This window comes from Microchirus variegatus, assembly GCF_963457635.1.
Source record: "Microchirus variegatus genome assembly, chromosome: 8".
Classification (NCBI taxonomy): Eukaryota; Metazoa; Chordata; class Actinopteri; order Pleuronectiformes; family Soleidae; genus Microchirus; species Microchirus variegatus.
Genome location: NC_139809.1, coordinates 29,776,849 through 29,848,937, shown reverse-complemented (window position 1 = coordinate 29,848,937; position 72,089 = coordinate 29,776,849). Strand labels below are relative to the sequence as shown.

Here is a 72,089-nt window from a genome sequence, read left to right as displayed (position 1 = left end):
GCGGACCGATTAGTCTTGTTCACTACCTGGTTTACTGAGGTTAAGAAACCGTTTTTTGTATTATTTGTTATCATTAAACAGCTGTATTTTAAAAAAGGAACGAGAGCATGAGGAGAGAGTTGGCCAAAAACAACACAAACATGCCATTCTTTGTCTTCAACTCACAGCCTACACTTTCCTCAAGTCACACACAAATTACACCATATTCATACACAATACAAGCAGGCAAAGCCTCATGTAATCACCCACACAAACTATTCAACATGCATTTCTGTCCCAGTGTACAGCACATGCACAATTTGCTTGTTCCCCGTAAAGAAGAAGAACAACGGCAACCTATCAACCTGAAACAAACTCAGCGTAGTTGAACCGAGGACAGGAATTTATGACATTTTACAACACCTTGTGTAGCTGTTGCTAGAGGGCGAGTTGCACCAAACACAACCGAGCTGACGAGGAGAAAGGGCATTTAAGTTTCCCCACAATCGTGTGCATTATCTTTCAAAAGGCTTCACCTTTAATCGTGTGCACGCTCCTCGCCGAAACACACGAGAAGATTCTTAACCAGGAGTTCCAGGGTGGAGCTTGCAGAGCTACGCTAGCTGGCTTCAAATTCACTCGGGGTAGAGCATTCGCACAGGCCCCCGGTGCCATGTTTCTCCAGTCTTTTCCATGGAAACCACACACTGTTGCTGCCGCTGCCCTAAACACTCCACAAAAAAGAGGATCATGTTTCTCCCGCGCCGTCCCCCCGTTAGGAGGGGTATGAACATGAGGGTCCAGGGCAGGCTGGAATGAAAGAATGAAAGAGCGCTGTGTCCAGAGCGGGGCGGACGCTCGATAGTTGCAAAAATAAACGCCCACAAGGGGCTCGGAGAAGAGAGAGACGCCAAAGTATGTGTGCCTTTATCAGTGGAATCCCATAAACTACAGAACAGTCCCTCGGTTACAACAGCAGCAAGAGAAACAAAGCAGCGGAGCAGGCATCCATCAAACCGCCGTGACCCAGGCGACTGCTATCAACGCCAAACTAAAAAGGCAGCACCGAGCCCGGTTGCTAGGTGCTTGTGTTGCAGCACACGGGGGGGGAAACAGAAAAAAGGTCACTAATTTGCTTTCTCTTACGCTGAAAGCCTCGCATTAGTCCAGAGGCAGTCCGTCAGTGTGTGGTCAGCTAGCCACTCCCCGGCTGCTCCAAGCCACTAGGATGTGAAGGCAACTGGAGACATTTTTAAAGTCGAGGCTCTTTAGATTGGATGTAAGAAAAAAAAAAAAAAAACGCACCTCACTTTCTCCTGCTGCTGCATTCCTAGTGAAGTGAAGAGTTTTTATTTAAGGCAAGTTCTGCAACAAACAAACAAACAAACACAAATTCCCATCGCAAAATAAAGTTATTGTTTGACCAACTAATAACGGAACATTAAGCCCTGCTCTCTGTTTCTGAGTTTCAGCGGGAGCTCGAGGGGAGTGGAAAAGAAGGGAAAGTCCCAGACAAAGTCTCAGTCTCAGCCCCCACCACCACCACCACCACCCTCTGCTTTTATTCAAGCCATGTTCTCTCTGTCCCCTGGAGTGTGCTAGGTGTCAGTGCTAGCTGAGTGTGTGTGTGTGTGTGTGTGTGTGTGTGTGGGACGGAGAGAGGCTAACCCGGCATCCGATGTCAGACCAAACGGAGCATGCTCATTCACACCCTTCCTCTGTGGACTCTGGAGGCAACTCTTCTTACGCTAATCCTCATTTTAAGTTTGATTCTCACTCGACCCCACTTTCTATATCCCCCTGTGTACGTTTCCTTACATGCTTGCCGTGCATATTTTACCTTCTTTCTCCTGTGTCGGACTGCCGCCTTTGCACCCACCCCCCCCCCCCCTCCCTCAGCCTGCAAATCTCAAATTTCAGTCTCGTCTGGCTGCAGGCAGCACCACCAGCTGTCCTCGTTGACTCCACATATTTCCCACTGTACTTTTCTTATTGATTTTCACATCCAATACCCTCATACCTGATTTAAAAAAAAAAAAAATTACTACATTTAACCACCAAACACGGGTGGTTGCTTAATCACAAAAACAATGTGCTCCTTCAAAGCCGAGGATCGCCTCCCCGCGTGATTCGGTCATTTTAAGATATGCAAACGAGTTCACTTGTCATCTGTTCCCTTCGCTGACTCAGACCGACCCACACATACACAAACTCTCTGGCTGCGTCTCTAAACACACAAAAAGAGGCGGCCAGGAAAAGAAGCCCAAGTGAAAGCAAAAACAACACACCGACAGCCAGAATCTGCTCGTCAGCAGTAGAGAGAAGCAACAACAGCCAGCTTTTTTTGGGGGGGGAGACATGGAATAATCCACTGGCCCCCGTTCACATGTAGTGTGTAAAGTTAATGCAGCCTGGCTGAAGCAATTTGCTAACAACAAGCATTAGCAAACATAAATGTCACACTTTCTTTGTGGAACAGGACGTAGTAGTAATTATTGATGTTCCCATAAACTTCAGGTTTAATGAGTCCTGACCTGAAGACACCTACTACATGTCAATATTGTGACATAACTACTGAGCCACCTACTGAGAACAGGAAGTTGGGATGAAGTGATGCTTTGTGTATACACTACCGTTCAAAAGTTTGGGTACACTTAGAAATGTCCTTATTTTTGAAGGAAAACACTTTTTATCCCAATGAATCTAACATTAAATGAATCATAAATACACTCTATACACGACTATTCTAGCTGCAAACGTCTGGTTTTTAATGGAATATGTACATAGGTGTACAGAGACCCATTTCCAGTGTTCTAATGGTACATTGTGTTTGCTAATGGCATTAGAATGCCATAGGATGATTAGAAAACCCTTGTGCAATGATGTTAGCACAGCTGAAAACAGTATTATTTAGAATAAAAAATAATTATTTCTAATCTTGTCAATGTCTTGACTATATTTTCTATTCATTTTGATAAATAAGAGTGTGACTTTTAATGGAAAACACAACAAAAATGGTAAAGGTGAGGCCAAACTTTTCAAAGGTAGTGTATATCTATGTGATATTGGTCAAAAATCACATAAAAAACATTGTGTCATGTATAAATATGCCTTGAATAAAGTTAAAATAGTTTAAATGGCTTCAAAAGACACTGATAATTGATTATGACATTAATCACCAACTAGTTTGATAATGGATGAATCAGTTTTAAAGTGTTTTTAAAAAAATCATCAGAATAATTTATAATATAATATATTATACAATAATAATTTTGGTTTGTGGACTAGTGGTAGGAATTTCAGGGTAACCTCGCGATACATTGTCCACGATACCAATAATAATCACGATAACGATTCTGTAACGATTGATATTTTGCGAGACAACCACATAGCTACACGTCACGATATCCGTCTGACGGAAGAAAACAAAACGATAACGTGAAAAGTTAAAAGTGCAGGATTTCGCTCTTTTATCTATTGTCAACATGGAGAACAAAGGTCATAAAGTCAATGTTTTGATCGTGAATGAATGCATCTCTTAGCGTAGCTTTCTCCACCATTTATCCCGCTGTAAACTCCCTCTTCTTCCGCCAGGTAACGTCCACCCAAGTTAATTGATGACTTTATTATTAATCGATTACTAAATTAATCATCAACTATTTTGATAATCGATTTGAAGCTTTTTTTTCCGTGATTAAAACAAGATTTCTGATTGTTTTAGCTTCTTAAATGTAAATTTTCAAGAACAACCATCATTTCCAGGTTTGACAAACACCGATCCATGTTTTTTTAAACATTTTATGGACCAAACAATTCATCAAGAAAATAATAGATAGCTCTAATTTTAAGGCCCAAACAACAAATCAATTAATTAAAAAATAACACATAATCGTTGCTTAAATCAGTATCAGAACAAACACAAGGTATCATGATAAAGTGGTATTACAGCATCCTTAGACGTAAGCCTTTGGTCTACAGTGTATGTGATAATATAGCATCAAAATGACAGGTGTGTGTGTGTGTGTGTGTACACAAAAGACTCCACACCTGACATGTTCAATTAGTTTTCTTTCATCTCTTGCGATGAATGCCACTGATAATTTCATTACGACACAACACAATGCGACAGCGGGCGTCTGTGGTGCCGCTTTTCTCAGATGATGCGAGCGCAGGTTTAACCGCCACGGCCAAAGCACGTTCAGCTTAAAAAGAGGGAAGACGGGGAGGAAACACCGCTGTGTGCTCACACTGCATCTGTTCACATTATTGCCAGACAATGTGGACGTAATGCAGTCAGAAATAAAGAAGAATGAAAATAGATATGAGCACACAAAGAGCCCACTGTGAAACACACACACACACACACGCGCGCACACATGCAGAGATAAGCTATAAAACAGCGCTAGTTACAATGGTCAATGCCCAAAGTGTGCTATTAAAGGGGCAGGGCGAGCACATGGAACAATGAGCCATCTGGACCAGGCAGCAGTTCATCTCCAGAGAGCCAAAACACTTCATCACCTACAGCCAGGGGTTTTCAAAAGAGAGGGGGCGCTGGATCATTTACATCTTAAACACACACACACACACACTCTGGTTATGCAAATGTCTACATTTTACCACCCCACAGGAAAACAGCAATAAAGGGAAATTAATCGATCGGCAACGCAACTCGTGAGTTGAAGATATTAAAAAGACTACTGATTATTTTGGTCAAAAATTGTCTCCATTTGTGCACAAAAACAAATGTATTCATTGCGTATTGTTTCTTTGTTAAATGGAGTAAAGAAACCAGAAAATATTCACATTTAAGAAGCTGAAAAAAATATCAGAATAATCCAAATACTTTAACCCAAATTTAATCTGGCGAGCACTTCCTGAATTTAGGAGCCTTGGGTCGAATTTGAGCTCAGTTGCATCATGTGGTTTATCTCAGTTCAGGTCTGTTTGTTTGTTTAGAAAGTACTCTCGTGTATAAATCACCTATTTATTCACAAGGCAACATTCCCTTTCTGTAAGGACTGTGGCTTGTGTACATTTGTACGAGTAAAAACAAAAAGTATGAGTCCGGGCTTTAGCCGTAATGTTAGAACTTTCTTTCTCGTTTGGCAGTCGCCTTCTTTTCCACAACAGTAAAAACAGCAACCGAGTAACTGTGCAGCGCCGGAGCTTCGTTACCATGGAGAAGCCACGCAGAGTCGTGATATCACAGCAAAGGGAAAAACTACACACTTGCACACACACACACACACTTACACACCTTGTATCTTATGCTCACGCACACAGACACAGACACAGACACACACACACAGACACAGACACAGACACACACACACACACAGACACAGACACAGACACACACACACACACACACACACACACACACACACACACACACACACACACACACACACACACACACACACACACACACACACACACAAAGAGAGTGATACAGCATGTAGGGACTCCCTCTGGCATAAGTAAGAGATCTCAAATTACCTCACTGGTACAGAGCCAATGAGTCACTGTCTCACACACACAGTCAGAACAGCTGTCGGTCATGTGAGCGAGAGCTGAGCTCTAGTCACTGGACAGTGCAGCCGCTATCCAATCAGACGGCAGCTTCCATCCCATCGCTGTAAAAACACTCGCATCCCAAATATTGAAGGAACTGTATGTGTCAACAGGGACACAGAAATGAAACTGAGCCGACTTCTTCTGCTTTTGCAGTATTTGCATATAAATTTAAAGCATTCCTTCATTTGCTTATTAGTGACGGAGTAAGATCACAACCTGGGTTTGAAGAAAGTCTGCAAAAAAGTCCAACTAATTCATCATCCATGGCTTCGAGATGCCTGCTAGAAACTGGTACCGTCACATGACACGGGTACAGTGCGTGTGTTTTGCCATGTGACACTTTGCATGCACAGGTACACAGGGAATCAGGTGATGGAGTAAAGAAGGCTCAGAACTCAAATATGAGATGTTTTTAAACCGTGCTTTTTGGACACGAGATTCATGAGATAAAATTAACTCAAGCTAATCGGCTACAGCGCGTCTGTGACATCATTTTAGGTTCAAGTATGCTGTAATAAACTTTATCTGAGCACCGGTTTTTCCAGGAAAGACAGTGCCACAGTCCACTCTACGACCTGAGACATCACAGCCTGAAAACAGTTATGGAAAACACAATATACGCACACATATATACATATATACACTAGAACTGCATAACGAAAAACTTGAGCATAAAAAGGGTGGAATCCATCCATGCCACTCATCTACAGTAATAAGCGACGCGTGGTCTGCCATTAAGGATCATTTCGTGAGGTTCTCTTACCATTTAGAAGTTTAAAATAGGTACATTTAATAGGAAATCTCCATTCAAAATAAATCAAATAAAATTTTATTTATATAGCCCACAATTACAAAACACAGTTCGTCTCACAGGGTTGGTAAGATCCTCTGTCCTTGGACTAGGTTAACGTACGTTAACCTGACGACTGATGGAAAAAGACGCGCGTGACGTCATGTTTACGTGCCACGACACCGGAGTCCAGCCACCGTTTACCGGTTCGCTCCGTTAGCTGCATTAGCTCCTTAGCGCGCCAACAGTGGAACTGGAGCGGTCGGTTTAGTCAACGAAAAGAGCGGCGCTACAAATAACCAGCGTACCCGTGCACTGCGTATGCGCGCCTCTGTTTTTAGCCTAACTTTGTAGACTCATTTTAACAATCGGGAGTCCCGTTAACTTCTCACTTTCTCCGGTCAGTCGCCATGGAAACGCGTCACGCGTTAACGCGCCAAGCACTACCTTGGACCCTCGGCCAGGGCAAGGAAAAACTACCAGGGGAGTGCATTGTGTACTTCCGCTAGCATACATTCTAACTCGCACACAATGGAAATGTGTCCTCATGTGTCCTCATGTGTCCTCACGGCTCACGCCAGTCATTTATTATTAATAAAAAAAACACAACCTACTCGGTGAAGGTTTAAACCAGATTAATAATCCGCAGCACAACAATCATATGAATGAACGGAGAGTGGAAACCGACAAATGGAGCTTTGTAGCTGGTAACCCCCCTGGTGTTCACGTGCCTCTTCACTATCTGCAAACATACAGTCGGCACTTGGATCACACCATGACCTCACTGCAGATCTCACATTCCTGACATCAACCCCCCCCAAAAAAGAGTGTAAAACAGTAAATAGCTGCGTCATCCACCAGCCAGACCTACTGTGAGAAGCCAGTTTCCTCTACTCATTTCTAAACCTCAAAACATCGACAACTGTGATTGACAAGCGTAAATTGCCACTGTAACCAAATACAAAATAACTACACAAAAACCCACATGTATATGATGCAGGAGTTATACCATCATGTTACGCTTTCGTCCGGATAAAAACAAGGTATGAAAGTTCAGGGGATTTCATGGGGATCAGTATTTTCCATCCATGACATAAATCCTCATCCTCCTCATCGTGGCATCTGTCACCATCTACCTACATATGAGAACCATCCCAGTGGCCATATTATCAAACCACTAAGCCGCTACAATCGTGACTGAAAGCCCAAGGGACGTAGACAAGTACAGCACGACCAACACTGTACTACTGTTAACACACAATCAGCTACACAACAGTGTCTGACAGCTGTATTATCATTTGGATAATACTCAATCTCAAATAAGTTTTTGTGAAGTTTCACTTAGAGTGAATACATAGAGGATGAAACAATAACCTCAATTTTTCCCTGAAACCTGCCGTTGATGTTAAATTGGCGACACTGCTTTCCATTTTGAATTGCCTTGTGTATGCAATAGCGCTATATAAATAAACCCGCCTCGCCTTACCTGAACCAAAACGCTCGATATTCAGCTAAAGTTCAAAACAACTTTTATATCGTGTGGCTTTGCATCCAAGAAAATGACAAATGGTATACTGCGTATTAGTGAAATTCCATATCCATGCGCGCAAAACCCAATCTAAACGATCTCCTAGCCTACTTCCAATCACCCCTGCACACATTAAACTACTGCAATTTCTCCTCTTACTCCGTGTTTTTGTCCGTCTATTGATATGCATATTGTCATTTAAATCGATATCTCTGTCCTCAGCTGGACTGCACCACCGACTATACTCTTTTTGTACATTGTAATATATAAATAAAGTTAAAATTTGAAGCTGAATGAAGGGATTTGGAGTCATAACAGTGTACAGGCGTGCTGGGCTTTCACATGGCTCCTCTAAAGATTTGCTCATCGAGCATCAGGTACTGTTAAAATTCTACTTGGATGTGGAAACCAGGCTTTTTTCCCCCCTGATTTACTCCCTCAATGACATCTTGTAGTTGGCTGACCGCAGGGTGAGATGTCTGGATCGTGAACGGTCTTGAAAGCAGCTCTAAGTGTGGCAAAATTACACAATTAAGAGCAATTATTCTTATCACCCAGGTGGTTGACATTAAAAAAAACCTTTTGTATCTTTAAATAACTTTGTGGGAGTTTTGGGGGCATGATTCAGGCTGAGGTACTGAACTGTCGAACGACACTTGAGTTTTAAAACACACTCAAACTAGGATCAAACCTGGGGCAATAGCTGTCACCTAGTTATGGATCAGCTTACCCCCTTTTTTTTACTATTCGACATTATAAATCATTTACTGTGTTATAAGCACTCCAACACTCCAAAAAGGGGAAAATCCTGAATCCAGACCACCTTCAGAATCTTATCACTTCTTCCTTGGACCATCACCACAGGATATTCCCTCCAAATCTGTCTTTTATTTCCGGTGATACTGTTCATAAATCAGACAAACGCAGCCAAGAACATTCACTAGCCTGTATGAGTTAGTAAGCCGTACGTTATCCTGCTGCTTTTTTTTTATCTTATTTAGCCAACAACACACAGAAGCCGCACATTTTTCAGTTAAGCAACAAAAACAAAGCATCCTATTTTTTCCAGAATTCTGACATTTTAATTTATGGGATTTACTGAACGTAAATTGTGCGTCTTATTACTTTTTAATAGCGCTCCGTCCAAGGATGCTCCCAACGGCTTATTTCGCTGATCATTACACAGAAATTTAACAAACAGAAAATGACTTATCGATTCGTGGGACCACAGCGCTGTGCGAACATCGTACCGTTTTTTAACAGATTAAAGTCAAACGTGCCTGTGCTCAATGCGTTTGTGTGCATTTCATGCCACTTTATTCTGACGCAGCGCGCAGAAAAACCTTATTTCTATTTTTTCTAGTTCAGAGCTTGCGTCGCCAAAACCACACAAGAAGTCATCTGACACACTTTCCACCTTCCAACCTCGCTTTGCTACAACATCTGGGCATTAGCACATACGGAGAGTGGGAGCTGTATCCCTGGTATAGTGAAAGGGACATTTTATTAATGTTATCCTAACAATGTCAAAGTCGGCGCTGCACACACTGGTGCCCTCAGAGAGTCACCTGCCAAGTTTGAAGCCTGTCAAGTGATATATTAGTCACATTTCTACTGATATCTCTTGTATTTTTTTATCCATACACCACCAAAATCACCACTGCACAAACTAGCATCCTTTCACACCAATTATTACTCAGAAATGAGGCCGATAACCAAATTTTACAAACGCCATCACTATCACAATCGTCCCCATTTGGCAAGTCACCACGTTTGAAGCAAAACTCTTCGATTCATTAGGGTTTTAGGGCTCAAGTAAGAATTTTCTGCAATCTCTGGCGTTAACGTTTGCAGTATATGACGATACGATACCGTCTGAGAGCTGAATTTGCATCCACATACCTGGGCATACATTATCAATGAGCAAAAACAGTCATTATCAGCCTTTACAGTAGCTGTGTAGACTACTAAAGATCAGTCAACAAAGACTGGATGTTTCCGTCTCTGAAAGTCCCACTAAAACTACTTGTATGCCCACGTAAGCTTCCTGTTGGCACAAAGACTGAAAACTATCAAACAAGTGGTCATTTGTTTTTAAATCATGTTTTTATGTATGTATATCATCAGTATAACTCATAAAGTAAAGGACAGATTTTACCAAAATTATCTGAAGATGTTTACGTCGGAATTCATTTAATTATCAATATTTGCAGCAGTGTATCGATTAGAAGACACTGCAAATTTCTTCCCAACTTGTTGTTTACCTTTGGGCATGCACCTTTTATAAATCAAGCTTACATGGTAATGTTTACATTCTTAATCCAATGAGCACTGTTTATTTATCAACTGGTCACTGTGTCTACATTCAAATGTGAACGCTGAGTTTATTCCCTAATAGTATCTGTATGGGCTGTGAATGTTATTTAATTCTGATTATATTACCATTATTTGTAAATATTAAATTCTTAAGATTCTTTTTTGTGGTCAGTAAATGTCCAACAACAACAAAAACGGGCCCTTTAACAAACTGATATTGAGATTATCGGCCCTGAAAACCCTTTATCCTATACCCTTTATGAGTGCACAACAACAACAAATGCACCCTTTCATGAATTAGTGTTGATATTGGCCCTGAACAACTGATATCGGTCAACCCCAAGTTGTATGAGCTTGTTCCTACATAAAACACTTTATTCTGTTAAAATATGAACAAGTGGTCAGTAAATGTACAACAACAACAAAAACAGGCCCTTTAAAACCCTGAAAAACCTTTATCCGTTGACCCCTACAACAGACACTGTCTGTATCCAGTTCATGTAAAATCAAAACCAAGTGGCCAACGAGTGCACAACAACAACAAATGCATGCTTTCATGAATTTAGTATTGATATAGGCCCTGAACAACCGATATCAGTCAACCCCAAATTGTGTCATCTCGTTCCTACATAAAACAGGTGGTCAGTAAACACACAGACACAGTACAGACATTGTACTCAGTTCATGTAAATTCAAAACCAAGTGGCCAATGAGTGCACAACAACAACAAATGCACCCTTTCATGAATTATTATTAATATCGGCCATGAAAAACCAATATCGGTCAACCGCTAAAACAGACACTGTATTCAGTTCATGTAAAAAGAAAAACCACGTGGCCAATGAGTGCACAACAACAACAAATGCATCCTTTCGTGAATTTAGTATCGATGTCGGTCAACCCCAAATTGTGTCATCTCGTTCCTACATAAAACAAGCGGTCAGTAAATGTAAAACAACAACTACAAAAACAACAAAAAAACAGACCGTTTAACAAGCTGGTATTGATATTATCGGCCCTGAAAAACCTTTATAACAGACATTGTACTCTGTTCATGTAAATTCAAAACCAAGTGGCCAACGAGTGCACAACAACAACAAATGCACCCTTTCATGAATTATTATTAATATCGGCCATGAAAAAACAATATCGGTCAACCACTAAAACAGACAATGTATTCAGTTCATGTAAAATGAAAACCAAGTGGCCAATGAGTGCACAACAACAACAAATGCACCCTTTCATGAATTATTATTATTAATATTGGCCCTGAAAAACCAGTATCGGTCAACCGCTACAACAGACACTGTATTCAGTTCATGTAAAATGAAAACCAAGTGGCCAATGAGTGCACAACAACAACAAATGCACCCTTTCATGATTATTAATATCGGCACTGAAAAACCAGTATCGGTCAACCGCTACAACAGACACTGTATTCAGTTCATGTAAAATGAAAACCAAGTGGCCAATGAGTGCACAACAACAACAAATGCACCCTTTCATGAATTATTATTAATATCGGCCCTGAAAAACCAGTATCGGTCAACCGCTTAAACAGACACTGTATTCAGTTCATGTAAAATGAAAACCAAGTGGCCAATGAGTGCACAACAACAACAAATGCACCCTTTCATGAATTATTATTAATATCGGCCCTGAAAAACCAGTATCGGTCAACCGCTACAACAGACACTGTATTCAGTTCAAGTAAAATGAAAACCAAGTGGCCAATGAGTGCACAACAACAACAAATGCACCCTTTCATGAATTTAGCATCGATATCAGCGGCGAACAACAGATATCGGTCAACCCTGAGTCGTACCAGCTCTTTCCTACTACCTACTACTATCACACACCATATTAGACATTTGTTAAAAACAATAAGCAGCCAGTGAGCGTACAACAACACAAAGTGTGCTCTTTAAATCAAAATTCAACCAACACCATGACCGAGTGAACTTCTGACACACAGGTTTGTGACAGCATCATTGACAACACGTCTAACAGGTGTCCCAAACTGACGACATGGACGTGTAGTAACACACACACACACACACATCATCAGGACAACCTGAACAACAACAACAATAACACACACACAGTTGACATTGACTCGTCCTCCCTCTTGGACACAGGTCATAAGAACACACAGTCACGGACTGTGGGATCTCTTGGCAGCGGCGGCAGCAGCCACACGGTTTTCAGCCTCTGAGTAAACATGAAGTCATCACTTCCTCCTCCTCTTCAGCAGTCACTGACAATGCTACACAAAACAAACGCCACGATGGGGTTCTGTTGACCTGGACTAACCCGCTTTGGGGAAGCGAAACGGCCGCAGTCTGACACGGAGTGTGCCCCCCGCTCGGCTTTTTACTGTTACACACACACACACACATACGAGGGGCCTTGACTTGCCGTAAAGCAGTGCTCCCTGTTAGCTGGCGGCTAGCTGACCGAAACAAGCTAGGACTTTAAACGTCTCCGTGGACAGTTTAATCGCCGGCAACCGCCGCGTACGTTTGACGGACACGTCAATCGCATGCACGGTGAACGAGAGCCGGCACGTCACGGTAGCAAAACAAGGCAGCAACGGCGGCTTAAGCAGCCTCTTTTTTTTCCTCGCTCCTCTCCTGCCAAGCTCAGCTATTAGCATTAGCATTAGCGCCGCGCTAACGAGGGGGAGCTAATGTCTGCTACAGCTAGAGCTGTTGTTTTCCCCCCCACCACCACACACACACACACATACACACACACAGAGCAGAGGGGAAAATCTGATGTTTCACTCGCCTCGGTTCAGCTTCTCACCGCGGAAGGAGACTCCTTTCCGTTCAGTGCGGACTCACGGGCGAGTGCGTGGCGGGGAAATGTACACACGGTCCCTGTTTGGCTGTGTTTCATTCGCACCGCTGCTCCTGGACCAGAGACGAGACGCCAGGCGTTAAGTAGCAGCCAGCCGCTCCGGAGCGCGCACAGTTGCTGAAGTTTGTCTCGGGAGCGCGCCCGGCACGAACGACTGAGAGCAGAATACACGACAAAAAAAATAAATAAATAAAACTCATAAATTAATGAATATGGTCCATTTTTCACCATCAACATCGCTCTATTGTTATTTAATTACATTTTATGGATGTTGATTTAACAGTTTTTGTTAAAATTTGTTTGCTAAATCCACTAAAACCTTGTTTTTTTTGACATACAAAAGTTTATTTGATCAAATATTACCTGTTTCATGTCCTTTATAGGTTGTTTTTATTCAAAACTGCATTGCAGACACACACCTTTATCTAAGCTAAGCATTTTTATGCAGCGCATAATTTTTCCTATATTATTTATTTATTCATATATATATTATTATATAGTGGATATTATATAACTGGCCAAACATATAAACACTATTTTTGATTTATTTACAGTAAATACAGTGATTTAAATAATCAAAGCATTAAAGCCCATTCTATGCCTTTATATTGTTTTCCATCAGAATTATTCATAATTCACACATCACTCTTCAGTATGAAGAGTCTAAAGGGGCCATTTTTATTTTTATAAAATAAAATTGATTTAAAAAAAAAAAGAAAATAGGATAAATAACATTTGACCACTGTGAAATGCTAAATATTGTGTACATTTATGAAAAATGTGATCATTTGTGACACATTCTCTTAAGGAGAAAATAGCCGAAGCTTCTTCCAATTCAGATTACGACCACAAGAGTCCGTCTCCATGGCGTGACGTGTCACTGTGTGAGATTAAGATTAAGATTAAGAGGACATGTGGACTCCCCTCCACCCTCCTCCACTCCCACTTGTCATCATCTTCACCATCACAGAGACTGGGATTACAGGGAAGGATCAGCAAATCCATCCATCCATTATACACCATATAAGAGCCAGTTTTAATTATTAATCTGGACCACTTTTGGTTAAAAGACCCCATATCTGTGCCTTGTTCAGACTGCAGCCCAAATCAGATCTGTAATCAGATCTTCCTGACCAACTGTTCACGTTATAAATATCGCAAGTGATCAAAGCCAATCTGCACGTGTGTCCATATTGACATTCTATAGCTGCAGGCCACGCCCTGGCAGGGAAAAACCAGTAGTCTGCACCCCTGTGGTTCTCAAACTGAGGTATATGCAAGCTCCCTCTGGTGGTACTTTGAGGAGACAACTTGGAAGGGTACAACCCCAGACAGGTCGCTAATCCGTCACATATCTAGACAAACAACCATCCACTCTGACACTCACGGTCAATTTACAGCGTTCACTTAATCTATCTAATCCCTATATTTGATGTTTTTGGATTGTCGGAGGAGACTGGAGAACCCCGGGGAGAACATGCAAACTCCATGCAGAAAGGGCTCCCGGGTTCTTCTTTTGCCGCAAAGGTAAGAGTGCGAACCAGATCCAATCAGAATCAGATCTTCCTGACCAACTGTTCACATTATATATATCGCAAGTGATCAAAGCCAATCTGAGTATGTGTCAATATTGACATTGGCTCGTCTCGTCTTCCACGTGGACTTCTGTAGTCGCAGGCCACGCCCTGGCAGGGAAAAACAAGTAGTCTACACGGTCCCACGGTTGTCAAACTGCGGATCATGCACCACCAGTGGTACGCAAAGCTTCTTCTGGTGGTACTTTGAGGAGACAACTTGAAAGAGTACAACCCTGGTGTTTTTGGATTGTCGGAAGATTCCGGAGAACCCGGGGAGAACATGCAAACTCCATGCAGAAAGGGCTCCCGGGTTCTTCTTGCCGCAAAGGCAAGAATGCGAACCAGATCCGATCAGAATTAGATCTTCCTGACCAACTGTTCACATTATATATATATCGCAAGTGATCAAAGCCAATCTGCATATGTGTCAATATTGACATAGGCTCGTCTCGTCTTCCACGTGGACTTCTGTAGTCGCAGGCCACACCCTGACAGGGTGTGGCCTGCTGCGGTACGTAGACCACTCTAACACTTACAATCAATTTTGAGCGTCAAATTGACCCACTCCCTATATTGGATGTTTTTTGATTGTCGGAGAAGACCGGAGAACCCGGGTAGAACATGCAAACTCTCAAAACGGCTCCTGGGTTCTTCTTGCTGCAAAGTCAAGAGTGCGAACCCCCATGTAATCAGATCAGATCAGAATCAGATCTTCCTGAACAACTGTTCCAAACAAGTAGTCTACACGGTCCCACGGTTCTCAAACTGCGGTACGCGGACCACCAGTGGTACGCAAAGCTTCCTCTGGTGGTACCTTGAGGAGACAACTTGGAAGGGTGCAACCCTGGACAGGTCGCTAATCCGTCACATATCGAAACAACCATCCACTCTGACATTCACGGTCAATTTAGAGCGTTCAATTGACCCAATCCCTATATTGGATGTTTTTGGACTGTGGGACGAGACCATAGAACCCAGGAGAGAACATGCAAACTCCATGCAGAAAGGGCTCCCGGGTTCTTCTTGCTGCAAAGACAAGAGTGCAAACCACTGGGTAATCAGATCCAATCAGAATCAGATCTTCCTGACCAACTGTTCACATTATATATATATTGCAAGTGATCAAAGCCAAGGCCTCGCACTGGCAGGGAAAAACAAGTCGTCTACACGGTCCCACGGTTCTCAAACTGCGGTACGTGGAACACTGTGACGCTCACGGTCAATTTAGAGCGTCCAATTGACCCAATCCCTATATTGGATGTTTTTCGATTGTTGGAGAAGACCGGAGAACCAAGGGAGAACCCAGGGAGAACATGCAAACTCTATGGAGAAAGGGCTCCTTGGTTCTTCTTGCTGCAAAGGCAAGAAGAACCAAACCCATACCCTAACCTCAACCCTAACCTCAACCCCAACCCTAACCTCAACCCCAACCCTAACCCCAACCCCAACCCCAACCCCAACCTCAACCTCAACCTCAACCCTAACCCCCAGCCCCAACCCCAACCCCAACCCTTACCTCATAACCCTACCATTACTCTTACCCATAGTGCAAACCACTACACCGGCTGTGTGGCCTGTTCTGAAATCATGAGGTCGTAAAATGTCAAAGGTTTGGTCTCCTCAGACCTAAATCCTGGACAAACCGGAAGGACAACATCTGAAGGAGGACAGAACCAGCAAAGCTAAGGTAGCAGGAATACCAGTCATTTTAAGGACATCGACACTGTTGTTTGTTGTCACTCATGGAGACATGAACGTCCTCGATGAGACAGGGTTTGAACTGCACAAAGAGAAGAAAGCAGGAGTAAAGTAGGAGTGGGGAGGGGGGGGGGGTGGGTGGGTAAAAAGGGAAAGGAAGTGAGGAGATCCAAACCCCAGAGAATGTTAAGCTCTGCTGGTATGCTGCAGGAATTTGACTTTCTGGGCTGGGTACATTTTGTTTTATCTGGAGGAGAAGACGGCGAAGAGACAATGACGGAGGAAGGAGAGGTTTCAGGAGGGAAAGTAGTGGAGGAAGGAAGTGGGAGACAGGAGTGATGGATGAGGGTGAGCGACGAGATCACCGGATTCCTGTTTGCCGGTAGATTCTCGTACCAATGTGGATTCTTCAAGCGTCTCAGTGTTTACAGCTGAACCCAGAACGGACTAATATGACCTTTGACTTTCTTGGAAACACAGCATCGTTTCCAGGAAACGAAATCCCCCAAAACGACTATGAGGGAAGACACAAACTGGAGTTTCTACCGATATCAGTACGATTTAGTCATTATAGACCGATTCATTGTTTTCCTAAAGTTGAATATTGGTTGTATACACAAATATAATGTTTTAGCGCTTCCAAAAACGTGGTTCCATGTGGATAAAACACCAAAGTACCTAACCCTCGATGGAAACACGGCTTTAGACTTAAGACTTTTAACATTACAAGCATGTTAAAAGTCCAATTTTAGTCGGACTAAGACAATACTACTATTAAACTACTAACTAAAATCAAGCTCAAGTCTTAGTCAGACTAACGTACCTGGATAATTTGAGGCATATGTTAGTTAAGCATATGCTTAGTCTGACTGGAGTCGGACTTGCCGTAGAAGGAGACGGCGTCTAAACTACGGAGTCGGAGTCAGACGTACACTGCAAATAAATCGGTTTCCTTTTTGTCACGTAAACGCGTTAGTCCGACTGTAATCGAGCTAGTCTTAGTCAGACTAACATACCTGGATAAATTGATTCATAGTCTGATTCCTCCTGCATGTAGCATGTAAATGCTTAGTCTGACTGGAGTCGGACTTGGCGTAGAAGGAGACGACGTACACGGCAAATAAATCCGTTTTCTTTTTGTCGCGTAAACATGTTAGTCCGACTGAAATCGAGCTAGTCTTAGTCAGACTAACATACCTGGATAATTTGATTCATAGTCTGATTCCTCCTGCATGTAGCATGTATATGCTTAGTCTGACTGGAGTCGGACTTGGCGTAGAAGGAGACGACGTACACGGCAAATAAATACATTTTCTTTTTGTCACGTAAACCCGTTAGTCCGACTAAAATCGAGCTTGTCTTAGTCAGACTAACATACCTGGATAATTTGATTCATAGTCTGATTCCTCCTGCGTGTAGCATGTATATGCTTAGTCTGACTGGAGTCGGACTTGGCGTAGAAGGAGACGACGTACACGGCAAATAAATACATTTTCTTTTTCTCACGTAAACCCGTTAGTCCGACTAAAATCGAGCTTGTCTTAGTCAGACTAACATACCTGGATAATTTGATTCATAGTCTGATTCCTCCTGCGTGTAGCATGTATATGCTTAGTCTGACTGGAGACGGACTTGGCGTAGAAGGAGACGACGTACACTAGGAATAAATCAGTTTTCTTTTTGTCACGTAAACCTGTTAGTCCGACTAAAATCGAGCTTGTCTTAGTCAGACTAACAAACCTGGATAATTTGATTCATAGTCTGATTCATCCTACGTGTAGCATGTACAGTATATGCTTAGTCTGACTGGAGTCGGACTTGACGTAGAAGGAGACGACGTACACGGCAAATAAATCAATTTTCTTTTTTCATGTATACTCGGACAAGTCGGTAAGTTAGTCTTAGTCGGACTATGGCCTTAGCTAAAGTACAGACTGACTTATTTTTGCAGCTAGCCACGTCACCCCCTGGTGGCCAATCAATTTATTTTCGCTTCGACATTGGTGTCCTCAGGATAACAAGAAGGCTACGTCCACTTTCTCTACGATTTTAGCTCCAGTGACGCAGGACATGCTAACCAGGTGGTAAATATTCACAGCCGTATCCAAACATCTGGGAACGCTTCCCCGTTGGCTTGCGTTGGGAGTTTTTTTTTTTTCTCACATTACTCAACAACGTAATAATATACAAAGCCTCGAAATGAAACGTTCGAGTTGTACACAAAGAGCCCCAAAAAAAGGCTCAATACCAAACCGCTTGTTTTAAAAGAGTGTCGCGTCGGATCAGCGTCCAGCGCTGGAAAAGCGAAACGGAGACAGAAAAATATTTGGTTTCTCAACTTCTGTCGGGGGTCAAGAACCTCACGTGTTTGCTACTATTTGCATCGCATGCAAAGGACGTTTTTGCGGCAGCATGGATGTGAGTCTGTTTACCATTAGACTCTTGGCCCACAGGGAATTCTCTTCAGGCAGTTTTTTGTTTTTTTGTCGGTGGTGAATGATTCCCAGGAGAACTTTGCCTAACACACAACAGCCATGTGCATTTACATAATGACACCAGGGTTGTTTATGTAAAGTTGTTGGTTGTGTACCTGCTTGTGTGTCCGCGGCCTCGTCTGAAACAGATGCAACGCAGAACAGGATGGAGGGAAAATATGAATTTTCAAAACTCACGGCGGCAACAGGATGTACGGCGTATTTCCTTTAGAGCCACATCTGGACTTTTATCTGGAGCCAAACATAAGAAGAATGTACAGTATGTGTGTGAGTGACATTGGTAACAACGAAAACAAAAAAATTACCACACACACATTTACATAAAGGCAAAGTGACTGAGAGGAGTGTGTCCCTCCTTATGTAACCTGTCATGCGTTAGCTAACTTTAAACTAAATTCACGCCAAACAAACAAACAGATAGATATAATTTTAGCTAACTTTAACCTGATTTTACGCTAAACAAACAAACAGCTAACTAGCTAGCTAGAATTTTTAGTTCACTTTAACCTATTTTGTAGACAGACAGGTAGATATAGTTTCAGCTAACTTTAATCTAAATTGATGCTAAACAAACAAACAGCTATCTAGCTAGCTATAATTTTACTTCACTTTAACCTATCTTTTTGCTATTCTGTAGACAGACAGGTAGATATAATTTTAGCTAACTTTAACCTTAATACACGCTAAACAAACAAACAAACAAACAAACAAGCAGCTATCTAGCTAGCTATAATTTTAGTTAACTTTAACCATTCTTTTTACTATTCTGTAGACAAACAGGGAGATATAATTTTAGCTAACTTTAACCTAAATTAACAGTAAACAAATAAACAGCTATCTAGCTAGGTAGAATTTTTGTTCACTTTAACCTATTCTATAGACAGACAGGTAGATACAATTTCAGCTAACTTTAACCTAAATTCACGCTAAATAAACAAATAGCTAGCTAGAATTTTAGTTAACTTTAACCTATCTTTTTGCATTCTGTAGACAAACGGGTAGATATAATTTTAACTAACCTAAGTTCATGCTAAACAAACAAACAAACAGCTATCTAGCTATTCTGTAGACAGACATGTAGATATAATTTCACCCAACTTTAACCTAAAGTCACACTAAACAAACAAACGAACAGCTATCTAGCTAGCTATCTTTTTCCTATTCTGTAGACAAACAGGTAGATATAATTTTAGCTAACTTTAACCTAAATTAACGGTAAACAAACAAACAGGTATCTAGCTAGCTAGAATTTTAGTTCACTTTAACCTATTCTGTAGACAGACAGGTAGATATAATTTTAGCTAACTTTAATCTAAATTCACGCTAACAAACAGCTAGCTAGCTAGCAAGAATTTTAGGTAATTTTAACTAACAGGATGGAAGGAAAATATGAATTTCAATCTAACAGCAGCAACAGGATGTACGGTGTATTTCCTTTTGAGGCACATCTGGACTTTTATCTGGAGCCAAACATAAGAAGAATGTACAGTGTGTGCGTTTATGAAATCAGTAACAACAAAAAAAAAACGTAAATGACTGAAAGACCACGTGGAATCACAATGTGATGCGGCGTAACCACACACTGACTGAGAGGAGTGCGCTCCTCCTTATGTAACCTCATACATGTGCGAGATCCTCTGGACTCGAGGGACGTCCTCTTTAAAATTCCTCTGTATCCAGTTTCCAGAAGAAGAATATTGAGTTTCACTGTGGCGAGACTGACCTTTCTCTTTGGCCTGAGTCCAGTTTGGGTGGACACAACCTTTAGCCCGGAGACTTATTTGACTCACACTATGTAGACCTTTATTTATTATTATTATATGGTGGCTAATTGGCTAGAATTTTAGCTAACATTAATCTATCTTTTTGATATTCTGTAGACAGACAGATAGAATTTTAGCTAACTTTAACCTAAATTTACGCTAAACAAACAAACAGCGATCTAGCTAGCTAGAATTTTAGCTAACATTAACCCACCGTCACGCTAGATAAACAAATAGCTATCTAGTTAGCTGGCTAATTGGCTAGAATTTTAGCTAACATTAATCTATCTTTTTGATATTCTGTAGACAAGATAGACCGACACAGGTAGATAGAATTTTAGCTAACTTCAATCAAAATTCGCGCTAAACAAATAAACAGCGATCTATCTAGCTAGAATTTTAGCGAACATTAACCCATCACGCTAGATAAACAAATAATTATCTAGTTAGCTGGCTAATTGGCTAGAATTTTAGCTAACATTAATCTATCTTTTCTGCTATTCTGTATACAGATAGACAGGTAGATAGAATTTTAGCTAACTTTAACTTAAATTCACGCCAAACAAACAAACAGCTATCTATCTAGCTAGAATCTGAGTTAACTTTAACCTATCTTTACACTAAATAAACAGACAAACATACATATATGGACATTAAAAAGATAAACATTAGTTGTTACAGTATTATAAATTATAGTCATATTACAGTTATGCCAAATAAATAACGTTGTTAATCCCCATCTATTCTGTTTGTTTTGGTCTTGTATTTGTGCTCTGCTCCTTTTGTACTTGGGCATAAATACACAGAATATAAAGAGATTGTAAAAGTTCACTGGTGAACACCTTTAACCCACCAGCCATAGCTCAAACATGCACTGACCTCTAGTGGTCAACCACCGGAAGCCAAACTGACATGTCCTTGATGCTGTGCGAAATGAATACATGGCTTATGAAGCAGTTATAACATACAAAACATACAAAAATTTAATGAAAACTAACATTAAAATGGCCGCAAAGAAAAATGTAAAGGAACTTGATACCGGTTATTGCATAAGAGAACAGCTCAGATCCCATTATAAATATGTATAAACAGGATCGACTGAGAACAGCTGCAAGTCCTTTGGTTTGGGCATCTGGTCTGGTCTGGTCTGGTTTGGTTTGGATGCTTCCTTGGCCTCCTGGGTCTTTTCCACAGGAAGTTTCCTAACCTCAGTGGTAAACAGATCCAGGGAGGAGAAGCCAGGCTAGAGCCAGAAACACCACTGAAGGAAGGGATTACGCGTCACGTCAGGCCTGGGAAAAAAAAACCTTCAGGGATCGTCACGTTTAGGCAAACAAAAAACAAAACAACCGATATCTAGTCATTCTTAGTAGTCACAACTACAGTTACAAATACAGTACAGGTAGTTCAACTTGTCGCAGTTATCCATAATTCAGCTTTTACTGGCCAAAATGACCTCAGGTATCCATAATTACATTTTTACTGGTGAAAATGGCGTCGCAGATGTCAAAAATTCAGTTTTCACGAGTCAAAATGACTACTAAGAACGACTTGATATCAGTAATTGTAAATACAGATGGTCAAACATGGTGATAAAACGTCTTGCCATAGGAGCAGCTCACGAGATGCATTCAAGAAACCTTGTAAATGTCATCATTTCTGCAAACACACATTCAATCCACTTACTAAATGATTTCTGCAGCTCCACAAATTATGCAGTTAAAAAAAAAAAAAGATTTTCAATGCATGAATTTTTTTTAAAGTTATTTTTTAATAAAACCACAAATAGTCACATTAACCCATGGAAAAATAAATCTAGAATGTATGCCCCTCCCTCTTATCAACGATCACAGGGCTGAGATACACTCTCGCAAACTCAAGTTTAGTGCAAACCGACGATTAAGTGTAGACTGAATTAAATAATTAAAGCCACCTTTTTCATCTTTTAGAGCGCCGAACCCGATATCTTGGCACGACGCGTGACGCTGGAAGTGCCGATATTTACAAATTTTGCGCAAAAATGCGGAAAAACAAACGCGTGGATTTTGTCGCACGATTCGAAAACGAGAAGAAATGAGCACAAATTCAAAAACACACGTCATTCTTTTTTTTTTTTTTTTTTAATACAAAAAGCTTGGCCTTCCGCGGTAATGTCGCCGCTAGAAAATAACTTTAAAAGGAAAATATATAATATATACACATGTATGTATAAAAATCTCAGTTGAATCACTGTAGGTGAGAGAAGACGAGGGAAAACGGCAACCACTGTCCGACAACGCAAACATGGGCGTTAATGAGGTGGAGGTGTAGGGGGGGGGGGGACTGCTGTGTTTTACTTAGTTTTACTTTCTCACATACATAAAACCATATATGTGCACTGTAGCCCCCCAAAAAATGCTTGTATTTACATAAACAAACCAATATACACCAACCAGAATTATAATTACAACCCAAAAAAAAAAACGAAATAAGAAGAGCAGAAAAGTCCTTCGGTAATCGTCACGACGACAACGCGGGCCAGTGCGAACACAACTGTCGCCTCGTAAAGATTTTTGTGCAGATTCTTCTTCTTCTTACGAGGAGATAAAAACGTTTGTTTGTTTGTATGTTACAAAAATCAGATGCTCATTAAATATACAAGCTGCAGCCCCCAGTCTCGTTGCGTGTCTGTGTGTGTGTGAGTGAGAGTAAAAACAAAAAAACACAACAAGCTTTCTGAAGATTTGTCAGTGAAACCTTGTTTTTTTTTTTTTTTTTTTTACCCTTTTACATCGTTACTCACCTTCAGTGCAATAAATTCAACTATTTGACACTAATTACAAACGTTATTTCAGTAAAAAATATATGATCTTTTTTTCTTCCCGGTAGGCGGAGCAAAAACAGGCGTGAAACTTTACATTTAGTGTTTTTGTTTTCACTCCCGTGTCACACGTGTACGAAAGCACGCCGAACAAACTTCTTCTTAACGTGGCGTTTAACGACAACTTTATACGTCAGGGGAAAAAAAATAAATACAGGCTGGCTATGACGCTGAACAAATTTAGCTTTTTTAAATTAAACTTCAAGGGCAAGAAAATAAAGGTAAAAACTGATCACGAGACGCGAATGATTGTTTAGTCTTGGTCCGGTTCAGATCACCGGTTTAACGTCAACAATCCCGAGAGATTCGATCGCACGTGGGCGGCGTCAAAGTACGACTGTTTACATCAGCGCTAAAAAGACGTCAAAGTCTGGTAATTATGTTCGAAATGAGTCCGACGAGCGGGAAAAGATTTGAGGGAGAAACTCCAGTGAAACAAAGTAGCTACTCGCGCCCCGCCGTAACATAAAATAAGAGCTCAGCGCTAACATCGGCTGAGGTGGCGCATCCAAAAATTAACGTGGACGCATTCAGACGTGAACTTAGCGCTGCCGCCGTGCGTACAGATCGCTCGGGAAGCGTTGAAATGAGCACGAAGGAGGAGAAAGATTCGAGAGAAACTCCAGTGAAACAAAGGAGCTACTTGCGCTGCCGTAACATGAAATAAGAGCTCAGCGCTAACGTCAATGTGGACGCATTCCAACATGAAGTTAGCGCCCGTCCATGTGCGTACAGATCACTCAGGAAGCACTGAAATGAGCGCGTAGGAGGAAAAAGATTCGAGAGAAACTCCAGTGAAACAAAGGAGCTACTTGCGCTGCCGTAACATGAAATAAGACCTCAGCGCTAATGTCAACGTGGACGCATTCCAACATGAAGTTAGCGCCCGTCCACGTGCGACCAAATTACTCAGGAAGCGTTGAAATGAGCGTGAAGGAGTCGAAAGATTTGAGAGAATCGCCAGAGGTTAAAAAAAACGTCTACTCACGCCGCCGTAACACGAAATAAGACCTCAGCGTTATCGTCTACTTGGACGCATTCAAACATGAAGTTAGCGTCCGTGTCCACGTGCGACCAAATCACTCAGGAAGTGTTGAAATGAGCGCGAAGGAGGAGAAAGATTCGAGAGAAACTCCAGTGAAACAAAGGAGCTACTTGCGCTGCCGTAACACGAAATAAGAGCTCAGCGCTAACGTCAACGTGCGACCAGATCACTATTATTATTTTCATACTGGATACACGCGTCGATTACTTCCTCCATAAAATGTCCGAAAACATCGATCGCCGACTCCCAAACTTCAAAAAATTAGGATGTTCTCAAATGTCGGGTAGCAAAGAAACCAGAAAATATTAGAATGTGTATTAATTACAAAAAATCAAAGCACTAAAACTGATTAGGGATTTAGTAAACACGTTAATGCCAGGTCTTAACCTGGACGCTAAGTTTAAAGTGACGTTTAGCTGACTTGTCGGGAAAACAGCGGAAACGACGAGTGGATTATTTCCGGCGCAGAAAATCAAATCACTAGAGGAAAAACAAAAACAAAAAACCTGCCAGTGAAAATAATCCCATCGTGAAAAAGCTCCGTGTTTTGAAGTCAGTCTGAAACCCAGTTCCACATTCTTCTTCTTTTTTGGTCCACAACTCTTTTTCCCTGCACATTCATGGAACGTCCGAACTTTTGCTGCCGCTGCCGTTTGTGCTAACGCCACAGTGTTGTTCACGCTAATCGCTACGGAAGCAAAAAAGCGCAAGAGAGAGGAAAGACGTTGCCAATAGCAGCTAGTTTGATGATCTTAATGTACATAAAAAATAAGAATAATATATAAAAAAAACAAACAACTTTAAATTGTCCTCCAGTGCTGGAAGAAGTGGCAAAATAAATTATATTTATGCTAACGTGCGCGCGCCGCGTGTGTGTGTGTCAGTTGTTTTTAACCCAGCAGCAGCCCTGACAGGGCGTTCAGGTCTCTCATGTACGGGTTGTCGCTGAGGATGCGGTCGATGCGCTGCTTCTGGTCGGGGAAGATGTCGTACAGCTTCCTCTTCAGCTCCGACGTCTCGCCCGGCGAGCGCTGCGGCGGCGGCGAGGGCGACGGCGAGGGCGAGCGGCGCGGCTGGTGCCACTCGGGGGGCCCCGAGTGCGGCCAGTGCGTCGTGGGGTGCGGCGTCAGGGAGGGAGGCGGCCGCGGCGTGGAGGAGGCGGCGCGAGGAGCGGAGTGGAGCGCCTGCACGTAGACTGGCTGCTGCTGCTGATGATGCTGCTGATGATGCTGCTGCTGCTGCTGATGCTGCTGCTGATGATGATGCTGCTGTGGGGGCAGCCGGAACTCAGGTGGTCTTCGAGGGGGAGGAGTCACCGCCATTCTCCTGACGGGAAGAAAGAGAGGGAGCGCGTGAGTGGACGTGGAATTTTCATAAATAAAAATGATATCAAATGTCTGTCGTTTCGCAATTTATTTTACACGTGTGTCAAAGTGAGGCTACTTCCTGTTAAACGACAAAGTGTGAATTTTATCTTGTACGAATAACTAAAAGTAGAGATAACATAAAAAAAGTGGGTTTATTTTCCAAGAATAACTACTAAAACTTGTGAAAACATTAAAAACTTAAGAAAAACTATTAACCTTAAAAGGTAACGTAAAAACTTTACAAGAATTACTAAGAAAATTAAAAGGTAACATACAAATTTAACAAGAATAACTACTAAAACTAAAGATGATATAAAAACTTTACAAGAGTAACTCCTGAAATTAAGATAGCATACAAACTTTACAACTACTGAAACTGAAGATAACAAACTTTACAAGAATAACGACTTAAACTGAAGATAACATTAAAACTTTAAAATAATAATTGCTGAAAATTAAGATAACAAAAACTTTACTATAACTAATAAAACTTAAGATAACACAAAACTTTAAAAAAAACAACCTATTAAAACCACAGATAACAAAAACTTTACAAGAATAACTACTTCAACTAAAGATAACAAAAAACTTTACAAGAATAAGTACTAAAACGTAAGATAACAAAAACTTTACAAGAATAAGTACTAAAACGTAAGATAACAAAAACTTTACAAGAATAACAACTAACTCTTAAGATAACATAAAAACTTTACAAGAAAAACTACTTAAACCTAAGAAAACATAAAAAAGCGTATTTATTTTCCAAGAAAAACTATTAAAACATACAATAAAAACAACTTTCCAACTTAGAACTAAAGATAACGTTTAAAAAATTAAAGGTCAGATTTACTATCATTCATTAGTTTGTGTGCAAATTAAACAACTCTTTGGTTTATTAAATTCGAATGTATTTAATTATCTAATTCGATGTAGTGACGTTGCATTAAAATGTATTTCAGTGACTTCAAGTTAAGTTACATTACAGAAAGTTTAAAGGAACATATTAAAATATTATTTAAATGACACACACACCTGATGTCCTTGCGTAGGAAGTGGTCCAGGTGAGGTCCGTTTTTCCCCAGAGGATCGTCAGGGATCATGAAGTGATCCTCCACAAAGGTGAACTGGAGCAACCTATGCACAGACACACCATTTAAATACAGCGTCAAAAATAATAAACAGTGGTTGTTTAGAACCATAAAACTCTAGGAAAGTACAGAACAATCACATGATGGAAGAGTGACACACAAGTCACAACACGCTCTGGTTTCCTGTTTACGGCGAGCGGCTTTGAGAGTTCACACGTGCTCATCTGGAACTGTGTGTGAGCTGCATGACGGCCAAAAGAGGGCGCCAGAGTCCCACAGGAAGAAAAACTAACACACAAGTCTGCCTCCTGATTATCTTTTGTTGTTTTAGCACATTTTAATCTATAATCTTTACAGCTTTGGCAACGTGATAAAAACCTCTAAACAAACTCTTCTCTTGCCCACAATTTCAAACCTACACATATATTTTTTGACAACAAAACGTTGCTATGGTTGTTGTCAAACCCTGAGTGTTGCTAATATACAAAGGTTTCATTTCATGACATTTATTTTGTGTTATTGTAATTTTCTGTACATTTCTTATAGTGTGATTTATTTTCTTTTACATGTGATTAGATTTGATTTCATTTGTTTCATTGCCAACATATTAGAGTTTCATTGCTAACATACAGGAGTTTTATTGCTAATATACAAGAGTTTCATTGCTAATATGCGAGTATTTCATTGCTAACATACAAGAGTTTCATTGCTAATATACGGGTGTTTCATTGCTAACATACAAGAGCTTCATTGCTAATATACAAGAGTTTCATTGCTAACATACAAGAGGTTCATTGCTAACATACGAGAGTTTCATTGCCAACATACAAGAGTTTCATTGCTAATATACGGGTGTTTCATTGCTAACATACGAGAGGTTCATTGATAATGTACGAGGAGAGTTTTAAAGCTAACATACAAGAGTTTCATTGCTAATATGGGAGTATTTCATTGCTAACATACAAGAGTTTCATTGCTAACATACAAGTGTTTCATTGCTAAAATGCGAATGTTTCATTGCTAATATGCAAGAGTTTCATTGCTAATATATGAGAGTTTCATTGCTAACATACAAGTGCTTCATTGCTAAAATGCGAATGTTTCATTGCTAATATGCGAGTATTTCATTGCTAACATACAAGAGTTTCATTGCTAACATGAAAGTTTCATTGCTAACATACGAGGGTTTCATCGCTAAAATACGAGGGTTTCATTGCTAACATGCGAGAGTTTCATTGCCAATATATGAGAGTTTCATTACTACTATGCGGGTGTTTCATTGCTAACATATAAGAGTTTCATTGCTAATATGCAAGTTTTTCATTGACCCATTGACTCCCATGTTAAATTTCACAAATTTAAACGTGGGAGTTCCTGAAAGCCTCCCGACGCTCACATACCAAAAATGTAATCTGGATCATGAACCGTTATTGAAATACGACACATTTAAAACACGTCGCTTTCTGTTTTTCACCAGTTTTTGACTGTGAGAAACAGGTGTTTTTTGGAAGGGGGAGGGGCTTGTACCTCGTCACTCAACTCGATTTACTGAAAGTTTCTTTTATGATTTCTTTGTTATTTGGAGCAAAGAGACCAGAAAATATTCACATTTAAGAAGCGGGAAAGTGAACCTTTTGTCTCAATTAATTATTTAAGTGCTTATCAACATGTTATCGATCAACCTCTCACCTCTCCTGGATGATCCTTCGCCACGTGTCCGAGGTGTTGACGAAATCCCTCAGGTTGTCGTTGGTGACGATGATGCCGTCTGTTTTCTCTGCGAGGTGGAGCAGGAACCTAACACACACACACACACACATAAACATGGTTTAGTCACTCAGTATTTTTCCGTGTTCAAAGGTCAGGATTTTGCCAAAGTCCACACAGGATTTGTGCCGAGTCAGGATGAGTTTATTTTTTTAAATTTTTTTAAAAGCCAGTGTTTAAGAAGTAGTGACACCTACTGGTGAGACTGCAGACTCTAATGATGTCATTCTTCTTTGTAAACTTCTATTTTCGAGTCATGACACAGTTATATAATCTGATTTATGACTAATATATTACATTTCTGCCAATAAACTCACTTAAATGTTACACACTGGACTTTTAATTTAGTTAAGGAAATGTTTTTAAATTTATTTTCGCTTGTCCATAACCTAGATTTGCAAAAGGACAACACACCAAAAATCTAATAATAATCAAAACAAACATACATTATATCCTCAACATATGTCACATACATCCATTTACTGTATTCTGACTTTAATCACAGTACATTAAAACAGTCTTGTGTTGTTTTTATTGGGCAACAGAGGTTGTTTTGGAATGTTGTCTATAAATAACCCTGAAAAACACCCGTCTTTCCCCCACTGGTTGTGCACAGTAACTTCATATAAGATATACCCATCTTCATATACAGAAAAGACGACGACATACGGGGGAATAAAGATGATTATAGAACGCAATTATCCAAAAATAACAAACTGGGGATCATCCTATACATCTCCTGGGAAATATACAGTATATAAGTGTTTGTTTGTGTACCTGTCATCGTGTGAGGAGATCCTCTGGCCACACACTTCTCTGGAGGGAGTGAAGGACAGAAGGCGCAGATCTTCCAGCTGGTTCAGAAAATGTTGCTCTGCAAGAAAATGTCAACATTTAAATGAAGCCATTTTAATTGTAGACACAGTGTTCCTGAAGCTGCTGCTGTGTGTCTGTGTGTGTGTGTGTCTACCTGTTGTGAGTCGGTCTCTCTTCTGACGCCACTGGGGCACAAACACCGTGATCTCCCTGTGGCCCCGCCTCCAAAACGTCTCCACGGCCAGCGCGATGCCTCGGCAGGAGAAGAAGCGGTGGAGGCCGTGACTGCGGGAGGAGAGGGGAATAAACTGACGTTACAAATAAATATTTTACTTTTTTGTGGATTAGCACAGAAAAGGAAAATAAATAGCAATCGACGTTTCGGTCCACTAGATGGTGCCAAGTGCTCACTGGAGCTGGAGCTGTTGTGCGCAATAGGTTAAAATACTCAGAATTGTCCTTTTTAATCGCGATACCGTATTGTGACTAAAATATCGCAATGTACCGCGACTTAAATATCACGATAATATCGTATTTGTAATTAAATGTTGCAATAATATCGTACCGTGACTTAAATATCGCAATAATTATCGTGATATCATATTGCGACTTCAATATTGCGATAAGATCGTATTGTGACTTAAATATTGCGATAAGATCGTATTATGACTTAATTATCGTGATAATATCATATTGTAACTTACTTATGGTGATAATATCATATTGTGACTTAAATACCGCCATAATATCGCATTGTGACTTAAATATCGTGATAATATTGCATTGGGACCTAAATATCGCAATAATATCGTATTGTGACTTAAATATTGCGAGAAGATTGAATTATGACTTAATTATTGCGATAAGATCGTATTGTGACTTAATTATCGTGATAATATCGTATTGTAACTTAAATATCACAATAATAATAATTGTGACTTAAATATTGCGATAAGATCGTATTATGACTCAATTATCGTGATATCGTATTGTAACTTACTTATCGTGATAATATCATATTGTGACTTAAATACCGCCATAATATGGCATTGTGACTTAAATATCGGGATAATATTGCATTGGGACCTAAATATCGCAATAATATCGTATTGTGACTTAAATATTGCGATAAGATCGTATTGTGACTTAATTATCGTGATAATATCTTATTGTAACTTACTTATCGTCATAATATCACCTTGCGACTTAAATATCGTCATAATATTGCATTGGGACTTAAATATTGCGATAATATCGCATCTTGAATTGAATATTGTGATAATATTGCATTGTAACTTAAATATCGCTATGACTAACATATCGCGATAATATTGTATTGCGACATAAATATTGCGATAATATCATATTGTGACTTAAATAACGCGATAATATCGTGTTGTGACATAAATATTGTGATAATTTCCTATTGCGACTTAAATATTGTGATAATATCCCATTGTGACTTAAATATTGTGATAATATCCCAGTGTGACCTAAACATCGTGACAATATCCCATTGTGACTTAAATATCGTGATAATATCCCATTGTGACTTAAATATCGTGATAATATCCTATTGTTACTTAAATATCGTGATAATATCCCATTGTGACTTAAATATTGTGATAATATCCCATTGTGACTTGAATATTGTGATAATATCCCATTGTGACTTAAATATTGTGATAATATCCCATTGTGACTTGAATATCGTGATAATATCCCATTGTGACTTAAATATTGTGATAATATCCCATTGTGACTTGAATATCGTGATAATATCCCATTGTGACTTAAATATCGTGATAATATCCCATTGTGACTTAAATATCGTGATAATATCCCATTGTGACTTAAATATTGTGATAATATCCCATTGTGACTTGAATATTGCGATAATATCATACCGTGGCGTCTACTGGTTTCATTATAAAAATTGTTTTTATTTGAATTTTGAGTCGACAGGTTCAGAAAATTAACACAGGTTACAACTTTGAGCACAAGGGGAACAGGCAACAAAAAAGAAAGAGTTAAATTTCACAACAATCTAGACACAAGTCAGTATTTCCAAGCTTCTACTTGGAGGTTTCAACTGGAATGCCCCCCCTCAAGTTGGTACAAACTAAAACGTAATCAGGGCACCACCTAAACCACCTAAATTCACATCAACGGTCCCCTTGGCAACAGGGACAGAGAGGTCACCTTCTCTGGGAGCTTCACGATGACAACGACAACAACAAAACAAAAACAAACAAGCTGCAAAATCACACCATCGTCTGACCCAGATTGTTTGCACGTCAGACGGCTGTAATATGACAAATGTGAGATGCGAGAGCCAGAGAACCGCAAAACAACGACAACAAAACTCCAGCAGAGACGAGATCAGCAGGAAGCTGCTGATGTCAAGAAGCGCCGGCCACAAAAACACCACGCGCCCACGCTTTGTTTTGGCTTTCTTGTGTTTATCTGATCATCTGATGGCCTCGGCGGCACGTGTCGAAGGTAAATAACTATGCAAAGTGATCAGCGTCACATTTCTGGTTGAAATTGTCCCCGTTTTACATACTTTTTATGTATTTTTTTTTAAAGTATTGCTTAAGTATTGCTATTTTTTTAAGTATTTCTAAAACAAGAAAACATGGCTGTCATTATTTCCTGTTTTGATCATTTCCTGAATTTCAAAGATTCATTAAAATTATTCCTTAAGAGGTTTGCAAATATTTTCAACGGATCCTTGTTCAGGGCGATGCCGACTATTATGATGGTAAATTTCAAGTAATTCTGAGATACTTTTTGTTTTTTTGAAGAAAGTCAGCTCACTGTCAAAGTGCATCAGGACAAATGGATCATTTCCTGAATTTCAAAAATTCATAAAAATTATTCTTTATAAGGTTTGCAAATATTTTCAATGGATCCTTGTTCAAGGCGAAGCCGACTATTATGATGGAAAATTTCAAGTAATTCCGAGACACTTTTTGTTTTTGAGAAGAAAGTCAGCTCACTGTCAAAGTGCATCAGGGGAAATGGATCATTTCCTGAATTTCAAAAATTAATGAAAATTATTCCTTAAGAGGTTTGCAAATATTTTCAACGGATCCTTGTTCAGGGCGATGCTGACTATTATGAAGGTACATTTCAAGTCATTTTGAGACACTTTTTGTTCTTTTTGAAGAAAGTCGGCACACTGTCAAAGTGCATCAGGGCAAATGGATCATTTCCTGAATTTCAAAAATTCATTAAAATTATTCCTTAAAAGGTTTGCAAATATTTTCAACGGATCCTTGTTCAGCGCTATTATTAATATCACAATAATATCAGTATCTAATTATAATAATATGTATATCTAGTATCTGCTGATTCCCACTCGTAGCTGCAGAATAAAAAATGGATGGAATAATAAGAGCATCTAGAATCACACACACACGCATAGCCAATAACACACAGACATATGCAAACATCATGTAAAACAGCTACTTTTTGGTTAGTAGGTCAGAGCTGCGATGCAAAGTCGGGGGGGGAAGTTCCACTGACTGTTGAAAGAGAAAGTGATGAATGAGACCACAGCAGGAAGAGATTACGCATTACCAGGAAATTTCTTCTTCTCTTTATATCACCACAGAAACCTGGATATACCCCGACAATGAAAAGGTATAAATAAATAAAAATAAGAGCTTATCAGATTTACTTTACGTCTATATCCTGTTTATACACATCCTGCCGGGAAAACACAGCTGTTTATTTAAAGCGTTTTGAATAGAAATAAATTCGATATCACAAATATGTAAAACGGGGGATGTAAGACGCCGTGCTCTGACTAAGAAGAGCAAACCTGATCCTGACGCTTCACGTTGCATCACAAAAGTGCAACAATGACGAAAGCTTCTCATAAAACGGCGGCAGGACAAGGATGACACAAGTCGAGCCAGAAGTGACCTGTGATGATTTTCTGGTAAAGACGGAGGTGAGAAAGTAGCAGCGAAGTGGGTGGTGGGGGCGGATGTGGATGTGGGCGTGGGAGGGGGCGGCCCCCCTCAGAGTTTGAAAGGAAGTGGTTGCAAAAACGAGAGGTCAAGGGTAGGTCGTTCAGAACGTAGATGGTGATGACATGCCAGAACGGCAAAAACCGTAATCCATTATGAGTCTCGCTGACGGGCAAGAACACTGCAAATAAAGGAATATGTTGCAATCAGGGTTCCCAGACCTTGTTTGACCTTAAATTTTACGGACTTTCCAAGTAACTTTCAGGACCGATTCCTTCAAATTCAAGGACTGACTGTGCTGACACTTTTTTATTTGTCATCTTGGGTCAAAGTCAGTCTTTAATTTTCTTTCTGTTGAGACAGAGGTCTTCTTGTAATTCTCATTTCCCAGGCATCACATTGTCCTTTAGCTCTCTCGCTTTGCTCAACTTTACTCACGCATTGTTCTGCAGCACGGAATCTCACGTCAACAGTGGACAGAGACAATGTGGACAGTGTCCAAAGTCAGTCTGTCATTTTCTTTCTGTTGAGACAGAGATCTTTTTGGAATTCTCATTTCCCAGGCATCACATTGTCATTTTGCCCATTCGCTTTGCTTAACTTTACTCACGCATTGTTCTGCAGCACGGAATCTCACGTCAACAGCGGACAGAGACAATGTGGACAGTGTCCAAAGTCAGTCTGTCATTTTCTTTCTGTTGCGACAGAGATCTTCTTGGAATTCTCATTTCCCAGGCATCACATTGTCATCTTGCTCTCTCGCTTTGTTCAACTTTACTCGCGCATTGTTCTGCACGGAATCTCACGTCAACAGCGGACAGAGACAATGTGGACAGTGTCCAAAGTCAGTCTGTCATTTTCTTACTGTTGAGACAGAGATCTTCTTGGAATTCTCATTTCCCAGGCATCACATTGTCATTATGCTCTCTCGCTTTGCTCAACTTTACTCACGCATTGTTCTGCAGCACGGAATCTCACGTAAAAGGCGGACAGAAACAATGTGGACAGTGTCCAAAGTCAGTCTGTCATTTTCTTTCTGTTGCGACAGAGATCTTCTTGGAATTCTCATTTCCCAGGCATCACATTGCCATTTTGTGATCTCTCTTTGCTCAACTTTACTCACGCATTGTTCTGCACGGAATCTCACGCTAACGGCGGACAGAAAGCCAGTGCATAGAGTACCACAACACCGCTAGTAATTACGACTCCACGTAGTCTCCGTACATCAAGTTTAACTTCTTTCTCGTATAAAATTCAAGCACTTTCAATGACCCGTGTCTATTTAATGTCTATTCTCAAAAACTCTCAAGGACTGGGACTGGGACTGGGAACCCTGTGCAATTTAACCCTTCTAAAATAGTCTAATTTTGGCTTCTCCCTTCTTTAGGGTCACCACAGCAGATCTTTTGCCTCCATCTTGTGACACACACACACACACACAGTCCCCAAACAGCAATGTCTTCCGTTCTTACACAACCTCTGGATTAAACAGCAGCAGCAAACTAAAGATATTTTACTAGAAATGGCCCTTTTTTCTGAAAAACGCCCCCACAGTTCAAGCCCACGCTCTAATTTCATTGTGCTTTCACTTTGCCGAGTTCACACACACACACACACACATACTGTATATAAACGTAATGAGTAAGAGCAAATCTGAGAATGGTGCACCTACACAACCCAGGGTTGTAACCACGCACTCTAAGAGCACTTTGTTTCGCTTGAGAGTCACGCGGCGTGACCTTCACCGCCGATGATATTGATGGGAAACGCGATTGCTTCAAACTTGATTTGTGTGTGTGTGCGCGCCCTCCTGCAGGTGTGGGAAATGACAGCGTAGAAAAGCTCATACGAGCAGGTCTGAGTCAAGAGGAAAGAGCCGCTGCGTTGACCAGCGCACTTCTATTTTTTCCCTCTTTACCCGCTTTCTTTGAAATGTTCAGAGGAACTCACGGCTGAATCACCCCAGAAAAAAAACATTTCTCAAAAACTGCTTTCTGTTATCTCTACAAAAAACAACAACCGTGTCTATTATAGTGGATAATAATGAAGGTTTCTGTGTATGTGTGTGTGTGTGTGTGTGTGTGTGTGGACTCACGCCATGGCCACGTTGCTGCCGTCGATGATGATGTGCCTGAGCTCCGGCCGTCCAGGCTCGTTGGGCAGCTTCAGCGTGTAGGGCGTCTTCAGCGACTGGTGGAAGCGAGACAGGCCGGTAACTGGCGGCGCCGGCGGGTCGTTCGCGGGAGGCGTTCTGGCGACGCCGCCGTGGAACCCCGTGTGGCCGATGGTCTGGTATGGAGAGGCCGAGGGCCGGCTGATGGACTGAGCCGACTGAGGGGGGTGGAAAAGAAGTACCAAATGAACAGAATGAAACGCAAATGGCTGCCAAGACTGCTCAGTTTCCCACAGTGTAAATAAACTCAAGTGGTGATCGATATCCAGGTCTTCTTTTTTCCACACTTAGACTGTTTTCATCTAAATCACATCAAATTTGAAACTGGATAGTGGTGTATGTGTGTGCGTTTCCTTCATTTAATATTATTTTAGCTTCAGTGTAGCGAAATAACAGCTGTGTATTGTACGGTTCTATCACAAAACTTTTAGGGATGGGGCCGATCCGATCCAGTGATCCAGTGAACCCGATCCAGTGTATTGGGTTCCGATACACACGTAATTCACGGATCGGAAATTTCCGCTACCCGCTACCTGCTACCTGCTGAAATGTCCCCACAAGTGATTCCCTAACTGCTCTGCTAGCTGGCTGCAAAAAGTGGAATGGATTTCCCGAACGGCGTCGTGTCTCAATGAGACGCAGAGCAATAATGCACGCCTTAGTTCAGGAAATCCATTCCGCAGTTTGCAGCTAGCTAGCAGGCGATAATTATTGACCAGGGGTTAACCAGGAAAATCGGTTCTGCAACCTCCTGCAGCCGACTAAATCCCAGCCGCCACAGAAGGTCGCGAGATTTGTCGGAATAGTATCGGTATCGGTAAATTAAGGTATCAGGATCGGATCAGAAGTGTAAAAAGTGGATTGGTGCATCCCTCAAAACTTAACATGATTAAATATCAACATTTAAAAGTGCAGGTAATGCAGTTTTTTTTTAACATTTTATGGACCAAACGATTAATCAAGAAAATAATCGTGAGTTGAAAATTAATTCCTCACTAGGGGGCGACATCAGGTTAAATACCTACAGTGGGAGCGGATGCCAGCGAGGTGGTGGTGGCCGCCAGCCACTGCGGCGTGCTCCGCAGCGCCGTCACGCTCTCGACTTTAACCGACCCTCCCAGAGTCTGCGTCCCGCCCCTCGACAGGTAGTCCCTCTGCGAGGCTCCGCCCCCTCCTCTGGCGAGGTAGTCCGTTCTGGAGCCCGAGTGGGAGTCGACGGCGTGCGCCGCCATCATCCGGGACACGCCGCCACCGACGCCGCCGTCTGCCGTTTTGGTTTCCGTGAGGACGATGTCCTCGTCGTCGTCGATGGTGATGACCTCGTAGTTCCCTGCTCCTCCCTGAGCACTGGAGCTCCTCTTGATGGTGATCGCCTGGAATTAACATTTACACCATGATTTGTCGCCTTTAAGGTCATCTAGAACTTTAAACGCTGCGATTCTGGGGTTCTGCGAAATACCTGCTGAGTGCTCGTCTCGCTGCCGCTGCACTGCCTCCGGTGGCCCAGCCCGTTACTGCTGCCGCCGCGCTGGTTGGGCTTAATGTTCTCTTTGGACCTGCCCGGGTCGACCAACGCTCTGTTGAGCTCGCGCTCCTTCTCTCTGAGACGAGAGACCGTAGTGGAGGAGGAGGAGGACGACGACGAGGAGGAGGAAGAAGGGTTAGAGGAAGAGGGCGTGTCCGCGGAGCGTACCGAGTTGAGCCAGCGCTCCTTTTTCCCGCCTCCTCCCTTTGTGCCCTCTTCGCAGCGTTTGGTTTCCTCGACGATCTTCTCCAGGACGAGGAAGGTGTCTTCGGTCTGTCCCGTCTCCTTGACGACGCGCTCCACCACTTCCTGCTGGTAACCCATGGTTCTGAAGGGGGGGGGGGGAAGTTTGATTTGTCTTATTAATATCGTAACATGCTGTATTTATTAGTGCTAACGCCGTTAACGCTAATGCACGATGACTGACAGGAAAAAGACGTCCAGGCACCGTTTACCAGTTAGCTCCATTAGCCCCTATCAGCATGCCTAGAGCGGTCTGTTTATTAAACGAAAAAAAAAACAGCGCTAACAAATAACCAGCGTAACTGTGTACTGCGTATGTGTGCCTCTGTTTTTAATGTTTAGCGTTACTTTCGAGACTCATTTTAACAATCCGGAGTCACGTAAACATGACGCATCGTGCGTTAACGTTGACGCTGTTTAAATGCTGTTTACGTGTAAACGTTTGACAGCACTAATTTGTAGTATTAACATCGTAACATGCTGTATTTATAAGTGCTAACGCCGTTAACGTGAACGCACATTTACGCACGATGACTGACAGGAAAAAGATGTCCAGGCACCGTTTACCAGTTAGCTCCATTAGCCCCGTTAGCATGCCTAGAGCGGTCTGTTTATTAAACGGAAAAAGAGCAGCGCTAACAAATAACCAAGCGTACCCGTGTACTGCGTATGTGTGCCTCTGTTTTTAACGTTTAGCATTACTTTAGAGACTAATCTTAACAATCGGGAGTCACGTAAACATGACGTCACACGTGTCACGTAACACCGTTAACCGCCGTTTACCGTGCCCAACACTAGTATTTAAACCCACTGAGATTTACTGATAATGAAAATAGCGTTTAGTTACGGCGCTGATCATGACTTTTACCTGAAGAAATTGACCAAGCAGCGTAGGTTGGTCTCTGGGCTGACTGCTTCTCCTTCGTCCGAGATGCCCTCACTGGAGTCCAGCAGGAGTGGACCGACTGTGTTCGCTTTAGCAGCGCAGGAGGAGGAGGAGGAGGAGAGCGACAACGAAGCGGAGGGCGTTTTGGATCTACCGGCGCCACCGCCACCCCGACCATCTCGGTCCCTCTGCCGTTCCCGGTCCCGCGCTCTCTCCGGCGACTCGTCCCTCCTCTCCAGAGAGTATTGTCTCTTTGTGTCGCGAGTCTCGCTCTCGGACGAGCGCCGCTTGTGCGAGGGCCGCGTGCCGTTGAGCATCACGGCCTCGTGGCCTAAACCTGCCACCGCTTTACCGCCGCCGTTGACGGACGCCGCTGCGGCTGCCGCCAATGCAGCAGCCCCTTTCTCCTCAAAGCTGGTGTCCAGGATGCGGTTGGAGAGCTCCGTCACCGGGGTGCTGCTCTGCGAGCGGTCCTGATCCACCTCCAGCATCTGGTTTTGCTGAGCCTGGAAGAGGAAACATGGTCAACTGTTTTTATAATCGGTTTGAAGATTTTTTATTTATTATTCTTATTGCTTCTTAAATGTGAATATTTTCTTGGTTTCTTTGCTCCACATAAACAAAGAAATCATTAAAACTGAATCATTTTGGTTTGTGGACAAAACAAGAAATTCGAGAACATCGTCATTTCCAGGTTTGACGAACACTGATTAACGTTTTTTTATTTTTATTTTATGGACCAAACAATTCATATTAACAATATCATATTATCAAATAATCGACAGAATCATCGATTCCGGAAATTAGTTGCTCCAGTTTCATCCTCTTCAAAACCCCTGACCAAGGCACAGACATAAAACACAGAGGACAAATTTCCCTACGGGTTAATAATAGTGATCTCAACATTCCCAGTGTGTCCTCTGCATGATTTTCCAAACTGAGCGCAGAGTTAATGTAAAGAGGCATGGAAATTTCTCTTTTACTTCCTGCTTCCCGTTGCCCAAAATACCCTGTGTACTTCTATTTAACTGCCGTTTCAAAACTTCCTCTTGATCAAAACTGCTGGTAAATGCCCACACGTGACAAGGGCGGCAACTCTCGTGAAGTTTTTACAAACAGCTCGGCCACTTCCATTCAAGAGTGTTGAAGGGGTAAAAAAAAAGAGCTTAAAAAACAGCATCCGCCCACTATCACAGAGTTTATTATAGTCAACATTAATAAGGAAATCTGCATATTTGTTTGTTTGTCCTAATGTCATGGAAACATGTTAGTCTGACTAAAATCAGGCTAGCCTTAGTCCGACTAAGACTATAATGTGGTGTTCTTAATGTCATGTAAACACGTTATTCTGACTAAAATTGAGCTAGTCTTAGTCGGACTAAGACTATAATTTCTTGTTCTTAATGTCATGTAAACATGTTAGTCTGCCTAAGAATAAATTTGGTGATTCTAATGTCTTGGAGTAAAATCAAGGTCTAAGTCCGACTAAGACTATAATTCGGTGTTCTTAATGTCATGTAAGACTATAATTTGGTGATCTTAATGTCATGTAAACACGTTAGTTTGACTAAAATTGAGCTAGTCTTAGTCTGACTAAGACTATAATTCGGTGTTCTTAATGTCATGTAAGACTCTAATTTGGTGATCTTAATGTCATGTAAACACGTTAGTCTGACTAAAATCAAGCAAGTCTTAGTCTGACTAAGACTATAATTGGTGTTCTTAATGTCACGTTACTCTAGTCCGACTAAGACTATAATTTGGTGATATTAATGTCAAGTAAACACGATAGTCTGACTAAAACCGAGCTCGTCTTAGTCCGACGAAGACTATCATTACACAGTCCACACTCACCAGGGAGGTTGCGTTGGTGCTGGTGGGGCTGTGAGCCAGTCCCAGCAGCTCTTCTTTCAGGGCGCTGGGCAGGAGGAGAAGCTCCATGGTGTATTTATCGTCCCTCTCCTCCACGAAGGACTTGAACGTTCGCTTCACCGCTGGCTCTCTGTCGCTCGGAAGACTTCGCTTTTCCTGGACAGAACAAAAATCAATCCAGCAATCAATCGAATCGAATAATTTACAGTGATAGGACTGACGATCGGGGAGCTCTTACGTGGAAAAGTGCTACAAACTGCTGAACTCTGCTCTGGGCCATCACGACAGACTCGGCCTGGCCCAGCAGCCGCAGGCGGCCCGGCTCCGGCACCTGGACCTCGGCGCTCGTGTCCCGTACGAGTCGGTCCAGGAAGAGGCCGCGGGCGCCGGCAAAGATACAGTGCATGTCCACCGGGTAGCGCTCCTCTTTGTGCAGCTCCGGGTCGCAGAGTCCTCGCACGTACTCCTGCACGACACATGGAGAGAGCAGTGAGCACCTCAACCACTTAATGCTTAATCCTAATCTTAACCTGGATGATAAACTGTACCTAAACAAGACAGAGTGGTGGGTTTGGAAATAGAAACTACAAGAGAAAGCAGTTATTTATTCACCCAATTATCACAATAGATTTATCGTGTAATCGCTGCAGCCCTAAAGTGTAAAAGTCACAGCAATCCAGCAATTTGTGGTTCAGTATTTTCAGATTAAGTACATGGTGTGTGTGTGTGTCAAGGAATTAGGATATTGTGAACTTTTTGGGGGGCAAAATATATAAAGATTCCATTAATTCGGGAAAAATCTAATTTCTTCACATGCACTTATAACAAACCGGTTAGTCTCGAGCTAGTCTTAGTACGGCTAAGGTATAATTTGGTGTTCTTAATGTCAGGTAAACATGTTAGTCTGACTAAAATCGAGTGAGTCTTAGTCCGACTAAGACTATAATTTGGTGTTCTTAATGTCACACAAACATGTTAGTCCGACTAAAATCGAGTTAGTCTTAGTCCAACTAAGAGTATAATTCGGTGTTCTTAATGTAATGTAAACATGTTAGTCTGACTTAAATTTAGTTCGTCTTAGTCCGACTAAGACTATAATTCGGTGTTCTTAATGTCATGTAAACATGTTAGTCTGATTAAAATCGAGCTACCCTTAGTCCGACTAAGACTATAATTCGGTGTTCTTGATGTCATGTAACCACGTGAGTCTAACTAAATTTGTGCTAGTCTTAGTCAGACTAACATCGTCATTTCCAGGTTTGACAAACACCGATCAACGTTTTTTTTTAACATTTACCGACATATTATGGACCAATTATAGACCATTAATCTAGAAAATAATCCATTATGAAAATAATCGTTAGTTGCAGCTCTAAAATCATGATTACTTTTTTCTTTTTTCTTTTTCACTATTAATGAGCTCTTGTATTAAATAGCAACTACATTTTTGGTAAGAATTATCGTAGTCAATCATTTTAAAGATGTTTTATGCTCCAAAATGTGTCTTCATTTATTACAAAACTCAGAATAACGCACATTCAGTAAAAGCAAATGTTGACAGATGCTGTGTGTGTGTGTGTGAAAGCCGACACGTGCAGAAACTAAACACTCACTGTTGATTCAGGGAATCTCTCGGCGATGGGAAGTGTGTGGATTAATCAGCGGCAGGTGGGTGTGGTGACACAGTGTGACGCATGTCTTTCGGGGTTGTACAGTAGTAAAAGAAGGGGAAAGAAGAAAAGAATATAGTACGAGGAGAGGAATGTTGTAAAATGACTAAACAATGACGCAAGTCAGACTCGACATGAGACCCAGATCACAAATATTCGGGTGTGGCTTTTAAAAATGAAGCAACCGATAAAACGAGCGGAAATTTCCGGTTGGTCCACAGGAGCAGAGAAGACCTTGTTCCCTTTAATTAGATCAAATTTTATAGAGATTTTGTATATTATGTGTGACTATGCTCATAATTGTACGACTTTTTTAATATTACAACTTGATTCTCATAATTGTACGACTTTTTTAATATTACAACTTTATTCTGATAATTTCACGACTTTTTTAATATTACGACTTTATACTTGTAATGTTACGCCTTTTTTAATATTACGACTTTATACTTGTAATGTTACGCCTTTTTTAATATTACGACTTTATTCTCAATGTTACGACTTTTTTAATATTACGATTATATTCTCGTAACGTCACAACTTTGTTAATGTTACAACTTTTTTAAAAGGATGACTTCATTCTCGTAATATTACAACTTTTAATATGACGACTTTTTTTAATATCATGACTTTATTCTTGTAATATGACTTTTTTTTAATATTACGACTTCATTCTCGTAATATAACGACTTTTTTAATATTATGACTTTTTTTAATAGTATGACTTTATACTCGTAATCTTACGACTTTTTTAATATTACGCCTTTATCCTTGTAATATTATGACTATTAAAATGACGACTTTTTTTATATCATGACTTTATTCTTGTAATATGACTTTTTTAATATTACGACTTTATCCTCGTAATATTATGACGTTATTCTCGTAATGTTACGACTTATTTAATTTACGACTTTATTCAGGTAATGTCACAACTTTTATAATATTACAACTTTTTTAATATTACGACTTTATCATCGTAATATTACGACTTTTAATATGACAACTTTTTTTTTAATATCATGGCTACTCTCGTAATATGGCTTTTTTAATATTATGACTTTATCCTCACAATATTACGACTTTATCACCGTCTGTCACTGTTATTACCGTCAGATTAATCTATTATAAAAACTATAATCGTTATAGTCGCTTGAACAACACAACCTACCGAGCAAGTTTTGTTACTCTCCACACCGACTCATGCTTTTCAGTATTTAAGCCAAGGTAAATCCCCAGTGTTGCCTGGAGCGACATATTATTTCCTGTACGGCGATTAGATATAAGAGTCATAATAATCTGGTTTAAAACAAGTCAACCACTCCTTTAAAACGCGGACCCAAGTCTGATGCCGTGGAACGCATCAGTAATCTGTGGCCCGATTGTTGAAAGAGAAAATGACGACGACGATGATGACTATTTTCAATCATCTGCAGGGTTTTTGTCATGGTTAGTCAGCTGCGACCTGATGAGACGACGTTACAAGAAGAGCAGTCATGGGGATCCTGGCACGGATTATGGCGGACGATTTCCCGCCAGCAAAAACGCGGCGTGGTCAAACAGGAAGCCATTTATGACTCGTCCTGTCACACATTCTCAGTTGACTCGTGAGTGAAAAAAAATCAAAACTACAAAACGACAGCTGTTTCGTGTGAGTGAGTAAGAGCGGGATTATAATCCGTGACCTACAGCCGTGTTTCACATCATCTTTCGATGTGATTCAGTCACACGCTGAGCAATATTTACACAGGTGCGTGCTGTCACACTGTACAGTCTGTGGTTGTCGTCGGAAAACGCCGCTTGCTTTGGCCTGTTGTGAAGTCAGATTCTTATTTATTTATCAGCCACTTATAAAGTTTTACAGCTTTTCAGGTGCCCGGTTTTTACTGGGAATATTGTATATAATTGCATTGTTGTGCAGATTTAAATGTAGATTAGAGAAAAAGACCATTACTGATTGATTTCTCACTGGGAATTCACTCCTTTTTTTACTTTTACTCCAAAATTCAAACTATTTTGACGGGGTTCTCGTTTCAGAGATACAACCTAGAAGTGCAACAGCCTGTCTGAAGTAATCCGCAAGAGAGCACTGTGAACACAGCTTGGTTTTCAGTCCACTCTGAATACTCGCTTGACCCAAAACCTAGCTAGTGACTTTTATTTTGTGGGGAAATGCAAAAAAACATGAAAGATGATTTCCAGAAAAAAAAAACAGTAGCCCTGTTGCTGGGTTGACTTTGTTGTCTTTTTTGACCAAAACAAAACATAGGTTAAAGTTAGCTAAAAGTCTAGCTAGCTAGATGTTTGTTTAGCATACATTTGGGTTAAAGTGAGCTAACAATCTTATCTATCTATCCATCTATTAGCTAAAACAGATTAAAGTTAGCTAAAAGTCTAGCTAGTTAGATTAGTGGGTTTAAGTGAGATAAAAATCTTATCTATCTATCTATCTATCTATCTATCTATCTATCTATCTATCTATCTATCTATCTAAAACAGGTTTAAGTTAGCTAAAAGTCTAGCTAGCTAGATTGGTTTGTTTGGGTTAAAGTTAGTTAAACGTAAGCTAAAAATCTTATATATCTATCTATCTAATAGCTAAAACAGGTTAAAGTTAGCTAAAAGTCTAGCTAGCTAGATTGCTGTTTGTTTGTTTAGCATACATTTGGTTTAAAGTAAACTATTTTGAGGGGGGTTCTTGTTTCAGAGATACAACCTAGAGGTGCAACGGCCTGTCTGAAGTAATTAGCATGTCGTCATCCCCCAGAGAGCACTGTGAACACAGCTTGGCTTTCAATCCACTCTGAATGCTCGTTTGACCCAAAACATATCTATGGACAGCGTATATTTGTTTTAAAGGAATAACAGGAAACAGGAAATATGGTTTCTAGGATAAAACGGTAGCCCCGTTGCTGGGTTGTATATATGTGTGTGGGTACCACATGACCGCCTCACATCATCTCAAGCAATACCCCATCGTCTTTGTTGTCTTTTTTGACCAAAACAAGAGAGCGCTGATATTATATTTATTATAATTATTAACTGTTTTGGTTGACGTGTGTGCCCCCTACTGATGTAAATCTGAATTACAAAGCAATGTAAGGTCAGGTGACTTTCCACAGAAACGAAACAAACTTTGCCAATGAATTACTCGTCTTACTTAGCCAAATTATTAGCGTTTAAGCTACTATAGGTAGTGGTGGTGATGAGGAGAGCCTTCTTAAAGCAGGGCCCTTGCCTTAAATACATATAAAGGCTTATACTGAGGGTATAAAAACTTATATTTCAGATAGAATATTCCATTTCTGCCATTGAACCTTCTTTAATGTTACATACTGGACCTTTAAAACAAAAACAAACATGGCTACCAGTGTGGTGTACGTTCATAAATGGAAACCAAGTGGGAAAAACTGCCAAGAATAAACTCACTTTTGCCTTTGACACGTCGTCTCGGTTGCCAATGAGCTGCAGCCATATCTGCCGTAATGTTTTGCTGCCGTGCGGTTGTCCCGTGTGGTCCAGCAGACCAATGATGGTGAACGTCACCTTAAAAACCTGCTCCACTCGCGGCTTGGCACACTTCAGCTCCTCTTCCTTGTCCTCCAGCACCGCGAACTCGTCCACGGTGGCGGGGGGCTCCTGCTGCTGCTGCCTGCCGGCGGACGCGGGGAGCCTGGCGCTCGGCTGCTCCGGGCACGCTAGCTCGGTGACTCGCCTCATCCCGAGGAGGGGCCGCGTTGTTGACATTCCGCCTCTCCGCCCGGGCAGCGCTCCTGACGACAACGGCTCAATGTTCACACGCGTCGGCGACGGTGGGAGCCCTCGGCGTTTCCATGCTGTCTGTCGTTGTGAGCTCCGGGGCGACGCGGCGACGTTTTCAGCGTCTAAACGACATGAACACAGATGCAGACAGAAGCTAGCTTAATAAACTCGGAAGCCCCGAGTGACGTATCCCGGAAAGTCCCAGTAATGACGTCATCAGAGCACGACAGTTGGAGCGCGGCTCTTCATGTTTATCAGCAACATGTAAACAAACCGTGTGTGTAAACAAACCCGCGGAGTTCCCACTTTATTGCGACGCCGAACCGTAGATTAAAGTTTTATTAAGCCTTGCGAACGCACATACGAATGATATGATGTCATAATAAAACTTTACAGAGCGTTTAAAATAAATAAATAATATAAAAATACATTACAAATGGCTTCACGTCAACACATAAAACAGAGAGGTGCTAAAAACAGCAGAATAAATAACATTAATTAATACATGACGGTTTATTTTCAACATGTGAATAGAAAACTTTTAAAAGTTTTCCAAAACACACTCAAAAATATGACTAACTATGATAAATATGTGTCCACTATTTAATAACTAATGATCACAATTAAAAAAAATGTAGAACGATTTACACAGAGCTAAAAAAAACAACATATATATGTAAGGTAAATCAACAGTGAATCTGTGAGACCCATCAAAGTCCTTCTTAACCATATTGTATTATCTATCTATCTATCTATCTATCTATCTATCTATCTATCTATCTATCTATCTATCTATCTATCTATCTATCTATCTATCTATCTATCTATCTATCTATCTATCTAGCTAGCTAAAAGTATGGCTAGCTAGATAGCTGTTTGTTTAGCATACATTTTGTTAAAGTGAGTTAAAGGTGAGCTACATGTGATCTATCAATCGATCTATCTAAAATGTAGGGTTAAAGTTAGCTAAAAGTCTTGTTAGCTGTTTGTTTGTTTAGCATTAATTTGTGTTAAAGCGAGTTAAAAGTCTATCTATCTATCTATCTATCTATCTATCTATCTATCTATCTATCTATCTATCTATCTATCTATCTATCTATCTATTAGCTAAAACGTAGGTTAAATTTAGCTAAACGTCTAGCTAGATAGATAGCTGTTTGTTTGTTTAGCATAAATTTGGGTTATAGTGAGTTAAAGTGAGATAAAAAATATTATCTATCTATCTATCTATCTATCTATCTATCTATCTATCTATCTATCTATCTGTCTATCTGTCTATCTGTCTGTCTGTCTGTCTGTCTGTCTGTCTAGCTATCTATCTAATAGCTAAAACAATGTTAAAGTTAGCTAAAAGTCTAGCTAGCTGGATGGCTGGTTTAGCATAACTTTGGGTTAAAGAGGGTTAAAAGTGAGCTAAAATTAGCTAAAAATCTTATCTATCTATCTATCTATCTATCTATCTATCTATCTATCTATCTATCTATCTATCTATCTATCTATCTATCTATCTATCTATCTATCTAATGATTTTAAACATTGAAAAGCTCATGTTTTAAACGAGTTATTGTGAATATAAAGTATTCCATTATTGTCCACGAGTCCAGAAACACCTGTTGCTATGCAACAGCTGGATATGTAAATCCACATCTGTTGTGAGTAACAAAGGTGATGATGATGTCAGAGGGTTAGCCCGGGAGGAAACCATCCCACCATGTTTGTGTCGAGTGATTCAGAACACAAGGTCGTCTGTGAAGGTCGACCTGAAGCCATCGTCACCAGCAGCAGCAGCAGCAGCAGCGTCGCCTTCTTCTTTTCTCTGAATGAAGTTCAGTGGCAGGAAAAAACATCGAGTGTGAGGTTCAGTTCCAAAGGTTGAGCTGAAATACCCAACTGCTCAGTGACATTATTTTGTTGGTGCATTAAAAAAAAATAAAAAAAATGTTTGCTTTCCATAAATGAAAGGTTGATTTATTGAAACTCTTCAATCTAAACTCTTCAAAAATCTTATTTACAATACACCAGCACTAAATAATATGTAATTAATGCAATTTAGGACAAAATGTGTGGCTCCTAAATAGTATTTTATTAAATTTAATGTAATTGATTTTGTTTGAAGAAGGAACCTCGTATGTATTATTTTCCTAAATGGTTTAATAACAGTAAAGATCATTAATTAATCTATTTGCTTGAATGACACAATATTTATTCAAAGTCTACTGTATGTAACTTTAAAGAAATAAAAAAAACTGTCCACATATGATGCCTTTGGAATGCTGAGACTTAAAGGTATCACTGATAAAAGTACATAAAAGCACATTTAAAAGAGCTTAGATGAAAGGTTCATTTTAAAGTGGATTTATATGTTGTATGTATATATATATAGATTTATATATGTTGTGCATTAATATTTTTTATCCTGCCTGCTTTGCTCTAAATTCTACGGTGGCCCTGAGGTGCATAACACAAATGCAAATCACAAAACACAAACGCAAAACAAAAAAACAAAAAAGTTTGTGTTTTGCGTTTGTGTTTTTAGCGTTTGTGTTTTTAGCGTTTGTGTTTTTAGCGTTTGTGTTTTTAGCGTTTGTGTTTTTAGCGTTTGTGTTTTTAGCGTTTGTGTTTTTAGCGTTTGTGTTTTTGATTTGCGCTTGTGTGTTTGTGATGTGCGTTTGTTTTTTGATCTGTGTTTTTGATTTGCGCTTTAGTTTTAGCATTTGTGTTTTTTGATATGCGTTTGTGTTTTTAGCATTTTTTGATATGCGTTTGTGTTTTTGATTTGCGTTTGTGATTTTTGATTTGCGTTTGTGTTTTTAGCGTTTTTGATATGCGTTTGTGTTTTTGATTTGCGTTTGTGTTTTTTGATTTGCATTTGTGTTTTTAGTGTTTGTGTTTTTTGATTTGCTTTTGTGTTTTTAGCGTTTGTGGTTTGTGTTTCTAATTTGCGTTTGTGTTTTTTGATTTGCCTTTTTGGTTTTGCGTTTGTATTTTGTGATTAGGGTTTGTGTTTATGATTTGTGTTTGTGCTTTTTGATTTGCGTTTGTGTTTTGCACCTCAGGGCCACCGTAAATTTCAACTTGTTTTCATCTTTTTGTCATTATTATTCTTATTCTTATTAATGTGACACTTTTACCACAGTTTGAGAGAAATTGACTTTGGTCTATTATATTTTGATATTATTGATATTTTGTGTTCACTGTAAAATCACAGTTTTACACACAGCAACTTTCATTTTAATGTAATATTTTCCAAACAGCAGCCATGAAATGCCCGCGTTGCTCTAATCGCCCACTAGATGGTGCTGTTAGCCTCGTAATGGCAGTGCTGAAGACACGCTCCTCTGTCTGGCTGTGCTGCTCCCTGATGACAGAGAGTAATATCGACTTCAAAGTGTTTCAAATCAATGTTTTTCATTATTTGGAGTCCAGACGAATGCATCGAAGGAATATTGTCTTTATTAAAGTTCATTGTGCTGCATCAATGGGAGAAAGTGGGCGAGACGAAGACACAGAGAGAGAGAGAGAGGAAGAAGATGAAGAGGGAAGTGACAACAACATCCACAGTCTGGCACCTCAGTCAGTGCTGTACTGTCATCCTGACACTGCTGATGCGCCGCTGTGCTGTCGGTCTGAAAAACCTGCCTGTGTGTGCGTTTTTGTGCAGAGAACATCACACTGCATCACACACACTTCGTTTATGGACACTAAAAATGACAAGCGCGTGTGAATATATCCCGTCATGATCGTTCAGAAGACAGAGAGCGAGGCGTAGAGGAATAAATAAATGACAAATTCAGGTTAGTTTGTCAAATACAGGTAAGCAAAATAAAAATCCTCAAAAGCCTCACTGCTTCACTGGATATAGACATAAATATGTGTGCTTACTTGTATTAGATCATGTCTGGACCTGACGTCCTTCATGGAGACCAGAACCTGGTCATTTTTGAGGAATTGGTTAAAGCATTGGTTCTCAAAGTGTGGCCCGGAAATGTATAATAAATATATATAAATAGATAAGATATAATGCCAGAAATATTCAAGAAATGATGTTTAATCATTTAAGGCAGAAGTTCGAACGCCAGTTTCCACATTCGAATCTTCTCATTTAAAAAAAAAAAAAAATCGAATCGTATTCGAAAAGCGAAGTTCGTTTCGACAGCCCTAGCATGTATAATGTAGCATGATCAGGTTTAGGTTCAGGTTAGAGTTTATATCCAGGAAATAAATAAATGTAATGTCCTCTGAAGCCATGGAAACCGGACTATGTGTGTGTGTGTGTGTGTGTGTGTGTTTGCAGATGTGAGTGTAGTAGCAGATGTGTCATCCACCTGTGAGGTGAAAGGGAATCTGACCTGCGACACATGTCTGTGTGTGAGTGATGGAGAGAGTCAGACAGGAGACAGTGTTCCAGGGACCACTTAGCTAAAAAAACGGCCTCGCCACATGAAATGAAAACCCAGTAGAATCCATCATTTTTTAAGTGGTGGTTTGAATATCTGAGTAAATGCCTGTAAGGCAGAAATTGGGTCTCAGATCTTTGTTAATAATTACTTAAATCCTGGTTGCGCTTAAAAAATTTATCAAAAGCAGAAATAGCCCAGAAGAGGCTGACTTTGTATGAATCAGGCTACAACGGCATAGATATCTACGGATGTCATATTTAGGTTGCACCAAAACTCTCGATTCATCTTCTCTACGGTTCAAAACACGTATCAGAACCTGCACATGTTCAAGGTTGTGTCTGTTTAAAAGCACATTATCGTTAGTCTTTGTAAGCGGTAGCATGCTACACTCTGACGAAACGCGCCGGGTGCACCCCACCCCTTGTGGTCGGACCCCAACATGCTCCATCCCCAAACTGGTGGAAGTTGTTGTCAAAATCTTGGACTTTGTGCACGACGATGAGTATTTCCACAAAATATAAGCTGTCTCCTTTACTTCTGATCAGTTGTTGCTAAGTTTCCGGAACTTTTTAAGGTATCGTTAACGTTGATTTTTACACCAACTTCAGAGGTTAGCCGTGGTCGACTGCATTTGCTTGAGTTGAGTTGAAGATGTGTCAACTTTCATCCAAGGGCCTTCTTCAGTTCTGGCTAACTAGTGGGAAGTACCAGGTATTTAACCTCTGAAGGTTAGGGATAACCTCTGAGGGTTAAGGTTATCCAAGAGGCTTCCTCAGTTCTGGCTAACTAGTGGGAAGAACCATGTATTTAACCTCTGAGGGTTAGGGTTAGGGTTACCCAAGGGCCTTCCACAGTTCTGGCTAACTAGTGAGAAGAACCAGGTATTTAACCTCTGAGGGTTAGGGTTAGGGTTATCCAAGGGCCTTCTTCAGTTCTGGCTAACTAGTGGGAAGAACCAGGTATTTAACCTCTGAGGGTTAGGGTTATCCAAGGGTCTTCTTCTGTTCTGGCTAACTAGTGGGAAGAACCAGGTATTTAACCTCTGAGGGTTAGGGTTATCCAAGGGTCTTCTTCGGTTCTGGCTAACTAGTGGGAAGAACCAGGTATTTAACCTCTGAAGGTCAGGGTTAGGGTTATCCAAAGGCCTTCTTCAGTTCTGGCTAACTAGTTGGAAGGACCAGGTATTTAACCTGTGAGGGTTAAGGTTAGGTTTATCCAAGAGGCTTCTTTAGTCCTGGCTAACTAGTTGGAAGAACCATGTATTTAACCTCTGAGGGTTAAGGTTAGGGTTACCCAGGGGCCTTCTTCAGTTCTGGCTAACTAGTGGGAAGAACCAGGAATTTAACCTCTGAGGGTTAGGGTTATCCAAGGGTCTTCTTCGGTTCTGGCTAACTAGTGGGAAGAACCAGGTATTTAACCTCTGAAGGTCAGGGTTAGGGTTATCCAAAGGCCTTCTTCAGTTCTGGCTAACTAGTTGGAAGGACCAGGTATTTAACCTGTGAGGGTTAAGGTTAGGTTTATCCAAGAGGCTTCTTTAGTCCTGGCTAACTAGTTGGAAGAACCATGTATTTAACCTCTGAGGGTTAAGGTTAGGGTTACCCAGGGGCCTTCTTCAGTTCTGGCTAACTAGTGGGAAGAACCAGGAATTTAACCTCTGAGGGTTAGGGTTATCCAAGGGTCTTCTTCAGTTCTGGATAACTCGTGGGAAGAACCAGGTATTTAACCTCTGAAGGTCAGGGTTAGGGTTATCCAAAGGCCTTCTTCAGTTCTGGCTAACTAGTTGGAAGGACCAGGTATTTAACCTGTGAGGGTTAAGGTTAGGTTTATCCAAGAGGCTTCTTTAGTCCTGGCTAACTAGTTGGAAGAACCATGTATTTAACCTCTGAGGGTTAAGGTTAGGGTTACCCAGAGGCCTTCTTCAGTTCTGGCTAACTAGTGGGAAGAACCAGGTATTTAACCTCTGAGGGTTAGGGTTATCCAAGGGCCTTCCACAGTTCTGGCTAACTAATGGGAAGTACCAGATTATTAGAAACCCATTTTATTTTATTTATATGTCACTACAGGTCTAAAAAGAACTTGTTTTGAAAAAAAAGTATGATATGATAACTTGCTGTAAATCGATGCTTCCTGTGCGGTGCGTAATAACAACTCTGTGGCTCTGCAGCGTCTTCAGTTACGCAGCGCCGTAGCTCTTCACGGGGTTGCAACCGTGAAGAAGAGGTTACGTAGAAACTCGTTTGGTCAACGTCGCTCTTCACCAAAGTTGAACATTTTTTGTCTCAAGCGTTTGGCGCATCATTCCACACAGAAACTGGCCTTTTCCCCCCCTGTGTCAGAACATGAACGGGATTTCGACGAATAAGATTGAAAGTGGTTCGGAAACAAGTGACAAACCCAAGCTTTAACTACGTTCAAATCTCTGAGTCTGAAATCAAATGTCCAATTGTCAAACACACAGCATGGAACACTGAAATCTAAGAATGGACCGTTATTGAGTTTTTTGCCCAGTTTTATTCACATGTGGACAACGCGTCATTACCAGAGCGATTCCACGTGGACAGGTCGCTAACGCCGCGACGCACAAACCTAATTTTTGCGAAAGAACTCTGCTGTTTACGTAATTCCATTTCCTCTTGGAAAATACGTGGAGGACATTTTTCAATGATAAGAAATTTTATCAAGATTATCAGACCTGACGATACTGCAGAGACAAAGGGACGAAAAGAGATGAGAATTATGTGTGAACACACACACACACACACACACAGATGCTCACACAAATACTCAACCACACCCGCCCACTTAACAAATGTATTTATGTACGGCTCAGCTAAAGCCTCCCACCCCCTCCAACAAACCTCCAAACACAGGAACACTGTTCCTCCGCCGTCTCATCCCTCTTTCTCTCGCGGGTCACGGGAGACAGTCGAGAGATAAATATCGCGGGCGATAAAAGGCCTTCATCATGAATAATTAAAAAAGCCGAAATTCTCGAACCCCCCGGTGATTTATACGTCGACGGCGTCTGACGGCCGCGCGAAAACACAGTCGGCGCGAGTAAATTGAGATGAATGGTGATGCGGAGCGTGGCGTTGGACACTTATGCACAAAGAGAACGACAAAGAAACGTCAGTGGTATAGAGTGAGACATCTTTCAACTCAATGGTTGTGGGTTTGATTCCCGGCTCCGCTTGTCTACTTGCGGATGTGTCTCTGAGCAGCTCTGAGTGGTCATCGCGACGAGAACCGCCTAGCATTCGATGCTACGTCATATAAAAAAAAAAAAGGTCAAAACAAAGCATCATTTTACACAACTCGCTCTGTGTTTCGATGCTAAATGTGTGGACGCTAATTCTGTTTCTTCTCTTTCTTTTCTTGTTGCAGTGAGTCAAGTTGAGTGGGAGCAAATAAACTGTGACTGCAGATGGAAAATGAGCTAGCGGCTAAATTTGGCACAGAAACATTTGTTCTCTTACTGAGAGTTGTTCTTTGTCCCCGATACAAATACGTTTAATTAACTTAAGTAAACTCGTGTTCTTTTAATAGCACAAAACGCTCGAGTCAAGGCCAGTAGGAGCAAGTTAACTGGGACTACAGATGGAGAATTAGCTAACAGCTAAATCTGGTTCAAAGCATGCATTCTTTTGCTGTGATTAATATATTTTCTTTGCAGTCCCTGATAAAAATACATTTAATAAACTCAATTAAACTCATGTATATTGAGTTATATTATTTCCTCAACCAAGTCAAGTCAAGTAGGAGCAAGTTAACTGAGACTAGCTAGCTAAATCTGGTACAAAAACAAACATTTTGACTTTGTATTTTGCTCACTGTCCCTGACACAAATTTAATAAAATAAACTTTACTAAACAAATTAGCATAGACTACAGTACAGTCGAGTCAAGTTGAGTAAGCTAACTAAGATGGAAACTAGCTAGTAGCTAAATGTGTTACGTCTTTTACAAATGTACGATGTTGTTACTACAAATAAAATAAATTAACTTGTTTTTTTTTTAGGAGGGTAGTACATTCAACTCAAGTAGGAAGGAGCAAGTTAACCGAGAGTACGGTTAGCTAGCAGCTAAATCTCATACTCACATCTTTTCTCTTACCGAGATTAATGTATTGTGCTCACGGGACCTGACAAAATTAATTGACTAAACTATAAACTAATCTCAGACTTATGTTTCTTGAAGCTGTGGAGCAAGCTAACTGAGATGGAAATGAGCGAATAGCTAAATCTTTTACATCTTTTACGCATGTAGAATTTTCTTGACACAAATACATTTACTAAACTCACAAAAATGTAATAAAAATAAACGTTACTAAACTCATTCACATGGACTACAGTACACTGTTAAGTCAAGTTGACTAAGCTAACTGAGCTAGTAGCAATTAACAATTAACAATTAAACTAAAACCTTAAAGTTAACCTATATTTCTTGTAGCAGTATAGTACATTCAACTCAAGTTGGAGCAAGCTAACTGAGATGGAAATTAGCAAATAGCTAAATCTTCTACATCTTTTACGTATGTAAAATGTTCTCGACACAAATAAAGTTCCTAAACTCATAAACGTTTTGTAAAATAAACTTTACTAAACTCTTAAGTACAGTTAAGTCAAGTTGACTAAGCTAACTGAGATGGAAATTAGCGAATAGCTAAATCTTTTACATCTTTTACGCATGTAGAATTTTCTTGACACAAACACATTTACTAAACTCACCAAAATGTAATAAAAATAAACGTTACTAAACTCATTCACATGGACTACACTACACTGTTAAGTCAGTGTTGACTAAGCTAACTGAGCTAGTAGCTAAATGTTGTGCATCTGTTACAAATGTACAATGACATAAATACAATTAAACTAAAACCATAAAGATTAACCTGTATTTCTTGTAGCAGTATAGTACATTCAACTCAAGTTGGAGCAAGCTAACTGAGATGGAAATGAGCAAATAGCTAAATCTTTTACATCTTTTACGCATGTAGCCTAAAATGTTCTCGACACAAATAAAGTTCCTAAACTCATAAAAGTTTTGTAAAATAAACTTTACTAAACTCTTAAGTACAGTTTACAGTCAAGTTGACTAAGCTAACTGAGATGGAAATTAGCGAATAGCTAAATCTTTTACATCTTCTACGCATGTAGAATTTTCTTGACACAAACACATTTACTAAACTACTTACTAAACATTTTTGTAAAATAAACTTTCCTAAACTCATTAAGTACAGTTAAGTCAAGTTGACTAAGCTAACTGAGATAGAAATTAGCTAGTAGCTAAATGTTTTATCCATCTATCCATTAAATGTACAATGACATAAATAAATTAAAACCGTAAATAACTCATAGTTATTGTAGTACATTTAAGTCAAGTTGGAGCAAGTTAACTGTGACTAAAGCAATTTAGAACTAGTAATTTTTGCTCAAGGAACAGTTTGGAACTGAACTTGCAACCTTCCAGTTGAGCTGAATTTCATCTGATCGTAGCAGCGCAGCATTGGTTAAATTTGTAGCTATTTTACGGGTTTTTACAAACAAATCTAAATCCGAAACTTTGATGTCAAGCTTTGGTTTAGACGATAGAAGATGCACGCAGAGTAACAAACAAACACAAAGCACAACCTTCTTTACAAAAAAAGGACAAATAAAAACATAATAATCATGCGATAAAATAAAGAGAACTCGGCACTAACTTATCGCACATAAAAAAAAGACAAAAATAATCGTAAAGAAGTAAATATCACGTGACGATGGGTCAAAATCGTCAAATTGGAAACCTTTCAAGCGAGCGTGACAGTTATTAGTTTTACCGCGTGGTTCACACACAGGACTGTGATATATCGTAAAACACACCAGTCAGAGGATGAAAACACCATAAATACTCTAAACACTTGACAAATCACCACAACACTTAGCGCGGCATCTGTTTACGAGACGCCGAGCAAATACTGAAATATTGATTGTCAGGATTAAATATAAAGTAGTCACAGATGCACTCGCTCGCCCGCATCAATTCAGATAAACAGTAAAGAACGACTTCCTGTCTCTTTGAACCGCTGAATATCTGAGTGTGTTTTGACTCTGACAGTTAAGTTTTAGTGGGGCAGACTTTTAATGTAAGTGTGTTTTTTCTTTATCGCTCTTTACTTTAAGATGTTTTCTGTTTGTTTTTGTTGCTTTTTTGGCAAAGTTCCTTGGGCTCAGTCGAGCGATGGAAAGCTCGGAAATTGATAACAACACAAAAATGATCACTTTAATCCGACATGTTTGTCAGTTACACACAAACATACGGAGACCTCGAAGTGACGTGAGGAAAAAAAAAGACAAAAAAAAAGATAAAAACCCCCCGAAAAACATGAAATCTCGACTTTCAAACTATGAAAAAAAATTGAGAATTTTCTTTTTTCATTATTTTTTGGAAAGTCGAGATCTCGAGTTTCCAAAAAATGATGAAAAAAAAAAAATTACAAACATTTTTTTTTCATCATTTTTTGGAACTCTCGACTTTGAAACTCGAGATTTGAAGTTTTTTTTTAATCAGTTTTTTTTCTCCTCCGTACAAACACAATGGAAAAACGACAAAAATGATATATTAAATTAAATATACAGTATGGTGTAATGACCATAGTGTCACGTTAGTCTGACTAAATTCAAGCTCCTCTTAGTCCGACTAAGACTATAATTCGGTGTTCCTACTGTCACATAAACACGTTAGTCTGACTAAAAACGAGCTCGTCTTAGTCCTACTAAGACTTTAATTTGGTGTTCTTAATGTCACTTAAAAGCGTTAGTCTGACTAAAATCGAGCTAGTCTTAGTCCGACTAAGACTTTAATTTGGCGTTCCTAGTGTCACATAAACACGTTAGTCTGACTAAAATCGAGCTAATCTTAGTCCGACTAAGACTATAATTCAGTGTTCTTAATGTCACATAAACACGTTAGTCTGACTAAAATCGAGCTAATCTTAGTCCGACTAAGACTATAATTTGGAGTTCCTAGTGTCACATAAACACGTTAGCCTGACTAAAATCGAGCTAATCTTAGTCCGACTAAGACTATAATTCGGTGTTCTTAGTGTCACATAAACACGTTAGTCTGACTAAAATCAAGCTAATCTTAGTCCGACTAAGACTATAATTCGGTGTTCTTAGTGTCACATAAACACGTTAGTCTGACTAAAATCAAGCTAATCTTAGTCCGACTAAGACTATAATTCGGTGTTCTTAATGTCACTTAAAAGCGTTAGTCTGACTAAAATCGAGCTAGTCTTAGTCCAATTGTTCTTAGTGACACGTTTACACGTTAGTCTGACTAAAATCGAGCTAGAAACATTTATTTTCAACATGTCATTTTCTGATAAAAGCAACATTTATAAACCCTTAATTATTTATTCATGAGAATTACCGATCTCGTGAGAATAAAAACGTTGGGTTTAAATAATTCTAAAAAAGGAACAGTATTTAGTTTTTTTTAATGCTAAAAACTGTTTTTTTTTCTTTAGAAATCACATTGTTACAGACAGAATCCTTATTTTATTTCATTTGGACACAAAAATAGACCAATAATGCGAATTTCTCTCGTAGAAAATTGCCCCAAATGATATCTGGCATTAGGCTCAGTCAGATAATACAAATATATATATATATATTTTAAGCCGTGTGGGAAATGACAGCTTCTTTCATTTTCACCCACTCCTGGCCTTTATTCTCTCCTTCCTTCCTTCCTCTCCTCCTCTTATCCTTCTCTTCTCCTCCTCACACACCGGACAAGAAAAGAAAAGCAGCATTAGCGAGGAACGACGGCACGGGAAGAGCAACGCGACGTGAAAATAGAGATTAATGTGCGACGTGAGTCTGTGGGACGACGATGCAGGAGCTGTTGGACACGTCGGAGGCGACCGTTTACAGACGCGTACCTGGCTTTTTGATTGTGTGAACTGTCAAGTGCGTTTTTATAAATCCTCTTTTCTGGAGGATTTCTCTGCACTTTCCTTTGTCCTGTTCCTGAACCTCATCATCTTCCTCCTCTTCCTCCTCCTCTTCTTCTTCTTCTTTGCTTCTCACCTTCCTGTTGTTGTTGTTGTGGTGGTGGTGCCTTCATCATCCTCTTCTTCATCTTCATCATCATCATCATCGTCCTCTTCTTCTCCCTCCTCTCCCACTGTGAGAACCATCGCAGACATGCCTGTTCGGTGCTACAACCCATTTAGGGTCCTGCTGCCGTAGCCACCGGGTAATTGGAGCCAGAGCCAGGACCAGCACAGAGAACACAGGCTGGGGTTACAAGTGTGTGTGTGTGTGTGTGTGTGTGTGTGTGTGTGTGTGTGTGTGTGTGTGTGTGTGGAAGAAGATATTGAAGAGAGACAAAGGCAGTGACATGCACATGTGTGTGTGAGCGTGTCAAGGATGCTGCTGCTGCTGCTGCAGTGAGGGCTTTTCATAGCAACTGCAGGATTCAGGAGAAAGAATTCAAAAACACATAAAGACGCACGAAATTATATAAAAACGTTAAAAAAAAGTAAAGAAAAAGTTAAGTCGACCTGAAAAAAATTACTTGATTATTAATTGATTGCTATATTAATATTGAAACAATTAATGAAAACAACATTTCGGATCATTTCAGCTTCTTGAATGTGACTATTTTCTTCATTTCTTTTGCGATTTCTCGAGAAAATAAGCGGCAGATTCATCGATTATGAAGATATTTGTTAGTCGCCGCCTTAAAGTTTCCCAAAGAAAAAATACTTTTTAATAAAAACAAAAAACAAAAATTCGAGCCAGTCTTAGTCCGACTAAGACTATGATTTGGTGTTCTTAGTGTCACGTAAACACATTAGTCTGACTAAATTCGAGCCAGTCTTAGTCTGACTAAGACCATGATTTGGTGTTCTTAATGTCATGTCAACATGTTAGTCTGACTGAAATCGGGCTGGTCTTAGTCTGACTAAGACTATAATTCGGTGTTCCTAGTGACACGTTAGTCTTAATAAAATCAAGCTGCTCTAAGTCGGACTAAGACTACAATTTGGTGTTCTTAATGTCATGTAAACATGTTAGTCTGACTAAAATCGGGCTGGTCTTAGTCCAACTAAGGTATAATTCTGTGTTCCTAGTGTCACATAAACACGTTAGTCTGATTAAAATCAAGCAAGTCTTAGTCCGACTAAGACTATCATTCGGTGTTCTTAATGTCACGTAAACACGTTAGTCCGACTAAAATCGAGCTACTGTTAGTCCGGCTGAGACTATAATTTGGTTAGGGTTAGGGTTAAAATGGGGCTAGTCTTAGTCCAACTAACTAACTACTAACTAATAGTAAAACTCTGATAAGGCAGCATTTATGAAGGCCTTATAAGATCCTTAATTAACGATTTATTAATGTTACTAAAGCTTTAAAGAACTTCTTTATGAGTTCATTAGAATTGAGACTCGAGACGAGCTCGTTTCCCTCCCATTTTTGGGCCAAAGTAAACGACATATGACGAGAAAAATTACCTTAATTAGACTAAAGAGGTAAAACAAACACCTAAAAACTGTGGGGCAGTTTAAACCACATGAATTATGCATGAGGTGTTTTTTTTTGTTTTTTTTAATTAATTCCCATCATTAATCATTAGTGAGTGACTATTGTCAAATGTCAGCAACATTAACACAAGATGGATATGTTTGTCTGTTTGTTTGTTTGTTTGTTTGTCTGTCCTGCCACTGTATTAGTTATATGTCATAAATACTTAATGCCTAAGGAGAGACGACACACACACACACACACACACACACACACACACACACACACACACACACACACACACACACACACACACACACACACACACACACACACACACACACACACACACACACACACCGTGCTCCGTAGGTCTTTACTTAATGAGCTTCAATTGCAGCGACTCCCCCACTGCGCTGAAGAGGGAGAGAAGGACGGACGCATTAGAGAGAGGAAACGAGGGAGGAGGAGAGCGAGGGAACAAGGACGCGAGGGAGGAGACGAGGATGAGAGAGTGTGTGTGTGTGTGTGTGTGTGTGTGATGAGTTATCACTGTATTTATGTGTGTAAGTGAGATTCTTCCACTTCTTACACCAGAACGTTGTTTTTATGCCACTTGGTTAGAATAAATAAGAGCATAAATGTATGTTTAAATACAATGAAATGTTTTATCTCTCTTTACTTCTTTGACTTCTTTAAAAAAGACCAATCTCTTCATCACTTTCCACTGCGACAGCGTCACTGCGTCAATGCAGCAACTCTCTGTCTTTATCGAACGTAACGTAAACCTGTTTAATATTGACATTATAATAATGTATGTTGACACGCTGGACAGAAGATAGAGCTAAACACTAAGAACACTGAATTATATCCTTAGTCGGACTAAGAGTAGCTCGATTTTAGTCAGACTAACGCATTTATATGACATTAAGAACACCAAATTATAGTCTTAGTCGGACTAAGAGTAGCTCGATTTTACTCGGTCTAATGTGTTTACATGACATTAAGAACACCAAATTATAGTCTTAGTCAGACTAAGAGTAGCTCGATTTTACTCGGACTAACGCGTTTACATGACATGAAGAACACCAAATTATAGTCTAAGTCGGACTAAGAGTAGCTCGATTTTAGTCAGACTAATATGTTGTCTTAGTCCAACTAAGACTAGCTTGATTTTAGTCAGACTAATGTGTTTACATGACAGTAATAACACATATTTATAGTCTTAGTCCGACTAAGAGCAACTTGATTTTAGTCAGACTAACGTGTTTACGTGACACTAAGAACTCCGAATTATAGCCTTAGTCTGACTAAGAGTAGCTCGATTTTAGTCAGACTAACGCGTTTATATGACATTGAGAACATCGAATGATAGTCTTAGTCATTAATAGTTTTAGTCTGACTGAAATTGGAGAACGAATGAAGAACAAATGTGTTAATCGGACTAAGACTTACTCAATTTTAGTCAGACTAATGTGTTGTCCTAGTCCAACTAAGACTAGCTTGATTTTAGTCAGACTAACGCGTTTACATGACATTAAGAACATCGAATGATAGTCTTAGTCAGAGTAAGACTTGCATGATTTTAGTCAGACTAACGTGTTTAGGTGACATTAAGAACACCGAATTATATTCTTAGTCGGACTAAGAGTTGCTTGATTTTTGTCAGACTAACGTGTTTGCGTGACATTAAGAACAAATATGTTAATCGAACTAAGACTAACTCAATTTTAGTCAGACTAATGTGTTGTCCTAGTCCAACTAAGACTAGCTAGTTAGTTAGTTAGTCAGACTAACGTTTTTACATGACACTAAGAACACAGAATTATAGTCTTAGTCTGACTGAAATTGGACGTTTAACGTGGACTCAGTGAGAGCAAAACTGAGATTTGAGAGTCAGATTGAGTAAAGTATACGTCTTCAACACTCTGTGCTCTGTTTATTCACTGTATACATATGTATATACATATATATATATATATGTATATACGTATATATATATATATACGTGGATGAACACATGAATCGTGTGTCACAGCTGTCTGCAGCTAAAATAAAAAAAACAGAGGATAAAATGCAGGCTGCACAACATCTGTCCATGTGCACGCCGCCATCTCGTTACATTAATCCTTCTCTCATTTTCACACGGGGTGTGTGTGTGTGTGTGTGTGTGTCTGTGCTACTGCATGTGTGTGTGTGTGTGTAGCAGTGGGAGTAAGGGTGTAGGGAGGGGAGGGGGAGGGATGGTGGTGGGGGGGGCAGGTGAGAAGCTAAGCTGACAGAGATGGACCACTTCACTTACCTGAGATGACGCTTGTGTTGTTAATGATGTTAGACACATCCGGGGGGCCAGTCACACACACACACACACACACACACACACACACACACACACACACACACACACACACACACACACTGCAGATGGCACACACACAAATAAAGACACATCACAAATGTGTGCGCACACACATATGGCTCCAACATTACGACGTGTTATTAATAACTTGAAGCGACAACGACCGCTCCACTACTTCACAAGGCTGATTTACACTGTAATCACACCTGCATTACCATCACACACACACACACATATGCACGCGCACACGCACACGCACACGCACACGCACACGCACACGCACACACACACACACTGCAACTCTGAAGTTCATGGAGCCTAATTGCTTTTTTCCCTCAACCTCAGAGGACAAAAAAAAAACACTATGATGTGTTGGATGTGGACGTGAAGGTGACGCGGGATCACGGCTTCAACGTGAAGTTCACTGACCGCGACATCGCGCATAGATCGGTTAGGTCAGCGTGACGGCCAACGACAACCGCCATCTTAATCACCTCAGCGGCAGCGAGACATCTGATCAATAGAGATGAGAGGGGGTATAAAATAAAGTCGTAATCATTCGGGAATAAAGTCGTAATCTTTCAAGAATAAAGTCGTAATCTTTCAAAAATAAAGTCGTAATCTTTCAAGACTAAAGTTGTAATCTTGCAAAATTAAAGTCGTAATCTTTCAAGACTAAAGTCGTTATATTATGAGAATAAACCCATAATATTATGAAAATAAAGTCGTAATCTTTTAAAAATAAAGTCGTAATCTTTTAAAAATAAAGTCGTAATCTTTTAAAACTAAAGTTGTAATCTTTCAAGACTAAAGTCGTCATATTATGAAAATAAAGTCGTAATCTTATGAGAATAAAATTGTATTAAATTGGATTAAAGTCATAATATTATGAGAATAAAGTCGTAATCTTTCAAGACTAAAGTCGTAATATTATGAGAATAAAGTCGTAATCTTTCAGGAATAAAGTCGTAATATTATGAGAATAAAGTCGTAATCTTTCAAGAATAAAGTCGTAATCTTTCGGGAGTAAAGTCGTAACATTATGAAAATAAAGTCGTAATCTTTCGGGAGTAAAGTCGTAATATTTTGAAAATAAAGTCGTAATCTTGCAAAAATAAAGTCGTAATCTTTCAAGAATAAAGTCGTAATCTTTCAAGAATAAAGTCGTAATCTTGCAAAAATAAAGTCCTAATCTTTCAAGAATAAAGTCGTAATCTTTCAAGAATAAAGTCGTAATCTTTCAAGATTAAAGTCATAATATTATGAGAATAGTCGTAATATTATGAAAATAAAGTCGTATTTTTTAAGAATAAAGTCGTAATCATTCAAGACTAAAGTCGTAATATTATGAGAATAAAGTCGTAATCTTTCGGGAATAAGAACTTAATCTTTCAAGAACAACGTCATAATATTAGCAGAATAAAGTCGTAATTTTCCGGGAATAAGATCGTAATCTTTCAAGAATGAAGCCAAAATCTTACTTCTTCTTTCTTCCTGAACACCGTACAACTGCTGCCTAAAACATCCTGAAGTTTTTCAGTTTTAGAGATTATAGCTGTCACCATAGTCTGTCAACACTGTGGTGAATCCAGGAAATGAGAGTCTTTAAACTTGACTTTTCCTTTAGAGAAGAAAACAAATACCTGGGTCAGAGTCCGGTGTTGTGATGAAACAAGGCTTTTTAAGGGAAAGTGGAAAACACTCGTCGTACTCGACTCAGCAGCAGAGCAGAGGTCTAACGTGTGGATAAACCAACGATCTGAGCAGAAGACTGGAGCTGAAACACCAGCTGCCACAGGTGAGAGGAACGACCAATCAGCAGCCAGCAATCACGGCACCTGCACCAGGAAGTCCACCAACCAGGAAATGAACCTACAAGTAGAAAAATCTACCTTATTTATGACCCAAAGAGTAAATATACACTCATCAATCAACGTATGTGTCACTAGGAATCTATACAGTGATGAGCTGCTCTACCAAAAATCGTATAATAAAGATCAGACTCTGCCACGTGAAGAGCACTTGGTACAGTCCTACAGTAAGAATGTGTGTGTGTGTGTGTGTTGACCTCTGACCCCTGTGGAGAGCAGCCTCCTCATCCTCGCTGCCTCTTCACCTCCCTTTGTTACTCTCTCACTCTCTCAGTCTTTTCTCAGCTTCCTGTTTCATCTCAAACGCCTCTGCTTTGATCTGCTCCCGTTTCTGTTTCATCGTCCGCCAACAATGTTTCCCTCGTTCACTTCCTGTTATTAGCTCATGGTTTTCTCCGCCGTCACTGTTGAAATGTTCCCGGAAAACGACGACGCAGTATTACTTAATTATAATTATACAAATAATAATACAAAAATAAATAAATAAAGTCATAATTTTTCAGGAATAAAATTGTAATATTATGAGAATAACGTTGTAATCTTTCAAGAATAAAGTCGTAGTCTTTCAAGAATAAAGTCGTAATCTTTTGGGAATAAAGTCGTAATCTTTCAAGAATAAAGTCGTAATCTTTCAAGAATGAAGTCATAATCTTTCAGGAATAAAATTGTAATATTATGAGAATAACGTCGTAATCTTTCAAGAATAAAGTCGTAATCTTTTAGAAATAAAGTCGTAAACTTTCAAGAATAAAGTCGTAATCTTTCGAGAATAAAGATGTAATCTTTTAGGAATAAAGTCGCAAACTTTCAAGAATAAAGTTGTAATCTTTCGAGAATAAAGTCGTAATCTTTCAAGAATAAAGTCGTAATCTTTCAAGAATAAAGTCGTAATCTTTCAAGAATAAAGTCGCAATCTTTCAAGAATAAAGTTGTAATCTTTCGAGAATGAAGTCGTAATCTTTCAAGAATTAAGATGTAATCTTTTGGGAATAAAATCATAATATTATGGGAATAAAGTCGAATCTTTCAAGAATTAAGTCGCAATCTTTCAAGATTAAAGTCGTAATCGTTCGAGAATAAAGTTGTTATCTTTTAGGAATAAAGTCGTAAACTTTCAAGAATAAAGTCGTAATCTTTTGGGAATAAAGTCGTAATCTTTTGGGAATAAAGTCGTAATCTTTTGGGAATAAAGTCGTAATCTTTCGAGAATCTTTCATGACTAAAGTCGTAATCTAGTATATAATAATATTTATATATATTTTCCACTGTTACGTTAACGTGCTAACTGTGATCAGACCCTCAGTCTTGTCTCCTCTTCCTCCTCGTGAATTTCATATTTCCAAAATCAAAAGCTATCGTCTGTGTTTTCCAAATAGTATGAGAGACACGTGTGAGCAGCACCCGCTGTGTTTCTGTCTCATTTCAAATCAAAAAAGAAAAGTAAAAAGGGGAAGAATTAAAGTCACAACCTGAGGACAGACGACAAAGAGGAGGAGGAGGAGGAGGAGGAGGAGACAACACAAACAGGATTTTTCAATCTGCTCCTCTTCCTCCTCCTGAACCTGCCGTCGCTCTCCGCTCTGCAGCCACAGAGACCACAGGTGCTGGAGCAGGGAGGTGCTTTAATTGTGTGGAGGGTGGAGATGATGAGGAGGGAACCTGAAGAGGGAGGAGGGTGTGTGTGCGTGTGCGTGTGTGTGTGTGTGTGTGTGTGTGTGTGTGTGTGTTGGAGAGGCAGCAGCAGCAGCAGATAATTGGAGAGGCACACCTGGACGCTGGTCACCCCTCAACCCTGCGCCTCTGCCCTTCAAACCAGCCCTGCACGTGTGTGTGTGTGTGTTTATTTTCTGGCATAAACACTGACCTTGTCAGGACCAGTCGTCCTCATGGAGACCAAAACCTGGTCCTTCATCATGAGGCAGAAGCTCATTTCTCTAAAGAAGTGTTTTACAACTTTAGGGCTAAGATTTATGACGACGGAGTTTTATACGGACCAAACTGAAAATAACAAACTTTAATCTTTTTTTTAAATCTTATAATAAAAAACGATAAAGTTGTTATATTGCTAGAAAAGTCCATCCATCCATTCATTACTTACCGCTTTATCCTCCTATCCTATCTCAGCTGACATAGGGAAATAGGCGGAGTTCACCCTGGACAGTCCTTCAGTCCATCGCAGGGCTACGAGGAAAGTCGGAATATTAAAAAAGTCTTTAATTATGAGAATAAAGTTGTAATATAAAAAAAATAGTAATATTACGAGAATAAAGTCGCATAATTAAAAAAGTCATAATATTACGTGAGTAAAGTCGTATAATTAAAAAAGTTGTAAAATTACGAGCATAAAGTTGTAATATTAAAAAACTCGTGAAATTACGAGAATAAAGTCGTATAATTAAAAAAGTCGTACTGTTATGAGAATAAAGTTGTAATATTAAAAAAGTCGTAATATTGCGAGAATAAAGTTGTGATATTGAAAAAGTCGTAATAATACGAGAATAAAGTTGTAATATTAAAAAAGTCTTAATATTACGATAATAATGTCGTAATGCTAAAAAGTTGTAAAATTACAGGAATTAAGTTGTAATATTAAAAAAGTCGTAATATTGCGAGAATAAAGTTGTGATATTAAAAAAGTCGTAAAATTACGAGAATAAAGTTGTAATATTAAAAAAGTCGTAATATTGCGAGAATAAAGTTGTGATATTAAAAAAGTCGTAATATTACGAGAATAAAGTTGTGATATTAAAAAAGTCGTAAAATTACGAGAATAAAGTTGTAATATTAAAAAAGTCGTAATATTGCGAGAATAAAGTTGTAATATTAAAAAAGTCGTAATATTACGAGAATAAAGTTGTGATATTGAAAAAGTCGTAATATTACGAGAATAAAGTTGTAATATTAAAAAAGTCGTAATATTACGATAATAATGTCGTAATGCTAAAAAGTTGTAAAATTACAGGAATTAAGTCGTAATATTAAAAAAGTCGTAATATTGCGAGAATAAAGTTGTGATATTAAAAAAGTCGTAAAATTACGAGAATAAAGTTGTAATATTAAAAAAGTCGTAATATTGCGAGAATAAAGTTGTGATATTAAAAAAGTCGTAATATTACGAGAATAAAGTTGTGATATTAAAAAAGTCGTAAAATTACGAGAATAAAGTTGTAATATTAAAAAAGTCGTAATATTGCGAGAATAAAGTTGTAATATTAAAAAAGTCGTAATATTACGAGAATAAAGTTGTGATATTGAAAAAGTCGTAATATTACGAGAATAAAGTTGTAATATTAAAAAAGTCTTAATATTACGAGAATAAAGTTGTGATATTAAAAAAGTCGCAATATTACGAGAATAAAGTCGTAATATTAAAAAAGTCGTAATATTACGAGAATAAAGTTGTGATATTAAAAAAGTCGTAATGTAATGAGAATAAAGTTGTAATATAAAAAAAGTTGTAATATTACGAGAATAAAGTCGTAACATTATAACAATAAAGTCGCAATATTGCGAGAATTTAGTTTTCGTTAATTTGTCAGTTTTCGTTAACTATAATAACCTTGGTCGTAATTTTGGTGAAGGTCAGAGTAAATCTGAATGTAAGTCAATGTAAAGTCCTCTGAAGTCATGGAAACCAGACTGTGTGTGTGTGTGTGTGTGTGTGTGTGTGTGTGTGTGTGTGTGTGTGTGTGTGTGTGTGAGATCAGTAGGTCATTCAGTTATAAAAGATTCAGGACTGACTGATGACCTCTGCTCACACTTTGTCTTCTTTGGGAGAGTTCTTTATTTATTTATTTATTTTTATTATTATTTTTTCCTTTAACCTTTTGCTTTGACAAAGAAAATATCAACAATTCTCCCTCTCTGTGTGTGTGTGTGTGTGTGTGTGTGTGTGTGTGTCTTCACTGTGAGGAAGAAAACTCCAGGTTTGTCTCATTGTGAACAGAGACAGTTTGTGTAAATCTGTAAATATGTGACAATGACTTATATTATTGTTATGTAGCAGATAAAAAAACCCTTCATCAAAAAACTCTGCTGCTTTATTTAGAATTTCATTAAGATGACGGAATTAACCTGTCCTCATCATTTACCTGTCCTCATAATTTACCTGTCCTCATTTACCTGTCATCATCATTTACCTGTCCTTATCATCTTTCACTTGTCATCATTCACCTGTCATCATCATTTACCTGTCATCATCATTCACCTGTCCTCATCATTTACCTGTCATCATCATTCACCTGTCATCATCATTCATTTGTCATCATCATTCACCTGTCATCATCATTCACCTGTTCTTATCATTCACCTGTCATCATCATTCACTTGTCATCATCATTCACCTGTCATCATCATTCACCTGTTCTTATCATTCACCTGTCATCATCATTCACCTGTCCTCATCTTTCACCTGTCCTCATCATTATTCACCTTTTCTCATCTTTCACCTGTCGTCATTATTCACCTGTCCTCATCATTTACCTGTCATCATCATTCACCAGTTCTCATCATTCCCCTTCCTCATCATTTACCTGTCCTCATCTTTCACCTGTCACCATCATTCATTCACCTGTCCTCATCGTCATTCAACTGTCCTCATCTTTCATCATTCCCCTGTCCTCATCATTCACCTGTCCTTGTCATTCCCCTGTCCTCATCATTCACCTGTCCTTGTCATTCCCCTGTCCTCATCATTCACCTGTCCTTGTCATTCCCCTGTCCTCATCATTCATTCACCTGTCCTCCTTATTCTCCTGTCAACCTATCCTCATAATTCGCTGACAGTTTTCAGTGCATGATTTTATAAAAATCCTTTTATTCTTTTCTTTAAATTCAGGTCAAAATTATTTGTACTTTTTTTTTTTTTACTCAGTAACTCAATTAAAACGTAGTGTTACAGTACTTCCAAAAAACAGACTATATATATATAAATATATAATGTGGTTGTGATGTTTTACAACACTGTCTTTACATTAGCTTCAGTGTCTCCGTCGTTGCCCTCACGATATCCTGCCGTTGCTTCTTTTAATCCTTCAGTGTGAGGCCTGAGCTTTAACCTTATTACCCTGAACACCCGAGGGACGTGTAATGAAACAGTTTCCTCATTCAGGAGGAGGTCAATTTGCTTTGCTTTGCTTTATGAAGTCTAAAGTCTCCTTCGTCCCATCGGCATATACAGTACCTGCCTATTTGATTCTCCACTCACTCTGGCTTTCCCTTTAATTAGACGCTGTACTGTGTGGGTATGTGTAAGAGAAAAGAGAGAGAGAGAGAGGATTCCTGTCTCGCGCTGACTTCATTGATTTCAGGTTTGATCTATCAGCAGCAATATTCCCTCTCCTCGTACCTCTCACTTCTTACAAAACCTCGCCTTCTATAGTTTGACTGTTTGACTGCGTCGCAGACAGATTTCCCCCTGTGTCTTCAAAAAAAAATCAAGCTTTACCAATTACAGAGGACACAGGGAAGAGCATCACCGAGACCCAGAGCTGTCAGCGCTATCCGATCCAAACTGTCAGCCAATCAAAACAAGATCAAAAGCAGAAATTTGCTCCCGTCTATGAAATCAACGTTGCCGTCTGTTACATCACAATCAACGCGATTTCCTTTGGGTAAATCTTCAGTCAACCTGTGGTCAAATAAAGGACAAACAGAGGGACAACAGCTCTACAAAAATAAGCCAGTCCTGAAACCAATATTTCTTTATCATTGCCCCAAGTGGAGAAGTTTAAGTATCTCGGGGTCTTGTCCACTCTGCGTTGGTGAAGAAGGTAGAAGCCTTCAATGAAGACGCTCTCAGTTGTCCTGGGCGATCTACGCTCCTGTCCTTAGCAGTGGTCACGAGCTGTGGGTAGTGACTCAGAGAACGAGATCACGGATACAAGCAGGCCGAAACGGGTATCCTCGAGCTCAGAGTAACCCTAACCCTAACTTAAACCCTAACCCTAAACCTAACTGTAACCTTCTATTGATCCTCCGCATCGAGAGGAACCAGATGAGGTGGCCAGTTAGGACGCCTCCCTCGTGAGGTGTTCCGGGCACGTCCCATTGGGAGAAGGGGGAAGACCCAGGACTCGCTGGGAGAGACTTTGGGTGAATTCCAATTCCAATCCTTGCTTAACCCTCAATCTTAACCCTCAATCTCAAAAATGCGCTCCCTCTAGTCCAAGTGCTGTCCCGATTCTCAGAAAAATTAAGTTGAGGGCCGAGTTTAAGGGCTGTATCAGGATTGAGATTTTCCGAGACCACCCTTGGGAGCAAGGGCTACCCAGAATGCTTTGCGTGTTTTCATGTAACAAAGATGGCGCAGAAGGCAGCGAAACGAGTACGCTACAAATGTAAGTATTTTCTTTGTTAATAGAGATATAAAAAAATGATGAAAACCATTGTATTATCTTACTGAGAACGCCTAGACATCTCTTTGCTAAAACCTCTGTAATTTAACTCTGCTTCATTTCAGCAGCATCAGACTTTGCACAGTGACACAGTGGCGTCTACAGTGAAACTTACACCTCTGGTGGAATCTCACAAGTGTTAACTTCATTTTGATACCAAGATAATCCACATAGAGCTTGTAACTGCAGAGGTTTACTCTATTTAGTTTGGGCATGTCATTTTCGAGCAGGGACTCTAAAAAGAGGGTCAGGGAAGCAGTGGTTAACTTCTGGACAATTGATGCTAAAGGGCAACTTGGACTTTCTAATGTCACTTTAGTAATAAGAGCGTCTAATATTGATCAGAAATGCTTACATTGTCCTTTAAGTAGTAGTTTTAGTAGGTAGTAGAGAACGTGCAGATAGCAAATAGGTATATAGTCAACACTTAGTGCAACGTTTCCTCCTCGATGCCTTTACTGTAAATGAGAAACGCCATTTAGTGTCAATTAATCGCACATTATCATTATCTAACGTCTCCTGCATTTATTCATGTTGATGGACCAAAGACAACAACTGCAGCTCTGAAGTTCATGAAGCCTAATTGCTTTTTTCCCTCAACCTCAGAGGACCAAAAAAAAAAAACACGATGATGCGTTGGATGTGGACGTGATCGTGAAGGTGACACGGGATCACGGTGAAGTTCACTGACCGCGGCATCGCGCACGGATCGGTTAGGTCAGCAATGACGGCGAACGACAACCGCCATCTTAATCACCTCAGCGGCAGCGAGACATCTGATCAATAGAGATGAGAGGGGGTGGGGGAGGAGTCTGAGGAAAGTACAAATGAGCGTTTAATGAGGCTGTGGACTCCTCCGAGTGCGCGATGAACGTTCAACCGCCTCTTTTGTCTTCATCATGTCTCCATGTCTTTGTCCTCTTAGATCTTCCTCTTCTTTCTTTTCCTGGATCCATGTCCGTGTGAAGAACAAAGGCGAACGCCATCCGCCGCGGTTGACGAGGAGGTCGCCGAGGGCCGCCGTGATATTTGGCTGTGATATTTTCATCGCCCGGCTTAAATGTCTGGTGTCAACCAATTCATCACCCGGGGGGGGGGGGTTGACAAATATAGATGGATAACAACAAAAGAAAGGACGAGGGAAGCGGGATAAAGAAAAATGTGTGCCTTTAAAGCTTATTTTGTCTTTCTGGAAAGACAAAAAAGAAATGTCAAGCAAAACTATCAGACGTGTTCTGCTCAGAGCTGGGGTTCGGGCCGAAACGAGAAGCCTTTATCCTGTCCTATCCTTTCCTACTTAACAGTAACAGGAAGAAATCTCTGACTGAACCAGACGGCCATCTGCCTAGACAGGTTGGGGTGAAATGAAATAGCACGGAGATAGAGCGGTAACAAAAAAAAAAGAAAGAAATCACGATCTGGTCGACTGTTTTTACACGAATCACCCTCTCGTTCTGAATAAATTTGCTACCAAATGAGCATAATCATATCAAAGATTTCCGACATTTTTATCCCGATTGCGCTTTTATTCCAATTATCCGTGTAAACATAGCTACAGTCAAGGTTTCCGATTGCTAATCACTAGCGTTACCTTAAAGAGGAACTATGCCGGATTTTCACCTTAATTTAACAGTTTTTAAGAGTCATTGCGATGGTGAAAAAATGTCGTATCGCGTAAGAGATTGGAGGCTGTTTCTACTGCCCCCTACTGTCTGGACTGCATGGAAATATGGCTCCTCCACAGCTTGTGTTCGCCAGCTACGTTAGAAATGAAGGAAGGCGACGGATGGATCGATGTTTACCGTAATGTGTGTGCTCCAAAACTGTAGGGGGCGCTCCGGCGAGAAAAAGGGGGGCGACCAGACTTACAAAGTTGCGCGTTAAAAAGTCCAAGTTTTACCAAAGGAAAA

The 72,089-nt window shown here is 39.9% G+C and overlaps 1 protein-coding gene across 1 annotated transcript; it reads right to left on the bottom strand.

Moving 5' to 3' along the window:
- Positions 1-25,357: 25,357 nt before the first annotated feature.
- n4bp1 (nedd4 binding protein 1) lies at positions 25,358-45,794 on the bottom strand. The gene is made up of 12 exons (XM_083894169.1): positions 45,310-45,794; positions 40,449-40,676; positions 40,193-40,366; positions 38,321-38,844; positions 37,144-37,537; positions 36,710-37,057; positions 35,607-35,842; positions 29,686-29,816; positions 29,493-29,589; positions 28,638-28,745; positions 26,893-26,994; positions 25,358-25,819 (listed from the first exon to the last, which is right to left on the bottom strand). The coding sequence occupies exons 1-12, from the start codon at positions 45,625-45,627 to the stop codon at positions 25,384-25,386; spliced, it is 3,096 nt and encodes a 1,031-aa protein (XP_083750295.1). The 5' UTR covers positions 45,628-45,794; the 3' UTR covers positions 25,358-25,383.
- Positions 45,795-72,089: the final 26,295 nt, after the last annotated feature.

Excerpts from the sequence above, each read along its gene's own strand:
- n4bp1 (XM_083894169.1), bottom strand. The coding sequence starts at position 45,627 with ATGTCAACAACGCGGCCCCTCCTCGGGATGAGGCGAGTCACCGAGCTA. Across the intron at positions 29,817-35,606 it reads GGCAGCAACGTGGCCATGGC|TCACGGCCTCCACCGCTTCT; the intron begins GTGAGTCCACAC and ends CTCCTCCCGCAG. Across the intron at positions 28,746-29,492 it reads ATCTCCTCACACGATGACAG|GTTCCTGCTCCACCTCGCAG; the intron begins GTACACAAACAA and ends TGTGTGTGTTAG.